At 36.7% G+C, this 72,089-nt stretch overlaps 4 protein-coding genes across 4 annotated transcripts; 1 reads left to right on the top strand and 3 right to left on the bottom strand.

The window, feature by feature from the left end:
- Positions 1–8,272: 8,272 nt before the first annotated feature.
- Positions 8,273–9,583, bottom strand: LOC104677201 (olfactory receptor 52E1). Its single transcript, XM_010382166.2, has one exon. The coding sequence runs from the start codon at positions 9,390–9,392 to the stop codon at positions 8,718–8,720; it is 675 nt and encodes a 224-aa protein (XP_010380468.2). The 5' UTR covers positions 9,393–9,583; the 3' UTR covers positions 8,273–8,717.
- Positions 9,584–21,692: 12,109 nt separating this feature from the next.
- On the top strand, positions 21,693–22,627 carry LOC104677205 (olfactory receptor 52E2). Its single transcript, XM_010382169.2, is given in 2 exon segments — positions 21,693–22,236; positions 22,239–22,627. Coding segments are annotated over 2 exon segments (933 nt in total).
- An 11,545-nt stretch (positions 22,628–34,172) lies between these two features.
- On the bottom strand, positions 34,173–35,108 carry LOC104677200 (olfactory receptor 52J3). The gene has a single exon (XM_010382165.2). The coding sequence runs from the start codon at positions 35,106–35,108 to the stop codon at positions 34,173–34,175; it is 936 nt and encodes a 311-aa protein (XP_010380467.2).
- A 23,671-nt stretch (positions 35,109–58,779) lies between these two features.
- On the bottom strand, positions 58,780–59,718 carry LOC104678204 (olfactory receptor 52J3). The gene is given in 1 exon segment (XM_010383445.2): positions 58,780–59,718. A coding segment is annotated over 1 exon segment (939 nt).
- Positions 59,719–72,089: the final 12,371 nt, after the last annotated feature.

Here is a 72,089-nt window from a genome sequence, read left to right as displayed (position 1 = left end):
TGGATTCGGCCAACTCTAGGCATTCCTACTTACGCCATGTCAAATTTGTTCTCTATCCTAAGAGGAGATCCAGACTTAAACAGTAGAAGAATATTAACCCCAGAGGCAACAAAAGAAATTAAATTAGTGGAAGAAAAAATTCAGTCAGCACAAATAAGTAGAATAGATTCTTTAGCCCCACTCCAACTTTTGATTTTTGCCACTGCACATTCTCCAACAGGCATCATTGTTCAAAATACTGATCTTGTGGAGTGGCCATTCCTTCCCCACAGTACAATTAAAACTTTTACTGTACTGTGGATCAAATAGCTACATTAATTGGTCAGACAAGATTACGAATAAGAAAATTGTGTGGTAATGACCCAGACAAAATAGTTGTTCCTTTAACCAAGGAACAAGTTAAACAAGCCTTTATCAATTCTGGTGCATGGCAAATTGGCCTTGCTGATTTTGTGGGAATTATTGATAATCATTACCCCAAAACAAAAATCTTCCAATTTTTAAAATTGACTACTTGGATTTTACCTAAAATTACCAGACATAAACTTTTAGAAAATGCTCTGACAGTATTTACTGATGGTTCCAGCAATGGAAAAGCGGCTTACACAGGGCCAAAGGAGCGAGTAGTCAAAACTCAGTATCAATCAGCTCAAAGGGCAGAGTTGGTTGCAGTCATTACAGTGTTAGAAGATTTTAATCAACCTGTTAATATTATATCAGATTCTGCATATGTAGTACAGGCTACAAGGGATGTTGAGACAGCTCTAATTAAATATAGCATGGATGACCAGTTAAACCAGCTGTTCAATTTGTTACAACAAACTGTAAGAAAAAGGAATTTCCCATTTTATATTACTCATATTCGAGCACATACTAAGTTACCAGGACCTTTAACTAAAGCAAATGAACAAGCTGACTTATTGGTATCCTCTGCATTCATAAAAGCACAAGAACTTCATGCTTTGACTCATGTAAATGCAGCAGGGTTAAAAAACAAATTTGATGTTACATGGAAACAGGCAAAAAATATTGTACAACATTGTACCCAGTGTCAAGTACTACACCTGCCCACTCAAGAGGCAGGAGTTAATCCCAGAGGTCTGTGTCCTAATGCATTATGGCAAATGGATGTTACTCATGTACCTTCATTAGGAAAATTATCATATGTTCATGTAACAGTTGATACTTATTCACATTTCATATGGGCAACATGCCAGACAGGAGAAAGTACTTCCCATGTTAAAAAACATTTATTATCTTGTTTTGCTGTAATGGGAGTTCCAGAAAAAATTAAAACTGACAATGGACCAGGTTATTGTAGTAAAGCTTTCCAAAAATTCTTAAATCAGTGGAATATTACACATACAACAGGAATTCCTTATAATTCCCAAGGACAGGCCATAGTTGAAAGAACTAATAGAACACTCAAAACTCAGTTAGTTAAACAAAAAGAAGGGGGAGACAGTAAGGAGTGTACCTCTCTCAGATGCAGCTTAATCTAGCACTCTATACTTTAAATTTTTTAAACATTTATAGAAATCAGACTACTACTTCTGCAGAACAGCATCTTACTGGTAAAAAGAACAGTCCACATGAAGGAAAACTGATTTGGTGGAAAGACAACAAAAATAGGACATGGGAAATAGGGAAGGTGATAACCTGGGGAAGAGGTTTTGCTTGTGTTTCACCAGGAGAAAATCAGCTTCCTATTTGGATACCCACTAGACATTTGAAGTTCTACAATGAACCCAGCGGAGATGCAAAGAAAAGCACCTCCACGGAGACGGAAACACCGCAATTGAGCACCATTGACTCGCATGAAGAGTCAAGTGGTGATATTAAAAAAACAGATGAAGTCACCACACACCAAGAAGGCGGAGCTGCCGACCTGGGCACAGTTAAAGAAGCTGACACTGTTAGCTAGAAAAAGCCTAGCTAGCACAAAGGTGACACAAACCTCAGAAAAAATGCTGCTTGCAGCTTTAATGGTTGTATCAACGGTGGTAAGTCTCCCCATGCCTGCAGGAGCAGCTACAGCTAATTATACCTACTGGGCCTATGTGCCTTTCCCGCCCTTAATTCGGGCAGTCACATGGATGGATAATCCTATTGAAGTATATGTTAATAATAGTGTGTGGGTACCTGGTCCCACAGATGATCGTTGCCCTGCCAAACCGGAGGAAGAAGGAATGATGATAAATATTTCCATTGGGTATCATTATCCTCCTATATGTCTAGGGAAAGCACCAGGATGTTTAATGCCTGATATCCAAAATTGGTTGGTAGAAGTACCTACTCTCAATCCCACCTGTAAATTTACTTATCACATGGTAAGCAGAATGTCACTCAAACCACAGATGAACTATTTACAAGACTTCTCTTATCAAAGATCATTAAAATTTAGGCCAAAAGGAAAACCTTGCCCCAAGGAGATTTCCATAGAAACAAGAGATTTAGTTTGGGAAGAATGTGTGGCCGATAGTGCCGTAATTTTACAAAATAATACATTTGGAACTGTTATAGATTGGGCACCTCGAGGTCAATTCTACCACGATTGCACAGGACAAACTCAATTCTGTCCCAGTGCACTAGTGAGTCCAACTGTTGATAGTGACTTAACAGAAAATGTAGACAAACATAAGCACAAAAAATTACAGTCTTTCTACCCTTGGAAATGGGGAGAAAAGGGAATCTCTACTCCAAGACCAAAAATAATAAGTCCTGTTTTTGGTCCTGAACATCCAGAATTATGGAAGCTTACTGTGGCTTCATAACACCTTAGAATTTGGTCTGGAAACCAAACTATAGAAACAAGAGATTATAAGACATTTTACTCTATCAACCTAAATTCCAGTCTAACAGTTCCTTTACAAAGTTGTGTAAAACCCCCTTATATGTTAGTCATAGGAAATATAGTTATTAAACCAGACTCCCAAACTATAACGTGTGAAAATTGCAGACTGTTTACTTGCATTGATTCGACTTTTGATTGGCAGCACCGTATTCTGCTAGTGAGAGCAAGAGAAGGCGTGTGGATCCCTGTGTCCATGGATCGACCATGGGAGGCCTCGCCATCCATCCATATTTTAACTGAAGTATTAAAAGGCATTTTAAATAGATCCAAAAGATTCATTTTTACTTTAATTGCAGTGGTTATGGGATTAATTGCAGTCACATCTACAGCCGCTGTGGCAGGAGTCGCATTGCACTCTTCTGTTCAGACAGTAAGCTTTGTTAACAATTGGCAAAAGAATTCCACAAGGTTGTAGAATTCACAATCTGGTATCGATCAAAAATTGGCAAATCAAATTAATGATCTTAGACAAACTGTCATTTGGATGGGAGATAGACTCATGAGCTTGGAACATCGTTTCCAGTTACAGTGTGACTGGAATACTTCAGATTTTTGTATTACACCCCAAATTTATAATGAGTCTAAACATCACTGGGACATGGTTAGACGCCATTTACAGGGAAGAGAAGATAATCTCACTTTAGACATTTCTAAATTAAAACAACAAATTTTTGAAGCCTCTCAGAGTCACTTAAATATTGTGCCTGGAGCTGAGTCGTTAGATCAAGTGGCAAAAAATCTTTATGGATTAAACCCCACGACTTGGATTGAGTCTATTGGAAACTCTACTGCAATAAATTTTGGAATTATGTGTCTCTGTTTAATCGGTTTGTTTTTAGTGTGCTGGACCAGTCGAAGAATCCTGCGCCAAAATCGAGAAAACGAACAAGCCTTCATCGCCATGGCACATTTATATAGAGGAAAAGGGAGAGAAAACGTTGCGGGAAGTCAGGGACCTTGAACGGAGGGACTGGCTGGAGCCACAACAAAAAAAAACATAAAATATAAAGATTTCATGGACATTTTATTACTTCTCCAAAATTTATACTTTTGTAATTTCTTATGTCTGTCTTGAATCTCTTAATCCCATCATTTTCTTTGTAAGATAAGGAGGATATATGTCACCTCAGGACCCTGTGATGATTGTCTTAACTACACAAATTGTTTGTAAAACATGTGTGCTTGAACAATATGAAATCTGGGCATCTTGAAAAAAAGAACGAGATAACAGCAGTGTTCAGGAAACAAGGGAGGTAACCTTGAACTGGCCGCCGGTGAGCCGGACGGAACAGAGCCATATCTTTTCTCCTTTTGCACACAAATAGGAGAGATATCGCTGAATTCTTTTTCTCAGCAAGGAATATCCCTGAGAAAGAGAATGCGCTCTAAGGGTAGGCCTATAAATGACCCCCTTGGAGGCGTGCCGCCTTTTCCAGTTGAAGCCAAAGGGATGAAATAAGCCCCGGCCTCCTGTAGTGCTCTCAGGCTTATTAGGAAGAGGAAATTCCCACCTAATAAATTTTGGCCAGTCAGGTTGTCTGCTCTCAAACCCTATTTCCTGATAAAATGTTATCAATGACTATACGTGCCCAAAATTTCATCAGCAATTTCAATTTTAACACCATCCTGTGATCTCATCCTGCCTCCACTTACTTTGTAATAGTCTATTACTTTGTAAAGTATATAATGTCAGTGTCATGATGACAAAGGTAGTTTTGTTGAAAAGAAAAGGGGGAAATGTGGGGAAAAGAGAGGTCGGCTTGTTAGTGTGTTTATATAGAAAGAAGTAAATTTAAGAGACTCCATTTGGCTCTGTATTTGAGATGCTGTTAATCTGTGACTCTACCCCCGATCCTGTCCTTGCTAGAGACATCACTGTGGTAATTAAGGTTGAAAAGATTTTGGGCTGTAAGGAATGTGCTTTGTTAGGCAAATGCTTAAAGCCTGCTTGTGGTTGAAGGTCAGTACCATTCTCTTAAATCTCAGTAAAAGAAAAACATCTGTCTCCTGCCCGTCCCTGGGCAAATGGAACATCTCCGTGTATCTGTATGTCTTACTGCTGATTTACTCCCTTATCTTTTGAGCAATAAATACTGAGGGAACTCAGGGGCTGGTGCCGGTGTGGGTCCTCTGTAAGCACAGCACCGGTCCCCTAGGCCCGGCTTTTCTTTCTCTATACTTTGTCTCTGTGTATTATTCTTTTTCTCAAGTCTCTCGTTCCACCTAATGAGAAGCACCCACAGGTGTGGAGGGGCAGGCCACCCCTTCAAGGGCAATGTTTGTAATCACTTGCAGGGTCTCAGTGCTGGACACATAAAATATAACCTCTCTTAATTTCTGAAGAGATTGAGATAAAATAAAATAATGAAGGATGAATTCCAGATATAATATTTCTTAGTGATTAAAATTATTGTAAAGGACTTTGTTTGGCTTGAGAGCCAGTGAACACTGTAACTAACCCTCAGGTTAGGCATATATTTCTCATCAGAATGGGAAGACTTACCATGTAGCAGAGTGTGAGGAAACACATATAACTTCTTTAGAAAGCCTTACTACCAAAAGAGTGTGTGTGTTTGAGGGGAGGGGTGCTTAATTAAACTTACTCAGTTTGTGCTTGCCAAATTTGCAAATCTACTACCTTTCTCATTTATTCTTATCATTCTCCCTAGCACATAGTGAATCAGAGTATATAGAAAGGATGGGATTTATAACTTGAACATGAAGAGTGGGGAGAAACATTTTGTTCCAGTAGTTTGATAAAGTTGAGTCAGATACATAAACATTTCAGTATAACATATAACATTTACAGTGCTGACATTCCGCTAGTCCATTCTGAATTTTTAGATCCCTTAACCTCAGTAATTCCTCCTGCAAACTGACAAGATTTCTAATATTGATATGCTTATTTTACAAATAAGAAAACAGAGACTCACCGAAATTAGTTGATTTTTCCAGTCACAAAGATGGTAAAGTGGGAGCCAGGATTTGAACCTAAGGAGTGTGACTCTAGATTTACACTCTTACCCACTATACCATATAGAAATAGTAATAGTTCCTGAATACAAGACATCAGGAATATCAGGTAAGTAAAAACAAAGTTTGCTGTGGGTTAGGCCAAGTCAGAGGCGTGTGTGTGTGTGTATGTGTGTGTAGAGGTATAGAGGTAGTGCCGTTCAGCTTTGGGTTGGCCAATTCTGCATGCAACTACCTGTCTTTCTAAAGGTGATCCTAGTATTTCCTTTTAACGATCAACTGATTATTATTAATCAACTTTCAACTTTCTGGAGTGATAGTTCTCAAATTTAGAATGTTTGAAGCCTCTTAAAAATAAAGATTGCTTGAGTCTACTCTAAGGTAATCAGATTCAAAAGTTCTGTGGTGATTTCCATAACATCTGCTTTTCAACAATCATCGCAATATTTATGATTCAGTGGTTCACAGCCCATCCCTGGAGAAATAGTTATAGGGAGTTACCAATGGATATAGATGCCCTTCCACTTAAATGCTACAGCATGCTTTAAAATTTCTACAAGGGCTTCTTGTTTTTATTTAGCATGTATACATTGGAAGACCATTGCTCTCAAAACCTTATGGCCAAAAAGAAGTGTACAATAAAAAAAAGAAAAAAACTCGCAATTTTCTTGGACTGATCAAATAGTTAAAATCACAGAGCAACCAACTAATTCTAACCTAAAGAAAGATAGGCAACTTCAAGAAAGGATGGAACATGACCCTTAGCTTATTAGGGGCAGATGTCAGATTCTACACAAGCCAGTAAAAAGGGTTTACTAAAATTTTAAAGCAAATTCCTCAAAGTGAAGTGTAGACTTCTGTGATAATATGAAACAAGGGAATTCATTCCCACTCAGGTTGTCCTCCCTAGGCTTCTACCAAGTAATGGTGAGAAAGACTGGAGGCAAGACTGACTGAAAAAGGCTTCCTCATGGAACAGACCTGGTAAAGGGGAATAGCATCCACAGAAGGATGGGAATCACACTTCACCCAGTTCCTTCTTTCTCCTCTTCCCTGAGGAGTGAATGCCTTTAGCCACCAGGGGAACAGAACATGTGAAGACCATTGCTGCTTAAAGGAGCATAAATAAATTCTATAACCACAGCATGAATCAGGATCAGCTGGAATCTCCTGCAGCTTGGGGAGGGGCAGAATCACTCACCTAGAACTTTTCACCTCCAAGACCCAGGAACATGGTGCCAGCCTAAGATTAAGGCTGAACCAATACAACAGAATAAATGAATAGGTAAACGATGAGTTCAATCTCACACTTGGGGTGCAGGAAAAGTCTATAATTACATAATTATAATGTGTAATTATAATGCCTATAAATACACAGTGTAACTGATTGTTTTTTTCATAGATTTTCTAGTCCAGGGTGTAATGTTAATTAATACATATCTCCCCTAAGAATATTTGACATTATATTTTCCATCGTAATAACAATAAGTAGTTTTTTTTTTCTAAAGTGCACCCAACAGAATATGTGTCATGGGATGGCCTAAGAAGAGCACTTTGACACCAATCTTGATTTAAAGTTTCAAATGAGTATTTGAAGATTAAAAACTCTGAAAGGTCCTGCAATAAATATATTGCTAGAATGTTAGAATTTTCCAAACTTCATAAGCACATTTTCCCTTGAATCTTTTATCCATAATATCAATAATGCACATGTACCTGGATAGCACTGAATTATATCACATGGAACTAAACTTTCATTAAAACAACAACAACAACAACAACAACAATAACAACAACAAAAAAAACTTAGGTAGTGATAGACTTAGAATATCACTTGAACTTTTGACATTCCATAAAAGTGAAACTTCTCTAAGGGATGGCAAAAAAACACACATCAACAATATTGTTTGGAAAAGAACAGTTTGTTTTCAAAGAACTATCAGTAAGTTAGATTTTATAAAAACTTGCCCACCAAGTAAAAAAATACAGCATGTCTTCTTTTTTTTTCCCCCAAATAAAAAAGACTACAAATTTACTAAGACTTCAAAATTTCTGCTATTCTCTTTATGGTGGAAGACCTCCACGGCTATCATATTAACAGTATCAATTTTATACCTTCCAACATTATTATGACAAAGTCAAAAATAACATTATTTTTAATAGTCCAGGTATATGGAAAATCCCCCAATGTTTCTTGTATAGAACCAGCACTAATCAAGATGACTCGATATTTTTGTTTAAACTCAGCATAAAAATGGCTTTATAGTGTTTTGTTTGTTTGCTTGTTTCTGGTTTTTCGTTCAAGTTTGCTTTAAACTGACAATGACTATGCTATGCTCAGTCATAAAGGATGCGGGACAAAGTGTTCATATTCTTCCAATTAGGAATCTGAATAATTTGCAAACAATGGAATATCAGAAAACATTTTCATTTATCCATTTGACATGAGCTTAACTTTCCATTTGTGGGTAGCACCTGCCAAACGATTTCCATTTTCAGTCCTTCCCTAAGATGCTCCTAAATACTTTCCAAATATTCTGTTTTTATTTTGAACATAGAAAATTAGTGCCACTTTCATTGTAAAAATGATTATTTATGATATTGACAAATAATCTGGTATTTATAAATGAGCTATGTTTTATTTATTGGAAAACATTTTCAGCACTTGTGCTCTAATCTGTTTTGTTCTAACACTATAAATTACAGGGTTGAGAGCAGGTGGAATGACTACATAGAAATTAGCCAGAAGGATGTGGATAAAGCGAGGTATATTCTCACCAAACCTATGGGTCATGAATGAGAAAAATGCAGGGATATAGAAAATCAACATGACACACACATGAGAACCACAGGTGCTGAGTGCCTTGAGTCATGCATCATGTGAAGAAAGTCAAAATACAGCATGAAGGATCTGTACATAGGAAATGACAATTGCTATGATATCAAAGACCAGGATAGAGATAGTACATAAGCTATAGACGATGTTGACCCTGATGCTGGCACAAGACAAGCGGGCAATGCCCATGTGCTCACAGTAAGTGTGAGGAATAACTTGGTGTCCACAAAATGGAAGCCTTAGGATGAGTAGAACAAACGGTAAGGCAAAGGCTAAGGGTCTCAGAAGGATGGCCAGTGCCATAACTGACACTACCTTGTTTGTCAGCACCAACGTGTGGTGAAGAGGGTCACAGATGGCCACATAGCGATCATAGGCCATGGCCACAAGCACAGCTGATTCTATGCCAGTGCACAAGTGGATGAAGAATATCTGGGTAAGGCATCCTTCAAAGGAGATTTCTCTCGGGGTAAACCAGAAGATGCCAAGCATTTTAGGGATGGTGGATGCAGACAGACCCAGATCAATAGATGACAGAATGGCCAGGAAGTAGAACATGGGCTGATGGAGACTACTCTCAGTCTGAATCATAAAAAGGATGGTGATATTCCCAAGGACAGCTGTCAGGAACACAACAAAGAAAGGAAATCCAATCCAGAGATGCATACTTTCCAGCCCAGGAATTCCCAGAAGAAGGATAGAATAGGGATGAAATAGAGTGGTATTCATTGAGGCTGTCCTTCTGGGAAATTTTTATACTAAAGTATATCGTAGACTGAATGTCTGTCATTCATTGAGTTTGTCTTATCCTCGCTTAGTGCACAGAGAAAACAAATAAATCAGTGAAACTAATATCTACGATATTTCTGCATCATAGAGGCTTCAAAGTATTTACAATTTAATGGCAATATGTGGCCCAAATATTTCAGTGTACTTCATTAGATCCATTCAAGTAAATTCAATATTTTAGTTCAACAAACAGTAATTATCTACCACGTATGTACCAGATCATATGCTGAGACTGATCGCAAAAGATGAACTAAAGAACATTTGTTTTCTGATGCAACATAGTGGTTTAAATTTAGTGTCAGTAGTTGTAACAGTTACGCAAATCAGCAATGTAAACTTATAAAATATTGGTGAGATAAAATTGTTCCCTTACTACTTTAGAAGCACAAAAGATTCTCTTGAAAACATTTTAACCTTATTTCACGGAAAAACTGTTTAATTCACAAATATACATGTTATGGACAAATAAGTAGATACATGATTTAAATATGACCAGACCCATTATAGTTCACATTTATGAGCCGAGCATAGGTAATCCACTCTTCGAAGAAACCACAAATGTACCGAACTGGAACAGTCTAAGATAATTTTGGATGTGTGCAGGTGTTTTATTGTTTAAGTCTGGAAGTCTTTCTCATTCCACAGTCAGCTTCCAATCTCTCCTTTCTTGCGGGTGCAAATATTAGAGAGGAACCCTGCCTTGAGGTTTTATTATCGAAGTCTCATACTCTGGATAACCCTCTCAGGATAATCTTCTTACTCTGGATCTACTTACAGTGGAGTGAACATATCCCTCTTCATTTCAGATCTGGTGATTGTAAAGGTAAACTGAGGCTGGAGCCGAACCGGGAACGAAGACACAAGGCAAATGGCAGTGAGAATAGCTTTTATTAGGGCTGTGGGTGAGGTTCCTCGGTCCAAAGGTGTGGGCCGAGGAAGTCGCCCTGAGGGAGGAGGGTAGGGGCTTTTTATAGCCCGAGAGGTAGGGAAGCTGGTTGTGCAAACAGGGCCTGGTGGGTCTTGAAACTACTAGGGCAGGAGTTGAGTAAGTGTCATGAGGAAGGGGTCTTTGGAAACTGTCAACTGAAACTGCTGTTTATGAAATTGTGGAATGCAGGTGAGCTGCAGGTCATGGGGGAGGGTGGTTGCCCAGCCGGAACTCTGACACATGTAAGTCTGCAGGTGTGTGTGTACAAGGGTGAAGGGAGTCTTTAACAAAAGGCCTGCTACGCCGGGTAACGCCGTCATGTTGGGTCTAGATTCCTGCCTAACAGTGATTAACCTTGCTATTTCTAATTGTCTTTCTGCTGACAACTGTCAAGAAAGAAACAGATTTACAAACGTGCACACACACAAACATTAATGTCCAAGTTTATGAAACATCACAAAGTTGTCAGGCAAAGTGAGTTAATTTGTACACACCACTTCTTGATAGTGAGTCTAGCATTTGTTTTGCTATATTAAGTGTTGCTATGATGTATCTCATCTTTATAAAACTGTGATCAAGCACACTGTGATCAAGAACTCTTTCTCTTTCACACACTAGTGTGTGTGTGCGCATGTGTGCATGTGCATGTGTGTGTCTTGGAAGGGTGCACTGCAGCTTGGGTCTTGGACAAATTTCTTAAGAAATCTTAGAAGGTAGAAATTGATCCAGGTATAGGAAGAAGAAAAGGAAATTGAGTTAAGATAATTATTCCAAAACAAGCAAATTGGGAAACAGAAGAGGAATAACTCAGAAAAAAATAACTATTTAGAAAACTATCTTAATTTCATCAGGAGTGACTATATGCAAGATATGGTGTTGTAATTGAGGAGATTAGTGAAAGAGATGTGACAAAATCCTATGTTCATATTTCTTCTTTGTGAGTTTGGTTTAGCTAACTTAACAGGGCCTAGTATATGAAAATGGAATAATGTTTAGAAACCAACACTAGGAATTGAGTTCATGTTTTGTTTCTCATTGCCATGTAATATTGAATAAATTATTTTTCTTCTCTAAGTCTGAGACTCCTTACCTATCAAATGAGAGTAAAGTTCCTGCATTGCAAGAGCTTTACAAGCTATTTCTGACTTGAGATGGCTCATCAAAAAATTGTATTACAGTTACTGCTTATCCTATTGATAACAACAAAGTAAAAAGCTATAGTGAATTTGCTTATACAGCTTGTCAGGTAATCCTTTACATAATTTAGCAGACATTCAATCCTGATACTCACTTTATCTGCATATAAATAATATAAATATTATTTATATATTTGCACATATAAATAATCCAGTGCAAATTATTATTCTTATCATTTGACATTTACACAAAAATTGCATCACACATTTGGAAACTGCACCACTGAAAAATGATTGGGACTACCTTTTGTCAGAGAAAGATAGCATGTAATTTGGTTGTGTTATACTGGAGAGGGATAATTTCTGAATGGTTTAAGGTAACTTCATTTATGGTTTTTTTCTCCATGTCAAACCTGGGCCTGTGTCGGGACCATTTATCTAATCTTTAGATTAAGTTAGAAGGACTAAAGGAGAGAGAACAGTGAGAAATACACAGAAAACATGAAGAGAAGGAACTTTGATAGATCACTGCATGGCTGTGAAGAGCTCAAGTGCATAGAATGGCAAAAGTAGCAAAAGATGTAAGAGCTTCACACAGAGATTGTGTAAGATGTATAAGAAAGAATTGAAGGAAGGTAGTAGTTGCTCAAGTGTATATGAAATTATGCCAACACATTCTTACAGTAAGCTCCCTTATCCACTTCCCTCAATAAGAAGGTTTTCTTTTCTTTCCCCTATTTTATCACCTTCTGCTCTTTTCATTGTTCTCAGCCACAGATCAGAATCCATACTTCCAAAATGTTACTTACCAGCAGAGACACCTGCAGAAGTAAGCAAATCTCCCTTCACATTATTCTGAATTCCATTTGCTTAGGCAGGTGGTGTTTTGTACTGTGGTCACAACATCCAGAGTGAGATCTTTGCAACACCCTATATTGGAACACCCTAGAGATAATGGGACCTGCAGAGCTCTGAGCTTAGTATTAACCCTTTCCTGTGAAATGGAATGTTACTGGACATAGACAACCCATGTCCTGATTCTGAGACCAGATTCTGAAATATAGGATTATCTTATTTCCAAGGGTAAAATTAATATTATTAAAATATATATTATTATTATTTTAAATCTTATAAACTCCTTAAATATTTTTAACGGTATTCCTGGTATCAGTTCTGCATTCTTTGTCCTGAACACCACAAGGAGGGTGTGACTAGTCCATGCACCATAATAAGTAGGCTAATGACCAAATTAAATCTATATATATCTTGTTACTATTGTGCAACTACCTCTTGACTCCATACTTAGTATAATAGTGACATTACAAAGTAAATAATCATATCATAATGACTCAATATTTAGCATAACTACACTGTCTTAAAGTGAAGAGATGCATTCAATTTTGTAGACACTGAGAACTATCATATCATTCCTCTGCAGGTTTCCCATGAGTAACGGAAAGCAGAGATGATAATCCAGAGGTCAGAGACTAGTTATTTTGTTATTACTGATTGGTTATCTAAAATCACATACAGTTTGCTTTATCCAATTAATCTCAATTTTGAAATCTGTAAAATGAGGAAATTTGTTAATCAGCTTTAGTCTCCTTTATTCCTAACATCATATGAGTTTTTAATCCCGTGTCACTGATGGAGACAGCAATAGAGAGGGAACGAGCTTGTGCAATGCTGCAGAGCTGAGTTTTCCAGGCTTCCATTTTAGAAGGTTTGTACATGAGTGATAGGGACTGATCTTGGTCACTGAAAAGGATGTCAGCTTCATAGTCCATTCACTGATGATTCAACAAATACGCATTAATTATCTACTATTATCAGGCATTGTTTTAGGTGCTGTTCATATACTAACAAACAAAACTGGTAAAATACCCTTTTCTACAGTAAGAGAAACAAGACAAGTGACCGAAGAAATAAAATAAGTCTTTCAACTTTATGTTGAAATGTAAAGTACAAAGTGGGAGTGGGTATGGTTATAGTACGTGTTGGTAATTCTAAAGTAACATTGTCAGGGGAACTGACACTAAGAATATGACATTTAAGTAAAGGTTTCAGAGAGGTAAGAGAGCAAGTCATGTAGAATCTGGGAGAGGGTCATGTGAAGTGTTCCAGGCAGAGAGAACAGCAAATGCAAAGAAACTGAGGCTAAGGCACGAATGGTGTGGTCAAGAAAAAGCACAAGCGTTATAGCATCAAAATCTCTGAGATATAACCATATTGGAAATCCTTAGAAGTCCATAACCACATATTTCATTGTGTCATCATTCAATAGGTACACGTGAAAGGAGATCCTCATATAGTGGCTAGCACTCAGGGCAGCCCATGGATAGTAGTTCAGTCAAGGAGTATTTAAGTCAATTACTTATTGTTTTGTTTGGTTACCTTTATTTTCTTAGTATAGCAAAACAAGAAATGGTAACAACAACAACAAAAAACACATTGCCAGACTATTAATAGTTATATTTTTAAACTGGTTGATAATGCATAGGTATATTTGCATGACTTCTCATCCCTTCTTCTATCAAGCTATAGTAATTACTACTGGGTATTTAAGGATCACAAATGTACAAAGAAAACAGAAAATGAGTGTTTTATTTTGTTTAAGTAGTCAAATCAGGTGAAGAGGAAACAACAACATACACAAATATAAAAACGGGTGGATGGTTCCTTTTATGGCAGTTCATTATGTGCATACATTTAAAAATCTGTATCACACAGTAAGGTTTACTTGCAAGTAGTTGCAAATATTGCTTTAGTTCTCTCCTAAATCGAGCATCATTGTGGAGATTCTAATTCTGATAATTATTATCACCATGTGGGTGACATCTTTACTACACTGTAAATCTGAAGGGTTACATGTTTGTTTAATTTTGGAAATTGTTAGTCATTTTTTCAAATATTTTCCCTCTTTATCAATAATTTTTCTGCAATTCATGATATATGCTTTTGAAAACATTTTTCCTCCAATTATGCAAACTTTTTTCATTTTCTGATATTTATTCACTAGTAATAATTTCATATTTGCTTTTGTGATTGCTTATGTAACAGGATGTATGTGTATGTACTTGAACATAACATTGTGTAATTTTATGAAAAGAATTTTATGAAAATTGATGAGAGAAAATCTACTAATTATCTTTTTTTCCCAAATTTTTTTTAGAAATTCAATTATACAAGGGTCATATTAATTTCCTATTGCTACCATAATGAACTATCACATATTTAGTGCTTTAAACAACACAAATTTACTATCCTATAGTTCTGTAGGTTGCAAATTCAACACATGTCACTATGCTAAAAGCAATATCTTAGCAGGTTGCATTCTTTCCTGGGGGCTTTAGGGGAGAATCCACCTTCTTAACTTTTCCATGTTTTGGTGACTGCCAACATGTTTTGGTTCATGGCCTCCTTCTATCTTCAAGGCCTGCAATGGCCTGTGCAGTCTGTCTCACATAACATCCCTCTGACAATGACTCTTCTGCTGCCTCCTACTTCCACTTTGTAAGGATGTTTGTAATTACATTAAACATGCCTACATAATCTAGAATAACTTCCCTATCTTAAGAACAGACGATTATCAGCCATAATTCTATCTGCAACCTAAATTCCCCTTTATCTTTGGGGTTCATTATTTTACCTGACACATAGGTTGCTTTATTTTTTTTTTAATTTGTTTACTTATGCTGTACCTCACATATAGTGTCTACAGTGCTTTTTTCCTTCTCCTCTTTTTTACATGTATATACAATTGACTTACTCATTTACATTAGAAATTCATTATCAACAATCCTTCTCTTGATACAACATGTATTTATCCTGAGAAGACTTTTATTAATATTTACGTTGGCATTTGTTGGTTTCTTCTAAGTTTTCTGGGACCTTTCCAAAATGTAACAATTTAAAAATAATTTTCATCCTGGGGTTTTACTGGGCCATATATAAGTACAAGGTAAGAAATATAACTAGGAATCTTGATGGCCTGCACTGAAAGCTTTGCTATTTAAGATCTGCACAACTTTGGGCATTAATTAGGTTTTCAATTTTACAGTTCCTTCATAGAATAGAAGTAAAGACTCTTGATTTCTTAATTCGAGTTTTAATATTGTTTTCACATACAGAGTTTCCATTTGAATCTTTGAAAGGGTTCTAGTTTTTTAACGAACACTTCAAATTTTATTTAATTTTCTTAAGTATATTTAATTACAGTTACTATAAAACCTATTTGAAAACAGTATTATTTGATCTTCTATGTTTATTTCTGTTTAAAAAAAAGACTGGTGTTATGACACGTTTGTTTGATTCTTTCTCTGCTTGGTTATGCTAATGCAAGATACTTTGTGTAAAATAAGGTAGAAACATTAATAATTTAAGTCCAAGGATAATGTATATAATACTATTCTAACTTAGAAGATTTAGCTTTAGATTTACTTCTGGCAGGTGGCCATGGTCACTAACAATCTCAGATCTTAATTAAAACAGCATTTGAGATCATTTGAACCTATGTCAGTCTCTCTGTGAATGCATCTATTTCTGGCTCACTCTTAACACTTAGGGAAGTTCCCTATGAGATCACCAAATGTCTGGATAGTTTCTTGAATCTGCCTACTTCCAGTAACCATTTTAGTGCTATATTCTTTTTATTCAATTCTACACTTTTAATATTCACATAGTGCCTTTATGCTGTTGAAAATTTACATAGTTGGAGCCTACCCACTCCCCATTGTGTATGTAAGCTCATCCGGCCAGCAGAGGTAGAATCAGATTTTCCTTGATTCTCTCCCACTTGAACCTCCCATAGGAATTCTCAGTTTCTATGGAAATTTCCTGTACCTCTACCTGAGCAACTCACATCCCTTAGACCCACAGCTCTCTACTCCTTATATACCATGAGTAGCTACAGTTCCCCAGGCTTCCGGAACTCCAGGACAAATTAGAGACTTCCTTAAGCATTGGTATATAAACTGGTAACCTTCTAGACTCCTTAGGCAGAGCGAAGCCCAACTTGAGCATCCTAACCAGGAGTAAGAGTACAAAGCAATAAGCTAATGAAGGGATGGGTAAACAGAAGTAGCCTACACATTTTATAAGTCCGATGGAGGGAGGAGGGCAGAGCTAGGAGGGAAAACAACTGCCATTTGTGAAAAGAAACAAGAAAAGAAAAGGTTGGCTAAAGGAAAGAGAGATTGGCTTTAGGAAGTTAGAAATAAGGGATATAAGTGAGGAGAAAATGGAGAAAATTTTGTAGGAGAAAATAAAGTGTTAGTGATACAGTAATATAAAGGAAAATGTGGTGGGCTGTTTTAGATAACTGAATGAAAATGTTTTAATAGAGTGGTAAAAAAAAAGAGGTGTGAACTGTTATACCAATAAAAAGAGTGAAAAAAAATGCCTGTAGTTTGGTATACAAGAGTGGCAAGGCTGTTTTGATGTCAGAAAGAGTAAAGCTGTCTGGGAAGCAAGCTGAGGATTTTGAGCAAAAGAGCACAATGATGAGAAGGAAGATGAGTGGAGCAAAACCAGATGTATACTTCTACTTCTCTTTTACACACATAAGGAAAAATGATCCCATTATGTAACAGTCTCACAAGTGATAACATAGCAATGTTTTCCCTTTTACTATGAGATCTGTAAAAAGAAATTATCTTGTTAGCAGAGGACTGACTTGACTTGCCAATGTTTCATTGTTGTTGCTTTGTTTTTCAAGAATTTACTACCCGCTATAAAAACACAGATTTAGGAAGAATGGCACAAGAGTGGAAAGAATGAGATAAAAGGCTAACAAAGTATCACAGAAAAGAAACAGTAATGACAGTGCTAAAGATCAGAAGTAAATAAATTAAAGCATGTTGGACATAGAAACAAGGGGACTTATTAATGAACTTGACAGAGGTAAAAGGTTTTTAATAATGGAGAACAATACCTAGTTTTCAGATTTGAATAACCATGTAGTAAGATTTACTTTTACTGAGAAGGAAATGTTAAAGGAATTATTAAGGAAAATTCTTTATTGATTGTGTGATGTTTACTGTGCTTCTTAGATGTTCTAATATCCAGTATGCTGTCAAATATACTATTTGGGAGATCATTTGAGGAGTCAGGTGTGCTGATATACAGTGGAGTTACCAATGCATAGACAGATTTGAATGCTGCATTTCTGAATTTAAAAATCTTAGAGAAAGAACGTAGTTATATAAGAGAGAGAAAATCACATCTAAAATACAAGGTACCCATGGCAACATTTAGAAATCTGACTGTGAAGGAATATTCAAGAAAATTTTTAAAAAGATTAGTAATATGAAAGGAAGTAAGAGTATATTAGTTATATACATACAGTGTGCTATGTTATACATATAGTATGTTATACATAAACATATTCAGTATGTATAGATGTAATATATATGTATAAGAGTATGTTTTATATATATATACATATAGTATATTTGAATCTTTTATTTTAAGTTCAGGGTACATATGCAGGTTTGTCATTCATTTCTCACTGTAAGAAGTTCCACTTGTGTCTAACTAAATTGTCAAAAATATATAACAAATATATATTTCAAAGTATATGTACTTCAAAATATATGTACATACATACATATATACATGTATATGTATATAAACACACACACAAACACCTATACATATTTATGTATGTGTGTATGGGCATGTTCGTGTATATATAGCTTGCTATTTGAACATGTATGTATGTATGTGTATATATATATATATATATATATACTAGTACATGTACATATGTACACACACACTTTTAAACAAACTATATAAAGATATATACTTTGTAATATATACTTTGTTTCAAAGAATGGAATGATCCAGGGTCACATGCTGCTGGAAGTTGTAGTAGGATGAAACAGGGATATTTGTTTGGGTTTGGTATCCAGAGATCAAGAATTAACTAAAACTGTTTTAGTTTCAGCCAGGTGTTGGGTAGGATGCTAAAATAAAGAGATTTTGGGTGAAGTGAGGACAGATTATACACCCTGTTTGGTCTCACAGCCCCTTTTCACATATTTTTAAATTATTTCAATTGATTCATCTTCCTCGATGGGTGATACTGTTTATCTGTTTTCAGTCTTTGTCACCAGAAATATATAGATATTTCTAGTTTTAGTTCTAAGCCTTTTTTTAAACTTTTATTTTAGGTTCAGGGGTACATTTGCAGGTTTGTTATCCATTTCTGACCATAAGAAGTTGCACTTGTGTCTGACCAGATTGTAAACACAGAGAAAATTTTGTCAGCATCAAAATAAAGGTAATTTATAACATGCAAGGCAACCCTTACTTGATTATCAGCAGATTTCTCAGCAGAAACCTTGTAAGCCGGGAAAGGATGGGATGATATATTCAAAGTGCTGGGGGGAAAAGTGCCAAATGGGATTACTATATTCACTCAACCCATTTTGTCCTTTATAAATGAAAGACTTTACCCAACAAACGACACTGAGGAAATTTGTCACCACTAGACCTGTCTTACAAGAGGTGCTGAAGGGAATTCATTCTGAAATGAAAGGATGCTAAATAGTACATACATGTGAAAGTACAAATCTCACTGGTAAATGTAATATATATACAAATGCCGAATAATGTAATACTAAATGGTGGTGAAATAATAACTTTTAACACTAGTATAAAAGTAAAAGGAAAAAATATTAAGAACGACTACAACTGCAAAAAGTTAATTGATGCAAATATAAAAATAAACTCTGACACCAATAACATAAAATGTGTGCACAGGTGAGTAAGTGTAGAGTTATTGTAAATTAGTATAAGATTGAAGGTTAAGTTGTTAGCTTGAAATGGAGTTATAAAATATGAGGTAAAATAATGAGTAAATCTGTGTTTGATTTCTTTGTTTTTCCTTTCAAAAACGATTTCTGTCTGATTATCTCCTTAATTATCCCCAATCCATATTGATTGAGGTATGGTTGTTTCAAATGCTACTTTGATGTTCAAAACAAAGTAATTCAGAAGGAACTATGTAATTCTGCACAGGTTAAAGAAGTCATACATATGTGACTTATTCAGCAGTTATTCTCAGGAAAAAAGAAACTCTCTTTAAAGAGGAGTTATTTTATTTCACCAACAAATTAGCTTAGTGATTTTACAGTTGTATTTTCATTCAGAATAGATTTTAACATATAAAGAATGTTTAATGTGACATGATAGACTGGATGGGTTGCACTTATTTATCAGCGAAGTGTTGTCGTGGCCAATGTTTCTATTTTTATGTCTTCTGAAAACCATTAGTCATATTTTATGCAGTTCTATGTATTCAAAAACGTGATGCCCATAATTTTGTTCGTTTACATATTTCTCAAGAAGATGGCTATTTTATGTACACAGACAATTTTTTCTAGTAGTTATTTATTCTTTATTTTACCTGTTAAACATCCCACATTTTATAAAATGGGGTATAGACTTATATAGCATATGATTTACAACCTTATCACTATCTCTAATTTGGGTAGTAATCCCAATAATTTATGTGGCATTTCTTTCAAACTGCCAGGGTTTGTTAACCTCTCTAATATTGAGTAAGGCATTTTTCTATGGAACAGTAAAAGCTTTCCATGGTCAGAAATGCTCTGAAAATACTCCCACATCAAATAATAATAGCAAGGTGCATGAAGACGATTAGATTAATTTAGTTAACTTTGAAAATGATTGAGATTGGGTGCACTGGCTCACTCCTGTAATCCCAGGATTTTGGGAGGCAGAGGTGGTCAGATCACTTGAGGCCAGGAGTTCGAGACCATCCTGGTCAACATAGAGAAACTCTGTCCCTACTAAAAATACAAAAAATTAGCCAGGTATGACAGTGCGTACCTGTAATCCCAGTTACTCTGGAGGCTGAGGTAGGAGAATCACTTCAACCTGAGAAGCGGAGGTTGCAGTAAGCTGAGATCACGCCACTGCACTCCACCCAGGGTGACAGAGTGTGACTCTGTCTCAAATAATAAATTTTTAAAAATGAAAATAATTGCATTATCATAAATCTAATAGTCTAAAAGGCTCCTATTTTTTCTCATTAGTTTTTAATTAAACATTTGACATACATCTTAAATTCCTAAAGTGATGATTGCCTCAGCTTTGAGCTAGAGATACTAAGGTGTGTTTTTCAGATGGATGTTGTGAGTTTTGAAAAAAATGTGTATTTGTCTAACCTGTGTGTAATATTATGCATGTGTGTGTGTATTTTATCTGGTGTGTATAACACAGGTAAGTCATACATTATGCTTTCATTGCTTTCTATTTTCCTTCCATGTCAATTTACTACTTTTATCCCTAGCTTAATTTCTCAGATCGTCCATTAGAAGCATTTTAAACATCTGACAAGCCTCTTAAACTTATTGATCCTTAGCTCACTTATATAGAAAATAAGGAAAATCAATATTCTCCTTGAAGGGTGTTCTTTTTATAAATTAGAGATGATCTTGCACGTAACAAAGCTTTGCAAATAGTAGGCAGTACTTCAATAATTGGTGGTTGATGCTGCTGTTTTCACTATTATTCTGTATTTTGTTTTACAATAATCATGATTAAATATTTTTAAATGGACCAATTTTAAACCTTTAGGAGATTTTTAGTATATTTTGGCATAAATTTTGATCAGTCTGTGTGTCTATTGAATAGAGAGTACCCACTCTATGTGTTAATCCGTATGTGTTATCATTCAATCAACTAGAATTAATTTCCACCACTACATTTAAGAGCTAGGAAACCCCTACCTTGTTCAAAATTCAAAGGGGTTCTTTGGTGATAATGGTAATAACAATAGAGGATAACCAAAGTAAAAAGTATTCAGGCAAATCCTAGCATAATATTGGCAATGAGGCTATATTGTTAGGGTTTAGGGAGAGTAGAATGCTACCAAAGTTGAAAGTATCACATAGAACATTTTATTTTAATTTACTGTATACATCCATCTAAGAATTTATCCCTGAGATGTTTCTTACTTATCTGAAGTGCTCTATATACAGTACGTTTCAAAGTGATAGAATTTCCTGCAAAAAAAGCATGTACACAAGTGTATGTTTCTTATATTAAATTTTTGTCTCCGAACAGCAGAAGCCTGTGTGGTGACATACTGATTGGGTGAGCATACATTTCTGTAGACTGTGGACTTACACATTCACAAACTGGATGTTCCTTCCTAATGACATCCAGTTTCACCCCTCCTCGTTCCCGTTGCTGGGGATCCCAGGACTAGAAACACTTCACATCTGGATCGGCTTTCCCTTTTGTGCTGTGTACATAATCGCACTCATAGGGAACTTCGCTATTCTACTGGTGGTCAAGACTGACAGCAGCCTACACCAGCCCATGTTCTACTTCCTGGCCATATTGGCCACCATTGATGTGGGCCTCTCAATAGCTACCATCCCTAAGATGCTTGGAATCTTCTGGATCAACCTCAGAGAGATCGTCTTTGAAGACTGCCTCACCCAGATGTTTTTCATCCACCAATTCACACTTATAGAGTCAGCAGTCCTCATGGCAATGGCTTATGACCGCTATGTGGCCATCTGCAATCCCCTGCAATATAGCACTGTCCTCACCAACAAGGTTGTTTCTGTGATTAGTCTTGGTGTGTTTGTGAGGGCTTTTATTTTCGTCATTCCCTATATATTTCTTATTTTGCGGTTGCCCTTCTGTGGGAATCATGTCTACTGTGAGCACATGGGTCTTGCTCTTGTGCCAGCATCAAAATCAATATTATTTATGGCTTATGTGCCATTTGTAATCTAGTGTTTGACATCACAGCCATCGTCCTTTCTTATGTGCATATTCTTCGTGCTGTTTTCCGTCTTCCTCCTCATGAAGCCCGACTCAAGTCCCTCAGCACATGTGGTTCACATGTGTGCATAATCCTTGCCTTCTATACACCAGCCCTCTTTTCCTTTATGACTCATTGCTTTGGCCAAAATGTGCCCCACTATAACCATATACTCCTAGCCAATCTCTATGTTGTGGTGCCACCAGCGCTCAATCCTGTCATATATGGAATCAGAACCAAGCAGATCATTAAATGTGTAAAGAAAATATTATTGCAGGAACTAGGAATGGAAAAGGAATAGCACCTACTACATATGAGGTTCTGAATGCAATGTTATGAAATTTGAGTGAGAGAAATGTCTTGTCATAAAAATTATATTCTAATATGTGGCTCTATTGGCTTTCTTCTGTATTTAAATACAACAAATTTCTCTATCTGCTTTTCATACCACATTTTGAGATCTGTTGTATTATTATTATTATTATTATTATTATTTGAGACAGAGTCTCGCTCTGTTGCCCAGGCTGGAGTGCAGTGGCATGATCTCAGCTCACTGCAACCTCTGCCCCCCAGATTCAAGCGATTCTCCTGCCTCAGCCTGCCAAGTAGCTGAGACTATAGGCATGCACCACAACGCCCGGCTAATTTTTGTTTTTTGGTTTTGTTTTTTAGTAGAGATGGGGTTTTACCATATTGCTGCATTCTTGTTCTCTCTACCCGATACCCTTATAATTTCATTTAAGCAGGTGATGTTATTTTTCTCTATTTTTTGGAGTAGTTGATTGATACGTTTATATTAGATATGAATGCACCCATTTTTGCTGGGTAATTGATGTTTCATGGAACTTCTTCTTTTAATATAATTATAATAGTTTTCTGAGTGTCAACTTTTGTAATTGTTGGATGCTGGAAATAAAATAGTGACTATGTCACCTTCCCTGACTTTGTGGAATTTATAGAGTCTAATGTCAATCAGCAAATTCAACGTAGAAATCTCCATACTTTTCATTTTAATTGTTCTATATCATTATAATTTATGTTTGTCTCTCCTTAAGAGACACAATGATTTAATGGTAATGGGGTATCCCAAATGGGATGCTGAATTAGAAAAAGGATATTGGCTAAAAACTAAGAAAATCTTAATAAAGTATGAACTTTAGCTATAAATATGTATCAATTAGTTGCTTCATTAATTTTGGAAAATAGACTACACTAATATAAGATGTTTGCAATAAGGGGAATTAAATGTGGGATGTATGGGAAGTATCTGTAATATCCTCATGAATTACAGTTGTATCTTAAATTATTCTAAACCAAAAGAAGTATTTTTCAAAATCACAATAAATAAATAGGTCCTTTGGGGAGGAAGCTATTTTTAAAAAATACTGAGTCTCCCTGTCAATGAACTTAGTATACAAATGCATTGATTTTAATTCATATTTAATATAATTTAATAAGGTTTTATAATTTACTAAAAAAATAAAAGTTCAGCCATTAACACAACTTTCCTCTATTATGGAAACCACCTTAGAGTGGAAAAGCACTAAGATTTTAGAGTAAGAATAATAAGCTGAGAAAAAAATTAGCTCTAAATTTATCTCTCATTCTTCATTTCACCGTAATTCCCCCAAATATTTTTTATATCCTTGTTGAGAGAAAAATTGAAATTCTCTGTCCTAGTAGAATTTTGATAATTAGAATTTAATTTCACACAACTTTATTAATTTTATTATTTGAATTATTTATTTCATAATACATTTTGTTTATTTCATTCTAACCATCTTTGACTGTATTTATGTATCTGCTTGTTTATGTTTTTTATGTCCCTTTCCAATGTCACTCAATTCCTCCCATCCTGATCACTCATTACAGTTTTGTCAGCCTGTTTCTACTTCTTTTCCTTGTAACTGAAATTATAAACCAGGAGTATAATTCCTTAATGCTTTCCCCCCATGTACTAACAGCAGTTGATGCCTACTGGTGAATTAATAGTTCAACCAGAAACATACATATCACAATAACACACACACACATGAACACACATGCAAGTGATTGTTTCTTCTTCATGATTATATTTGATATGGCTAAACGAGCTCTAGAGATTATTAATTACCACATATGAAAGGACAAATGTTTAAACTCACTATCTCTGAACAACAATCCTCACAGGTTTTGATGTACTGATCTCCAAAGTGGGCTGCATACAAACTCAGTCAATACACAGGATGTTAGTATTTTATTTTCTTCATGTGTGCATTTAAGTGACCAGTGACTCAAAAATATACATCAATTAGCCAAAGTATTAATGAGGAGACCAAATAGAGAAACCATGAAAGACGTTAGACCACAAATAGCATTCTATGTCTTATAATGGCCAAACCTTTTGAAACTAGTAAAACGTATAAATTTAAGGGAGTCTTTATAGCATTCTTGCCATTTTAATGAAAAACCAAGTAAAGTAAGTACCTGTCTTCCAATATTTGGTGGTTTACAATTTGCTTCTGTTTAATGCTAAATATGTGTGACAGAATTCATCAGAATGAATAAATGTTGACTTGGAATTGAAAGTCGTAAAAACTCAGCCCAAGAGGGGAAAAAAAGTGCTCATGTCAACAGAGAAGTTTTGTTTAGATACTTAAGTGTGAAGGCATAAGGTGTGTTCTGAGAAATATTTTCATCCAGAAAGGGAAAGAGAGAAAGATACTAGAAAATAGGATAGTAAGTAAAGTTAAGAATAATTATAATGGAGGCTCTTCACTGTAAAACATTATTGAGTGTGTCAAATGGCTTAGAAATATCTGCTTCCTGCCAGGAACATGAAATAGTAACAGGGGAAGGCTAGATTAATCAAAGGGGTATTCACTGGTGTGCAACACAAAGTTGCAGAAGTGACAACCAAATGTTTTATCTCATCAAATATATCTTTGGTTTAATCTAAAACAGTCTCTTTATAACTTGATGGAAGTTTGGACAGGTGTTATAAGATATTGTGAACAGTGAGATATTGATGTTTTTATTTACGTATGTGAAAAGTTGTGATGACAGTTTGTTTAAATTTTGCAAGTGGTACAACTAACACAAGTTGTTGTCACATAAATGATTGTTAATGTTTTTGTTTTCTGATTTTTCCAAGAGAACATAAATTAGCTTAAGCTCTGGAGAATAACAAATGGCTGTGCCAAAAAAAAAAAAAAAAAAAAAAAAAAAAAAAATTCCATTGCTTACGTATATGTTCTAGAGTATTGAGAAGTTCAATTTGGTGTACTGAATGCATTTTAAGCCTGAAATCCTTTGATGAGTGTATACATTTAATCTTGTGAAATTGTACCAATAATGAGTCTTGGTCCACTCAAAAAATGTTATCCTTAAGCACACTTATTTAATAAACTTCCCTAATAAAAATTTTTTAAAAGTCAGTGAAATCTATACATTTAGCAACCTAAATAAGAAAAAATATATATATTGATCAATCAATTTATGAAAAAAAATTTACAAAATTCAAAACTCACTCATGATAAAAAACTCCCATAAAATTTCAATAGAGAGGAACTTCTTCAGCTTGAAAAAGAATATTGACAAACATAATCTACATCAAACATTATGCTTCATAACGAAAGATAGTATATTCCCTCTAAGAAAGGCAAGGAAATGCATTCTCACCAATATTATCCATCACAGTGCTAGAAATTCTAGCCAGGGTAGTTAGTTAATAAAAAATAAACACCACACTGTCTTCGACAATGGTTGAACTAATTTCCACTCCCACCAACATGTAAAAGCATTCCTATTTCTCCACAGCCTCACCAGTATCTGTTGTTTCCTGACATTTTAATGATCACCATTCTAACTGGTGTGAGATGGTATCTCATTGGGATTTTGATTTACATTTCTCTGGTGACCAGAAATAGCATTTGCCCCAGCAATACCATTACTGGGTATATATCCAAAGGATTATAAGTCATTCTGCTATAAAGACACATGCACATGTATGTTTATTGCAGCACTATTTATAATAGCAAAGACTTGGAACCAACCCAAATGTCCATCAATGATAGACCGGATAAAGAAAATGTGGCACATATACACCATGGAATACTATGAAGCCATAAAAAAGAATGAGTTCGTGTCCTTTGCAGGGACATGAATGAGGCTGGAAACCATCATTCTTAGCAAACTAACACAGAAGCAGAAAACCAAACACCACATATTCTCACTCATAAGTGGGAGTTGAACAATGAGAACACATGGATATAGGGAGGGGAACATCACACACTGGGGCCTGTTGGGGGGTTGGGAGCAAGAGGAGGGAGAGCATTAGGACAAGTACCTAATGCATGGGTGGCTTGAAACCTAGATGACGGGTTGATGGGTGCAGCCAACCACCATGGCACATGTATACCTATGTAATCTGCATGTTCTGCACATGTATCCCATAACTTAAATTTAAAAAAAAATTAAAAATTAAAAAGGATAATAGAAAGAAAAAAATAAAATTCTTCCTATTTATAGATGACAAGATTGTTCATGTAAAAAATATAAAAGATTAAAAAATTATCAAAACCATTAAATGAGTTCACCAAGGTCTCAGGAGATGTAAATCAGCATTCAACAAATAATTCTATTTCTATATACTAGTGATGTACTTCAAACTTTAAAAATATAAAACCAGGCCAGGTGGTGCAGTGGCTCACACCTGTAATCCCAGCACTTTGGGAGGTCAAGGCAGGCAGATCCCTTGAGCTCAGGAGTTCAAGACTAGCCTGAGCAACATGGTGAAACTAATCATACACACAATGATTTTTTTCATGGTATTTGTTAGATAATCACAATACAATTAATAAAATTAAACAGATGGTTGCTAAAATTGCAGCTGCTTTGCCAGACTGGGTCCCTCTATCCAAGAAATAGAGACTCTAGAACTTCATGTGTAGTAATGAAATGATTGAACTTAAAACTAATTATGTTCTCATTTTGAATATAGCTGAAATAGAGTTCAGTATACAAACTATAAAGGGCAAGATTAATTATTGTAGACTTTTGAAGGTCATGTGGTTTCTGTTGCAATTCTATGCCCATGTGGTTTTATTTAACTCCGCCACTGAAATGCAAAGAGAGGCATATATAATATAAAAGTAAGTGAGCATATCTCTGTTTCAATAAAACTACTCACAAAAGCAGGTGGGGGTCTATAGTTTGCTGCTCTTAAAGATAAGTGGCTGTAGAAATAAAATAATGTTATCAGTATAAAATGACTTCATATTTTATATTACAATCACGTGTGCTCAACAATGGGGATACAGCCTCAGAAATGCATCACTAGGCAACTTGATCATTGTGTGAACATTATGGAGTGTATTTACACAAACCCAGATGGTATAACCTACTACAGACTTAAGATATGTGGGCAAGCCTATTGCTCTTAGGCCACAAACTTATACAGCATGTACAGTACTGACTACTGTAGGCAACTGTAAGACTGTGGTATTTGTGTATCTGAATATATCTAAACATACAAAAGTACAGCAAAAATACAATATAAAAGACAAAAAGGTGGTATACCCTTATAGGACACTTTCACAAATGGAACTTGCAGGACTGGAAGTTGCTCTGGGTGAGTCCATGAGTGAAAGAATGTGAAGTGGTGAGTAAATGTGAGGGCCTAGGACATAACTGTATACTACTGTAGACTTGATAAACATTGTACATTTAGGCTATGCTAAATTTATAAAAAATAATATTTTTCTTCAATAATAAATTAACCTTAACATACTGGATGCTCACCACTTTATATGATATCTGTACTTGACCAAAATGTCATTTTGCACTGCATGCCTATATATCATTTATATAATATTTTATATGATATAAAACTTAATAGTAAAATTATATGATGTATATAAAATGACAAGCAACACTAAAAATTAAAAGGAAGAGTTAGGGATATAGTGTTGTAAGGTTCTTACACTGTACATGAAGCAGTAAAGTATTTGAAAATAGACTATACTTAATTAAAGTTACATGTTGCAAGTGTTAAGAAAAAACTATGTTAATAATGATTCAGTATTGGAGATAACATAGATTCAGTTAAAAATGTTGAGCAAAACCAAGACACAGTAGAAAATGAGGGGAAAAGAAACAAAAAACAGATCCAATAAGTAAGAAAATACTAGAAAGCTGGTAGATTTTAATCTAAACATATCAATAATCACAATAAAAATGAACAGGCTAAATACGTGAACTAACAGAGATTATTATAATGGAGAAAAAGCAAGGCCCACTTATATGTTTTCTAAGATTTATCACAAAAAATTAACAAAGAAAAGCTAAAGAGTATATGCTGATATCAGACAAAATGTGTTTCAGAACAAACACTAATTTAAAGAGTATTGTGTAACAACGGTAGTTCAAAATATATTTTTCAAAAGCTAGTAGGCTTTAAAGATATATGAAGACATCCACAAACATAAGCAATTCAACACTTGACTCTCACTAACGGATTGAGCAAGTGGATAGAGTATCTGTAGGGAAAGAGAAGAAATAAATGACACTCATCAACCAACCTGAGCAAATTGACATTTGTAGACACTCTACCCAACCACAAAGGGATACGCATTTTACCCATTTTCCTAATAAGCTTTTTTTTTTTTTTTTTTTTTTTTTTTTTTTTTTTTTTTTTTTTTTTTTTTTTGAGATAGAGTCTCGCTTTGTCGCCCAGGCTGGCATCTCCGCTCACTGCAAGCTCCACCTCCCAGATTCACGCCATTCTCCTGCCTCAGCCTCCCCAGTAGCTGAGACTACAGGCGCCCGCCACCACGCCTGGCTAATTTCCTTTTGTATTTTTAGTAGAGACGGGATTTCACTGTGTTAGCCAGGGTGGTCTAGATCTCCTGACCTCGTGATCTGCCCACCTTGGCCTCCCAAAGTGCTGCGATTACAGGCGTGAGTCACCGCGCCCAGTCCCAATCAGCTTTTAAAAAATAAATAAATAAGGTACTTTTAGTTTTGCATGCAGCTGTGAGAAATGCAGAGAGACCACATGTAGACTTTTCCCAGTTTTCTCCAAACTTGTATCTCGCAAAACAACATTGCAGCCATGATACCAACATTAGGACATTGAAGATACAGAAGATTTACATCACCACAAGGATGTCTTAAGCTGCTTTTTACAGGCACTGTAACATCCTTACCATACCTGACCCACTCCCTTGGCCTTACATCCTGGAAACAACTAATCATTTTTTTTCAATAATTTCATAATCTAAATAATGTTACATAAATGGAATCATAGTGTATGAAATCTTTTTTCACTCAGCATAATTATCCAAGTATTCATCCAAGTTGTGTGTATCAATAATTTGTTGATGTGATTAAACATTCATTCATTGAAGGATATCTGGATTGTTTCCATTGTTTGACAATTATCAACAGAGCAACTGTAAGCATTTTTTGCAGGAATTCATGTGCACGTAAGTTTTCATTTCTCTGAGATGAATACCCATGGGTACAATTGTTGGGTCATATATTAATTGCACATTTAGTTTGGAAAAGTCGTCAAACTGTTTTCCTGAAGGGCTGCCCAATTTTACATTCACACCAGCAATGTAAGAGTGATCAAGTTTTTCTATATTTTTGCCAGCATTTGTGTTTCACCCTATATATTCTTTTCAATTTTAGTCCTTCTGATAGGTTGATAGTGATACCTCCTCGTGGTTTTAATTTCTATTTCCTGATTTGCTAAACACAGATTTTCCACAACCTAACAATTCCACTTCTGTGTATATACCCTGGAAAAATGAAAACACATGTCATGCAAAAGGTTGTATACAAATGTCCATTGAAGTACTACTCATAGTAGCCAAGCCTTGAAAATAACCTAAATTAAATGTCCATCAATTGATGAATGTATACATAAAATATAGTATAACTGTACAATTAGATATTATGTTTCAATAAAAAGGAATAAAGGTCTGATATATGCTACAATATAGTTGGGAATAGAAAACATACTGCATGATGTGTGACAGAAAGCACACATTTTACATGAAGGCACACATTTTACTTTTTATTTGAAATGTTCAGAAGAGGCAAATTAATAGACTACAGAAAGTGGATTCATGGTTTTCTAGAACTGGAAGCACTATTGACTGCCAAATAGGTATGATATTTCGCTTCAAAGTCATGAACAAATACTAAATCGATTGCAGTATAGCAGCGAAACTCTTTGAATATACTAAAGTTCATTTAATTGTATATTTAAATAGGTAAAATATATGGTGTGCTAATTATATCTCAATCAAACTGTATTAAAATTCAAATGGTCATATTTCATCAGCTTATTTCTGGTTTTTCTAGTACTTTCAATTTATCTATGTCTCTATCCTCCTGCCACTACCACATAGACTTGATAATTATAGCCATAAAATAAGTATTAAAACAGAAAAATTGATAGTTTCACTTTATTATGTTTATTTTGAAAATTATTCTAGCTATTCCAGGTACTCTGATTTTTGTATGCTTAGGAAGTAAATGTGCTTGATTAATTTTAATATTTTTAATTGTTTCCTTTTTTAAAATTTTGTGGTTATGTATAGCAAGTGTATATGTTTATGGGGTACATGAGATGTTTTGATACAAGCACTCAATGTGTGATAATCACATCGTGCAAGATATAGTTTCAGAATGTAAGGACCTACAGAATACCGAACATTATTTATTTAAAAATTACAAAGCTAGACTCAATAAAATGAAATATTATAACATCAAAATGTTTTCCAAAGAACAGAGAAAAAATATTTCAAAAGCATGAAAAATGTTTGGAATTATATTTTTTCATTACAACACTAATTGTTAGGAAAAAAAGGTTGAACAATTAATTTAGAAAGTGGATAGAATAAAATTTTGTTCCAAAGTTCTATAAACCTTTGTCCTGTTATTATATTGTAAAAGTAAGTGAAGACACATTTATTTATTTATTTATTATTATTATTTTTTTTTTTTTTAGAGAGGAATCTCGCTCTGTTCCCCAGGCTGGAGTGCAGTGGCCGGATCTCAGCTCACTGCAAGCTCTGCCTCCTGGGTTCACGCCATTCTCCTGCCTCAGCCTCCCGAGGAGCTGGGACTACAGGCGGCCGCCACCCCGCCCGGCTAGTTTTTTGTATTTTTTAGTAGAGACGGGGTTTCACCATGTTAGCCAGGATGGTCTTGATCTCCTGACCTCGTGATCCGCCCGTCTCGGCCACCCAAAGTGCTGGGATTACAGGCTTGAGCCACCGCGCCCGGCCGTGAAGACACATTTAGACACAAAATTATAATCAGTTATTACCAAAACAGGAGGTAATTGGCTGAAATGTGAGGGCTGTCGTCTGGCAGCATGGCTGGGGTGGGGAATATTAGATGTGTCCTTATACTTGAAGGAAAATAAATTGCTCTACCAAAAAGACACCTGCACTTGTAAGTTTATTACAGCGCTGTTCACAACAGCAAAGACATAGAATCAACCCAGGGGTTCATCAACAGCAGATGAGATAAATAAAACGTGATACGCACATATGCATAATGGAATACTACACAGCATAAAATGTGCAAAATTATGTCCTTTGCAGCAACATGGACGCACCTGGAGGCCATTATCCTAAGTGAATTAATGAAGAAACACAAAAGCAAATATTGCATGTTCTCATTCATAAATGAAAGCTAAGCACTGAGTCACATGGACAGAAAGACGAGAACAATAAACATTGGAAACTTCAAAAGAGGGGAGGAAGAGATGGAGGCAAGTGTTGAAAAACTACCTATCAGCTATTATATTCACTACACGGTTGACAAGATAATTAAAAGCCTAAACCTCAGCAACATTCACTATACTTATGCAACAAACCTGCACATGTTCCATCTGAAGCTAAAATAAAATAAAATTTGAAAATATATATATATATATATATAATTATTGTAAACTGTTTTATTTCTATTTTTAAACCTGGAGGTAAGATTCCAGATGGCAGCAACATGAGCGAGATGGATGTAGGTAGAAGAAAAATAGCAAAAGTTAAAAGAGGATTAATATGTTTGTTTCTTCAGAGTAGGTAGTTACAAATTAGTTTTTGTTAGAAAAAAAGAAAGATGAAATTGGGGAAGTTAATTTTTTAATAATACCCAATAGAAAAACAGATAATGAATATGCAAATTTTTAAATATCAGTGGGGAAATTTTTTATTAATAAAGGGAACTAAAATAACAAAAAAATGAAAGTGAAAAAAAGGAAAGCAATAGGAAATGTAAAATCAGAAAGTGAATCAAAAACAAATATCAAGAAAGCAGAAATACTTTCTGATTGGTTGTAAACCTGCTACCTAATAATTTTACTTTAAAGAATAAAACCTGGATAAATTAACTTAAAATGTACGAAGAAATATATACAAAGATGTGCAGCATGTTTTGTAATTAAAAATAATGAGATGAATCAACTATTAGAAAACAAAAATATAAATGACATCTATATTACAAAACAAAACACAGAGTACATTAGTCTATATAAATAAATAACAAATGATCTAATGGAAATACTGTGATTGGCTGTAAATCTAAAAATTTGCAATGTGAAATCAGAAAATACACACACTAGCCTTTGCCTCTGGAAAATTGGGAGAGACATCTGCTGGGGCAGTGTTAAAGGTGACATTAGCTTTAATGCTGTGTGTATGTTATTAAACATCCTCTTTGAGATGAGTGCAGTATAAAAAGTTGTTAATTTTTGGTATCAGTAACAAAACTGTTACATTTTTGCTTTACATTTTAAATAACCTACGTAAGACAAAATGAGCATAATTGTAAAAAACAATGTGACAAGTTTGATAATTCAGGAGATAATTAATTGCTTGGTCTTTGGAAATCATAATAAATAAATTGAAAACCTTTAGTATCATGTGAAATGTGGCTATCAATAGCTAAATAGGACATATTCTATATTAAAGTCTGTAGGAGAACAAATGACAGATCGCAGGTTGGAAAGAGAGGTCTTGGATTTTGAAATAGAGTCTTTTAGGGTTAAATACAGATTGAGAGAATACTGGAAAAACTATATCATGGATGTAAAAATGCCATACCTAACTGGTGCTTATGTTATGGGCATGAATTCCAAAAACCAATCAGTGATAAATTATGCTGGTGTTACTGATAAATAGTTTTGAAATTATGTTTTTGTTTTGGCTATCATTGCACTGAGTGTTATCTATTTGGTATATGATTCCACTTGAAGCTACAGATTTGGCAATGATTGTTTGAACCTGTAAAACTGGCTTTGTAAGAGCACAACAGAATGCAAGCTCCATAGGGCCAGACATTGAATAAATATAAATTAAAGGAATCATGAAATGCATGATGTATGAATAAACAGAAGTAAGAGAAAAAGAATAAAAGGGAAAAAGAAAGAAAGGAAGAAAATAAGGAAAGAAAGAATAAAGGAATAAATAAAGTGGTTTATAGGGTAAATTTCCAGTGCCACGTATCTCTCATCACTGGTCACAAAACACTCAGTATAATATGTTCTTTCCCCAGAACAGAAGCAGTGTTGTGCTAACAAGCATTCTTCACAAGGTCATGCAGGCAAAGGCCCCACAGCTCTCTCCCAGGATATCCCTTCCAGGGTAGTTGATCAGTCTTTGAACTTGAACTACAATGATGTTTCTGACAGTTTTGAAATCCATTATTAGTCAACATCCAGGAACAAACCAACTTATATTGCAAGTTGACAGCAGTAATGTGAGGATCAGGAGATATTCCTTAAGGCAAGAACATATCAGTCTTTATAGATGGATTAAAGCCCTTAGTAAAATAACATGATAAGAGTCTTACTTTTTAGTAAAAACATAGAGCACTCGCTCTTGAATCTGTTTGGTCCTCACCCCATAAATGATGGGATTGAGAGAGGGTGGGATAATCAAATAGAGATTGGCAACAAGAATGTGAATGTAACCTGGTATTTGGTGTCCAAATCTATGAGTAAGGAAAGAGAAGACTGAGGGGATATAGAAAACACAGATGACCCCAACATGAGAGCCACATGTGCTTAGGGCTTTTAGCCGAGCATCATGTGATGGGAGGCGGAAGACAGCATGGAGAATGTAAACATATGAGATGCCAGTGAGGACCAGGTTCAGAACAAAGAAAGAAACCACAAAAAGCCCATAGATACCATTGATACGGATGTTTCCACAGGACAATTTTGCAATGCCCATGTGTTCACAGTAGGAATGGGCTATTACATGAGCCTGACAAAAGGGTAGCCGGTAGATAAGATAGATCATGGGAAGTGTAAGTAAAACTGGACCAATTACAATGCACATGCTGATGCCCACCAACACTTGGGATGTCAAGATGGTCGTGTAATGTAGTGGAGCACAGATGGCCACATAACGGTCAAAAGCCATAGCCAGTAAGACCTCAGCCTCCATGCCAGTGAAGGCATGGATCAGAAACATCTGGGTCACACAAGCTCCATAGTTAACCTCGTGAGCATCAAACCAGAAGATACCCAGCATGCGAGGCACAGAGGTTGTAGAAAGGGCCAAATCGATAGTGGAAAGAATGGCCAGGAAGTAGAACATGGGCTCCTGGAGAGTCTGTTCTACCTTGATGACTAGCAGAATGATGGCATTGCCCAACAAAGCCACGAGGTAAACAGAGCAGAAAGGCAGGGAGATCCACATGTGGATGTCTTCCAGACCTGGGATTCCAATGAGGAAAAATGTGACTGGGTGAAATATGCTCTTGTTGTGATAAAACATTCTTCCAAATCACAGTGTAGGAGAACTTGCCACATGTAGAAGCAGGAGCTGGGGAGACAAGATTGAATAAGAGTTTGGAATGAAAATATTTAGGTTTGTGTTTCATTCAGTATATGTAGAGTAAAATGAAAAGTTTTGTTATTTGGAGGGTCCTGTTATTGTGTTTTGTAATCTACAGTCATTTGAATAGATCAGTCTCAAATAACTTAATTCTTATGTTTACATAATGATTGTAGCATAATGCGTAACCTTACACATTAAAGATTGCAGGATTCTATGACATAGAGTCTGATATTTAACTGGAATAATTGAAGATGCCCTGCACCCTTTATTAGTCCCCTGGTTGAAGAAGAATGCCTGAAAAATCAAAGATTCGCACAAGGGAAATGCCGATTAATTCAAGAGGAGACAGACTAATGAGAACATGAAGTTACAGACACAGATGTACACATATTTTTATAATTAAAAACTGCAAAATTCTTCTAATGATTTGCTAATCATTTATTGATGTAAAGCAAATGCCAAGATTAAGCCTAATATCCTGTCAAAAAGACAGGAAGAGAACATGAGAAATGTAGATATAACAAAAGCATAGATACCCTGGAATGTTTGCCCTGGGAGCAAACACAGGCTGGGTCACATACCAGCACACATGAAAGAGCTCAGAAAGAAAATAATAACAAACCTGTTGAGGATTTTCACTGATTAAAATACTTTCTCAAGAGCAACCAATTTTTCAGTGGCTCATTTTGGATTTCTATGGTGGTGAAAGTTTCTAGTGGTATTTGAAAGCATCATTTACTCTTCACTCTATATTAGTTCCTCTAACTTGTTTATACTGGGTTTATACCTCCTGCTTGATTAAGTCACTTTTCTGGTAGGTAGAGACAACCTAGAAGGCTTCCTTTGGTTATGTACTTGGAGAAGATGTTTTTGATGACACAAAACTGGAAGAAAAAGGTCTATTTGCAGATAAAATTACTTTCTGTAATTATCTAAAGGAAATATATAAGGGTGCTCTTTCAATGCTTTTGAAATTATGAAGAAGCAACCACTCATAAGCTGAAATAATGAAATAGAACTTCTGTGGGTCTCCAACTTGTGGCAGAGTGGTTCAAGATAGAACAAAGTAGAACAGACTCCTGTTTCATCATATATGTTGCTCCATATTTCTGACAAGTGTGTCAAAGTGGAAAATACATCAAGATAAAAAATAAAATAAATAATATACCCATTCTGAGGTGTGGAGGAGGATAGAGAGATAGAGAATGAGAAAGAGAGAGAAATGGAGAGGGAAAGAAATAAGCTCTATTTCTACAGAAGTCCATTTTATTCCTTATAACCCATAGGAAAGGCAGAACATATTTTTCACCAATAAACTATATAATTGCTTTGAAAAAATATATCTATTCCATGGGTCTTCTAGATCGTTTTTAAATTTTCAACCTCCATTTAAGAGTTTCAAAGGAATTTTATTCGATTAAAATCAGAAATTGTACTACCTGATAAATATCAAGCCTGGTAATCTCAGCAACCCTTGATCATTTCTCACTTATTTGAATGTAATACATACCTAAGTCAAGAGAAAATTCACCTGCCTTATTATGTCATAGAAATATAAGCTCAAGGGGAGTATCAAGCAGCATGGCTTTATAGCCTTGTCATTTTTACAGTCCGAGAAGAGTCATTTTATATTAAGGCTTTAGTTGATTAGAACATTAGGAAAATTGAGTTAGTTAGGTTTTCAACTATAATTGGCACCATGAGATTGAATCCTCTGAGATTGCTAACAAAACTTTTTGACTCTGATCTGGGGAAAGAGAAGCTCAAGAAAAGTGATAAGTATAGAAATGTTCCCAAAGAAAGGTGCAGATGTGGGAGCAAAAATACCCAAATACGGTTATTTAATATATGGCATACAGATACATACATTTTATTTCTAAGTGAAATTTTACAGCCAAATTACTATAGGATGTTGTTTTCTAGATAAAATAGTCCTTGATCCATATTAACTACCTAAGTTAGAGCATAATAACCTTGCATTGCAGACTCCATGTTCAATCTTAGCTCTCTTATTCATTTCAATGACCATGTATTCTGAGTTTATTAAATGTTTAGTCTATGGATTAAGATCCTTGAGCATTTGGTCACTCTGCCCTCTATCCATGATTGCTTCTGTATATTCCCCCCCTTGCCAATTTGTCATACCTCTATCACAGAGGTCATAGAGATAGTTAGTAAAAGTATCTACAAATGAAATGAGTTTGCTTCAGATCAAATACTGAATTTCTCATGTATACTATCTGTGTCAATTTGAGTGACCTTCTTATTTTCTCTTTGTCTCAGTTTCCTCAACTGAAAAATTAAGAATGATAATAGTACCCACAGCTTATAATACTTCTGAGGAATAATTTAAGTTGTTAATATAATACACTTAAATACAATACTTAGCATGCTTAAATGATTTTAAAATGTTAGTTTTCATTATCATATAACTCAGCTCATAACAACACCTTCTTATATATTTGATCTATGAAAACCACATGGAGAAAACTCTCATGCCACTAAGTCTATACATTTGGTGTGAAAGTTCTCGTTTATTATAACATTTTATCCCTCGTTTTTCAGTCAAATGTGTGTTTATATATACATATTTCTCATTCTCACTAGAATAACATTACATTAAATGGGAAAATCACTGTCTTTTTACTTCGTGCTTGAGCAGATATCTTAAACAATATTGAAGACACAATCAAGTTTAAAATGTAAAGCACAGACTTAAAAGCATAAAGTTAATTTTTTCATCTTACTCTTTAGTCTTTTTCATTATATCACACAAAATTTAAGTTTAAACTTCTGAAAGTTTACAAATTAAAATACAGGCATTCCTCAGAGATATTGCAGCTTCAGTTCCATACCACTGCAATGAAGTGAATGTCACACGAATATTTTGGTTTCCTGCTTGCTATAGTTTGAATGTCTGAGTCTCTGAAACTCATGTTGAAACTTAACCTTCAATGGGGCAATACTGAAAGCCGGGGCCTTTCAGAGATGATTGGGTCATGAGAGTTCTGCCCTCATGAATGAAATAATCTCCTTACGGATTAACAGATTAAGAGATTAATGGGAATGCAACTAGCTAAGAGAGACCTGAGCTAGCACATTAGCACCCTTACCATATGATGCCCCACACTTCCTTGAGACCCTGCAGAGTCCCCACCAGCAAGAAGTATCTCACCAAATGGGGGCTCTCAACCTCAGACATCTCAACCTCCATTACCACAAGAAATAAATTATTTTCTTTATAAATTACCCATTTTCAGGTATTCTATTATCAGGAACACAAACAGACTATGACACCAGTCCATATAAAAGTTATGTTGACACTATAGTCTATTAAGTGTGCAATTGCATTATGTTTACAAATGCAATGAACATACCTTAATTAAAAATACTCTGAAAAAAATGCTAATGATCATCTGATGGCTGCTGACTGATCAGGGTGGTAGTTGTTGACTGTTGGAGTGGCTGCGGCAATTTAGTAAAATAAGACAACAGTGAAGCTTGTCAAATCAGTAGACTCTTTCATGAAAGGCTTTTCTGTACTGTGTAATTCTATTTTGTACCACTTTACCCTTAGTAGAGCATCTTTCAAAATTAGTCATTTCTCTCAAATCCTGCTGCTGCTTCATCTATTCATTTTATATTATATAATATTCTAAATCCTTTATCATTTCAACAAATCACTTTCTTTGCTCATCCATAAATAGCAAGTTCTCATCCATTAACCCTTTGTCATGAGATTGCAGCATTCAGTTCTATCTTCAGGTTTCACTTCTAATTCCATTTGTCTTGCTATTTCCACCATATCTGCAGCTACTTCCTTTACTGAAGTCTTGAACCCCCCAACGTCATCCATGAGGGTTGGAATGAATTTCTTGCAAACTCCTGTTAATGTTGGTGTCTGGATCTCCTCCATGAATTATAAACATTCTTAATGGTATCTCCAATGGTGAATCCTTTCCAGAAGGTTTTCAATTTACTCTGCCCAGATCCATCAGAAGAATCATTATTTACTTCAATTGTAGCCTTAAGAAATATTTCTTATATATTAAGACTTGAAAGTAAAAATTACTTATTGACCTATGGGCTGCAGAATGCATGTTGTGTTAGTGGACATGGAAACAAGATGAATCACATATGTCTCAATCAGAATTCTTGGGTGACTAGGTGCATTGTCAATGAGTAATATTTTGAAATGAATCTTTTTTTACTGAGCAGTGAAGTCTCCACAGTGTGCTTAAAATATTCAGGAAATGGCCGGGAGTAGTGGCTCACGCCTGTAATCCCCACCAGGGCAAGGCAGGTGGATCATGAGGTCAAGAGACCGAGACCATCCTGGCCAACATGGTGAAATCCTATCTCCACTTAAAAAAAAAAAAAATTAGCCAGGTATGGTGGTGCACACCTGTAATCCCAGATACTCGGGAGATTGAGGCAGGATAATTGCTTAAACCCAGGAGGCAGAGGTTGCAGTGAGCTGAGATCCTGCCTCTGTACTCCAGCCTGGAAGACAGAGCAAGACTCCATCTCAAAAAAAAAAAAAAAAAAAAATTAGTAAACAATGCTGTAAACAGATGTGCTGTCATCCAGGCTTTGTTGTTCCATTTATAGAGCACAGGCAGAGTAAATTTAGCATAATTCTTAAGAGCCCTGAACTTTTTAGAATGATAAATTGAGCATTGACTTCAACTTAAAGTCACCAATTGCATCAGAACCAGCAAGAGAGTCAGCCTGTCTATTGAAGCTTAGAAGCCAGGCATGTACTTTTCTCTACCTATGAAAGTGCTAGGTGGCATCTTATTCCGACATAAGGTTGTCTTGTCGATCTTGAGTATCTGTTGTTTAGGGTAGTCAGTTCATCAATTGTCTTAGCTGTAATAGATCTTCCGGATAAGTTGAAACAGCTTCTACATCAGCATTTGCTACGTCACTTTATCCTTTTATATTATGGAGACAACATTTTGCCTTTAAACTCCATAAACTAATCTCTGCTAACTTCAAACTTTTCTTCTGCAGCTTCCTCACTTCTCTCATTCTTAACAGAATTAAACAGAAATAGACCCTAGTTCTGGATTAGGCTTTGACTTAAAGGAATATTTTGATTGGTTTGACGTTCTGTACAGACCATTAAGACTTTTTTCATATTATCAATAAAGTTGTTTTGCCTTTTTATCATTGATATGTTCACTGGAGTAGCACTTGTAATTACTTTCAGAGTATTTTCCTTTGCAGCCACAACTTGGCTAACCTTTTGGCACAAAAGGACTCACTATCAGCCTTCTTCACCTTTCAACATGCCTTTCTCACTAAGCTTAATCATTTCTAGCTTTTAATTTAAAGTCATAGATGTGTGACTCATCCTTTCCCTTGAAAACTTAGAGGCCATTGTAAGGTTTTTAATTGGCCAAATTTTGATACTGTTGTGTCTCAGGGAATAAGGAGGCCTGAGAAGAGGGAGAGAGATGGTGAAACAGTCATAACATATACAACAAAATACTGAAAATCAAAATTGTTAATTTTAAGAATCTGTGTACGAATTTCAAGATCAAAGTAAACTAGACCAAGTGATAGAATAAAAGAAAAATTAAAACACATGAAAGAAAAATATGGAGTTTCTACTTTATATTTATATAAAAATACTTACAAAACAATATGGAAAGAAAATTGAAAGGAAATATTTAAACATATGAAGTCTGAAAAGTATCTTGAAGTAATAGAGACATAATATCTCAGAATGTAAGTACCTATTATATACTGAACATGATTCTAAAAATTATAAATCCAGACTCAATGGATTAAAATTTAGAATATGAAAAATAAACATGCTTTCCAAAGAATGAGAGAAAATGTTCTTTCCAAACAGTGAGAAAATGATCAGCATCTTATGTCTTATTAAGAGTATTGATGCCGAGTCAAGAGCAAGATGGCCGAATAGGAACAGCTCCAGTCTCCAACTCCCAGCACGAGCAACACAGAAGACTGGTGATTTCTGCATTTTCAACTGAGGTACTGGTGTCATCTCACTAGGGAGTGCCGGACAATCAGTGCTGGTCAGCTGGTGCAGCCTGACCAGGGAGAGCTGAAGCAGGGCGAGGCATTGCCTCACCTGGGAAGCGCAAGGGGGAAGGGAATCCCTTTTCCTAGCCAGGGGAACTGAGACACACAACACCTGGAAAATCGGGTAATTCTCACCCCAATACTGCGCTTTAAGCAAACAGGCACACCAGGAGATTATACCCACACCTGGCCAGGAGGGTCCCACGCCCACGGAGCCTCCCTCATCGCTAGCAAAGCAGTCTGTGATCTAACCTCGAGGCAGCAGCGAGCCTGGGGGAGGGGCGCCCGCCATTGCTGAGGCTTAAGTAGGTAAACAAAGCCGCTGGGAAGCTTGAACTGGGTGGAGCTCACAGTGGCTCAAGGAAACCTGCCTGTCTCTGTAGGCTCCACTTCTGGGGCCAGGGCACAGCTAAATAACAACAACAACAAAAGCAGCAGAAACATGTGCAGATGCAAACGACTCTGTCTGACAGCTTTGCAGAGAGCAGTGGATCTCCCCACATGGAGGTTGAGATCTGAGAAGGGACAGACTGCCTGCTCAAGTGGGTCGCTGATCCCTGAGTAGCCTAACTGGGAGACATCCCCCACTAGGGGCAGGCTGATACCCCACACCTCACAGGGTGGAGTACACCCCTGAGAGGAAGCTTCCAAAGTAAGAATCAGACAGGTACACTTGCTGTTCAGCAAAATTCTATCTTCCGCAACCTCTGCTGCTGATACCCAGGTAAACAGGGTCTGGAGTGGACCTCAAGCAATCTCCAACAGACCTACAGCTGAGGGTCCTGACTATTAGAAGGAAAACTATCAAACAGGAAGAACACCTATACCAAAACCCCATCAGTACGTCACCATCATCAAAGACCAGAGGCAGATAAAACCACAAAGATGGGGAAAAAGGAGGGCAGAAAAGCTGGAAATTCAAAAAATAAGAGTGCATCTCCCCCTGCAAAGGAGCGCAGCCCATCGCCAGCAACGGATCAAAGCTGGTCAGAGAATGACTTTGACGAGATGAGAGAAGAAGGCTTCAATCCATCAAACTTCTCAGAGCTGAAGGAAGAATTACGTACCCAGTGCAAAGAAACTAAAAATCTTGAAAAAAGAGTGGAAGAATTGATAGCTACAATAATTAATGCAGAGAAGGTCATAAACGAAATGACAGAGATGAAAACCATGACACGAGAAATACGTGACATATCCACAAGCTTCAGTAACCGACTCGATCAACTGGAAGAAAGAGTATCAGCGATTGAGGATCAAATGAATGAAATGAAGTGAGAAGAGAACCCAAAAGAAAAAAGAAGAAAAAAAAATGAGCAAGGCCTGCAAGAAGTATGGGATTATGTAAAAACACCAAATCTACGTCTGATTGGGGTGCCTGAAAGTGAGGGGGAAAATGGAACGAAGTTGGAAAACACTCTTCAGGATATCATCCAGGAGAACTTCCCCAACCTAGTAGGGCAGGCCAACATTCAAATTCAGGAAATACAGAGAACACCACAAAGATACTCCTCCAGAAGAGCAACTCCAAGACACATAATTGCCAGATTCACCAAAGTTGAAATGAAGGAAAAAATCATGAGGGCAGCCAGAGAGAAAGGTCAGGCTACCCACAAAGGGAAGCCCATCAGAATAACAGCAGACCTCTCGGCAGAAACTCTATAATCCAGAAGAGAGTGGGGGCCAATATTCAACATTCTTAAAGAAAAGAATTTTCAACCCAGAATTTCATATCCAGCCAAACTAAGTTTCATAAGTGAAGGAGAAATAAAAGCCTTTACAGATAAGCAAATGCTTAGAGATTTTGTCACCACCAGGCCTGCCTTACAAGAGACCCTGAAGGAAGCCCTAAACATGGAAAGGAACAACCGGTACCAGCCACTGCAAAAACATGCCAAAATGTAAAGACCATTGAGGCTAGGAGGAAACTGCATCAATTAACGAGCAAAATAACCAGTTAATATCATAATGGCAGGATCAAGATCACACATAACAATATTAACCTTAAATGTAAATGCACTAAATGCTCCAATTAAAAGACACAGACTGGCAAACTGGATAAAGACTCAAGACCCATCAGTCTGCTGTATTCAGGAGACCCATCTCACATGCAGAGACATACATAGGTTCAAAATAAAGAGATGGAGGAAGATCTACCAAGCAAATGGAGAACAAAAAAAAGCAGGGGTTGTACTACTAGTCTCTGATAAAACAGACTTTAAACCATCAAAGATCAAAAGAGACAAAGAAGGCCATTACATAATGGTAAAGGGATCAATTCAACAGGAAGAGCTAACTATCCTAAATATATATGCACCCAATACAGGAGCACCAAGATTCATAAAGCAAGTCCTTAGAGACTTACAAAGAGACTTAGACTCCCATAAAATAATAATGTGAGACTTCAACACTCCACTGTCAACATTAGACAGATCAACGAGACAGAAAGTTAACAAGGATATCCAGGAATTGAACTCATCTCTGCACCAAGAGGACCTAATAGACATCTATAGAACTCTCCACCCCAAACCAAGAGACTATGCATTCTTCTTAGCACCACATCGCACTTATTCCAAAATTGACCACATATTGGAAGTAAAGCACTGCTTAGTAAATGTAAAAGAACAGAAATTATAACAAACTGTCTCTCAGACCACAGTGCAATCAAACTAGAACTCAGGACTAAGAAACTCAATCAAAACCGCTCAACTACATGGAAACTGAACAACCTGCTCCTGAATGACTACTGGGTACATAACAAAATGAAGGCAGAAATAAAGATGTTCTTTGAAACCAATGAGAACAAAGATACAACATACCAGAATCTCTGGGACACATTTAAAGCAGTGTGTAGAGGGAAATTTATAGCACTAAATGCCCACAAGAGAAAGCTGGAAAGATCTAAAATTGACACTCTAACATCACAATTAAAAGAACTGGAGAAGAAAGAGCAAACACATTCAAAAGCTAGCAGAAGGCAAGAAATAACTAAGATCAGAGCAGAACTGAAGGAGATAGAGACACAAAAAACCTTCCAAAAATCAATGAATCCAGGAGTTGGTTTTTTTGAAAAAATCAACAAAATTGACAGACCTCTAGCAAGACTAATAAAGAAGAATGAAGAGAAGAATCAAATAGATGCAATAAAAAATGATAAAGGAGATATCACCACCGACCCCACAGAAATACAAACTACCATCAGAGAATACTATAAACACCTCTATGCAAATCAACTAGAAAATCTAGAAGAAATGGATAATTTCCTGGACACTTACACTCTTCCAAGACTAAACCAGGAAGAAGTTGAATCCCTGAATAGACCAATAGCAGGCTCTGAAATTGAGGCAATAATTAATAGCCTACCCACCAAAAAAAGTCCAGGACCAGATGGATTCACAGCTGAATTCTACCAGAGGTACAAGGAGGAGCTGGTACCATTCCTTCTGAAACTATTCCAATCAATAGAAAAAGAGGGAATCCTCCCTAACTCATTTTATGAGGCCAACATCATCCTGATACCAAAGCCTGGCAGAGACACAACAAAAAATGAAAATTTTAGACCAATATCTCTGATGAACATCGATGTAAAAATCCTCAATAAAATACTGGCAAACCGGATTCAGCAGGACATCGAAAAGCTTATCCACCATGATCAAGTGGGCTTCATCCCTGGGATGCAAGGCTGGTTCAACATTCGCAAATCAATGAACATAATCCAGCATATAAAAGAACAAAAGACAAGAACCACATGATTATCTCAATAGATGCAGAAAAGGCTTTTGACAAAATTCAACAGCCCTTCATGCTAAAAACGCTCAATAAATTCGGTATTGATGGAACTTACCTCAAAATAATAAGAGCTATTTATGACAAACCCACAGGTAATATCATACTGAATGGGCAAAAACTGGGAAAATTCCCTTTGAAAACTGGCACAAGACAGCGATGCCCTCTCTCACCACTCCTGTTCAACATAGTGTTGGAAGTTCTGGCTAGGGCAATCAGGCAGGAGAAAGAAATAAAGGGTATCCAGTTAGGAAAAGAAGAAGTCAAATTGTCCCTGTTTGCAGATGACATGATTGTATACTTAGAAAACCCCATTGTCTCCGCCCAAAATCTCCTTAAGCTGATAAGAAACTTCAGCAAAGTCTCAGGATACAAAATTGATGTGCAAAAATCACAAGCATTCTTATACACCAGTAACAGACAAACAGAGAGCCAAATCATGAATGAACTTCCATTCACAATTGCTTCAAAGGGAATAAAATACCTAGGAATCCAACTTACAAGGGATGTAAAGGACCTCTTCAAGGAGAACTTCAAACCACTGCTCAGTGAAATCAAAGAGGACACAAACAAATGGAAGAACATACCATGCTCATGGATAGGAAGAATCAATATCGTGAAAATGGCCATACTGCCCAAGGTTATTTATAGATTCAATGCCATCCCCATCAAGCTACCAATGAGTTTCTTCACAGAATTGGAAAAAACTGCTTTAAAGTTCATATGGAACCGAAAAAGAGTCCACATTTCCAAGACAATTCTAAGTCAAAGGAACAAAGCTGGAGGCATCACGCTACCTGACTTCAAACTATACTACAAGGCTACAGTAACCAAAACAGCATGGTACTGGTACCAAAACAGAGATATAGACCAATGGAACAGAACGGAGTCCTCAGAAATAATACCACACATCTACAGCCATCTGATCTTTGACAAACCTGAGAGAATCAAGAAATGGGGAAAGGATTCCCTATTTAATAAATGGTGCTGGGAAAATTGGCTAGCCATAAGTAGAAAGCTGAAACTGGATCCTTTCCTTACTCCTTATACGAAAATTAATTCAAGATGGATTAGAGACTTAAATGTTAGACCTAATACCATAAAAACCCTAGAAGAAAACTTAGGTAGTACCATTCAGGACATAGGCATGGGCAAGGACTTCATGTCTGAAACCCCAAAAGCAATGGCAACAAAAGCAAAAATTGACAAATGGGATCTAGTTGCACTAAAGAGCTTCTGCACAGCAAAGGAAACTACCATCAGAGTGAACAGGCAGCCTACAGAATGGGAGAGAATTTTTCTAATCTACTCATCGGGCAAAAGGCTGATATCCAGAACCTGCAAAGAACTCAAACAAATTTACAAGACGGGAACAAACAACCCCATCAAAGGGTGGGCAGGGGATATGGACGGACATTTCTCAAAAGAAGACATTCATACAGCCAGCAGACACATGAAAAAGTGCTCATCATCACTGGCCATCAGAGAGATGCAAATCAAAACCACAATGAGATACCATCTCACACCAGTTAGAATGGCAATCATTAAAAAGTCAGGAAACAACAGGTGCTGGAGAGGATGTGGAGAAACAGGAACACTTTTACACTGTTGGTGGGATTGTAAACTAGTTCAACCATTATGGAAAACAGTATGGCGACTCCTCAAGGATCTAGAACTAGATGTACCATATGACCCAGCCATCCCACTACTGGGTATATACCCAAAGGATTATAAATCATGCTGCTATAAAGGCACATGCACACGTATGTTTATTGCAGCACTATTCACAACAGCAAAGACTTGGAATCAACCCAAATGTCCATCTGTGACAGACTGGATTAAGAAAATGTGGCACATATACATGGAATATTATGCAGCCATAAAAAAGGATGAATTTGCATCCTTTGTAGGGACAAGGATGCAGCTGGAAACCATCATTCTTAGCAAACTATCACAAGAAGAGAAAACCAAACACCGCATGTTCTCACTCATAGGTGGGAACTGAACAATGAGATCACCTGGACTCGGGAAGGGGAACATCACACATCGAGGCCTATCATGGGGAGGGGGGAGGGGGGAGGGATTGCATTGGGAGTTATACCTGATATAAATGACGAATTGATGGGTGCTGACATGTTGATGGGTGCAGCACACTAACATGGCACAAGTATACATATGTAACAAACCTGCACGTTATGCACATGTACCCTAGAACTTAAAGTATTAAAAAAAAAAAAAAGGACCAGTCAAGGTACATTCCTCTGACCCTTTAACTGAACTGCTGCAGTCATCATAGAATATGCATTGCTCTGGCTGGTGGGCAGTGTACTTCTCCACATATTCTAGTTCCAGAATCTCTTCTGATGAGATGATCTCCAGGTCCATGTATTTGACCAAGGAAATTAGCAGAAACTGGCCCTCAGTAAGGAAATCAACTCCACATGTGTGTAGAACTCATATTTATCCTTCAGCAGTTTATTCATGATGTTACTAAGGTCAGCTACTTCAGAGGCAGCAGAGATTGAGAAGAGAACATCATCTGTGATATATTTCTTGTTATCACTGTAGAAGCGTGTTTGGAATGGAGACATGGCAGGGAGGACACACAAGACTTGCCCACAGAAACATAGGGGTTGATATTCAGAGAACAAGAGCTCTGGTCTCTTAGGATTAAAAAATGGCAGCTCAAAATTAGACAGAATAAGTGAGAAGCTCCATTTGAAAGCTGGCTTCCACTTTCTTTCCTTGTATCTCTTCCTATATTTTTAATTAATTATAGAATCACATATATTTGATTTTACAGAAGTAATATAGACAGATTTAATGTACTTTAGTTTTCCCCAGTGGTAATGTCCTGCAAAACTGTAGCACCATATCACAATCAGGATATTGAATTGATGTTAATACTGTGAAGATATAGAACATTTTCATCACCACAAGGAACTCTAATGGCTGCCATTTGTAGCCACATTCACTTTCCTCTCACACTCCCAACTCTACTCTCACCATTCCTAATACCTGACAACTATGAATCTGTTTTCCATTCCTATAATTTTGTCATTTCAAGATTGTTATATAATTGAAATTATACAGTCTGTCCCTTTGGGAATGGGCTTTCCTTACTCTGCATAATTATCCAAAGATTCTTCCAGGATACTGTGTGTATTAATAGAGATTTTTTTCTTACTATTTCTGAGTATTATTCCATGTATGGGTGTACTAGTTCATTTAGTCAGTCACTCCTTGGAGATCATTCCAATTATTTGTGGATGTTTTATATATGTAAAACTGTCCCTATTTGCTGTATATATCTGTGCATATATATATATATATGCACAGATATCATAGATATATATGTACACACAGATATATATGTGTATATATATCACAGATATCAAGATATATATCTTATATATAACACATATATAAATATCACATACTTATGTGATATATGTATCACATATATATATCTGTGACACAGATATATATATAAATATCTGTGTATTTATATATATACATAAAATGTACATACATAAATGTATAAAAGTATATACATATATATCTCACATGTGATATATATATCACAGTTTCTTTATCCACTCATTCATTGATGGGCATTTGAGTTGGTTCCACAATTTTGCAATTGTGAATTGTGCTTCTAAAAACATGCAAGTGCAAGTACCTTTTTCAAATAATGACCTCTTTTACTCTGGGTAGATACCCAGTAGTGGGATTGCTGGATCAAACTGTAGCTCTACTTTCTTTTCTTTGAAAAATCTCTATATTGTTTTCCATAGTGGCTGTACTAGTTTACATTCCCACCAGCAGTGTAGAATCTTGTATCTGGAAATTTGATGAATTATTTTATCAGTTCTAGGAGGCTTCTGGAGGAGTCTAGGGTTTTCAAGTAAACGACCATATCATCAGCAAATAGGGACAGTTTTACTTCTTCTTTAGTAATCCCTGATCACCACATCCAAGGCAACATCTACTGTTTTTGATTTTTTTATTATGTCCACTCTTGCAGGAGTAAGGCAGTATCACATTGTGGTTTTGACTTGCATCTCCCTGATCATTAGTGATGTTGAGCATTTTTTCATGTGTTTGTTGGTTGGCCATTTGTATATCTTCTTTTGAGAATTGTCTGTTCATGTCTTTGACCCACTTTTTGATGGGATTTTTTTTTTTCTTACTGATTTGTTTGGGTTTATTGTGGATTCTGGATGTTAGTCCTTTGTCAGATTTATGGGTTGTGAAGATTTTCTCCTACTCTGTGGGTTGTCTGTTTACTCTGCTGACTGTTCCTTTTGCTGTGTAGAATCTCTTTAGTTTAATTAGGTCCCATATATTTATCTTTGTTTTTATTTCATTTGCTTTTGGGTTATTGGTATAACCCCTAAAACGTAATAAATGTAAATAAGTAGAGGAATAAATATAAAAGAATGTATTTACTTAAAAAAAAAAAGAGTATTGATGCCAAAAATAAAAGCTGAATGATGAATTAAGAAAGATGATAGAACAGAACTGTATTCAAAATTTTATACATTTTTGATTTATCATTTAAATATGAGGACAAATTAAAACATACTTAGACATAAAATTAGAATTATTACCAAAGCAGGGGTAAATTGTGGCTGGCAATACGACTTGGATCTAAAATGTAAGAGATGTTTCTCCTAAGAATTGGTAAGCAAGAATATATTCATGAATAGTTGCTGTAGAAATAAATTATTAATAATATATTTCATCAAATAAAAATGTTTAATGAATATTCTTTAAAAAACTGGAAATAAGATTGCAGATAATCACAACATGAAATAAATAAATGTACAAGAAAAAAGAAAACCTAAAGAGAACTAATATTTTTGTTTGTTCAAAGTATAGTAGTTACAAATTACTTTATTTATATATCTGATTTTGAGAAAGAGGGACTTTACAGGTTTGTGCCACCATGCCAGGCTTTATTTATTTATTTATTTATTTTAATTTTTTTCAGAAACAGGGTCTTGCTATGTTACCCAAGGTGGACAAACTACTTTTATTAGAAAACAAAAATGAACCTAGGAAAGTTAAAAAATTTTAATAATATATAATAGAAGAAGAAATATAGCATACGCAACTGTCAAACATCAGTGAGAAATGGGATTTTCAAAAACAAGAACTAAATGAAATACTGGAAAATAAAAGTGAGAAAAAAATCAAAATATGTGAAATGTAGCTAGGTATGGTGGCATGTACCTGCAGTCCTAACTACTACAGAAGCTGAGGTAGAAAGACTGTGTAAGCCCAAAAGTTCAAGCCTGAGCAACGCAGTGATACACAGTCAAAAAATAAAAAACAACAACAACAAACAAAAACAAAACACAACAAATTCTGATATTCAAAAGTACTTAATCAAAAATAAAGATCAAGAAGCAGAAATATGTTCTGGTTATTTAAAATTCTGTTGCTTAATAATTCTACTTCAAAGTATAAAGCCTCAATGAATTACTATAAAAATGTAAACTATGCCACAAACATGTGCACCATATTTTCTAATTTGAAATAATAATAATGATAACACAAATGTCCATAAACAGAGGAATACATAAATAACATCAATGTTACAAAACACAAAGTATTTTAATCTATATAAAATAATGACAAGTGATCCAATAAACATGCTATGATTTGTTGTAAAACTAAAATGTGTACTGTGATGTCAGAAAAGCACAGGCCCAATTGCCTCTAAAATTAGGAAGGAAACTGTGTTGTAGGGGTGATAAAGGTAATATTAACTTTAATGTTGCATATATTTTATTAAGCGTTATCTTTGAGATGAGTGCAGTGTTAAAAGTTGTTAATTCTGGTTTGCAGGAAAAAATACATTTTTATATTTTAGCATTAGTTTCCTTTTAACAGTCTAAAAGATAAAAAAATTAAAGTTATTAGAAATATAAAACAATGTTACTAGTTTGATGATACAAATCTCTATTGCTGATCTTAAGACACTTCATTTCTGGGGGGGCAGAGCAAGATGGCCGAATAGGAACAGCTCCAGTCTCCAACTCCCAGCGCGAGCGACACAGAAGACCGGTGATTTCTGCATTTTCAACTGAGGTACTGGGGTCATCTCACTAGGGAGTGCCGGACAATCGGTGCTGGTCAGCTGCTGCAGCCTGACCAGCGAGAGCTGAAGCAGGGCGAGGCATCGCCTCACCTGGAAGCGCAAGGGGGAAGGGAATCCGTTTTCCTAGCCAGGGGAACTGAGACACACAACACCTGGAAAATCAGGTGACTCCCACCCCAATACTGCACTTTGGGCAAACGGGCACACCAGGAGATTGTATCCCACACCTGGCCAGGAGGGTCCCACGGCCACGGAGCCTCCTTCATTGCTAGCACAGCAGTCTTCGATCTAACCACAAGGCAGCAGCGAGGCTGGGGGAGGGGCGCCCACCATTGCTGAGGCTTAAGTAGGTAAACAAAGTCGCGGGAAGCTCGAACTGGGTGGAGCTCACAGCAGCTCAAGGAAGCCTGCCTGTCTCTGTAGTCTCCACCTTTGGGGACAGCGCACAGCTGAAGACCAACAGAGGAAGCAGCAGGGGCCGGTGCAGATGCGATCGACTCTGTCTGACAGCTCTGGGGAGAGCTGTGGATCTCCCAACGCGGAGGTTGAGATCTGAGAATGGACAGACTGCCTGCTCAGGTGTGTCCCTGACCCCTGAGTAGCCTAGCTGGGAGACATCCCCCACTAGGGGCAGTCTGACACCCCACACCTCACAGGGTGGAGTACACCCCTGAGAGGAAACTTCCAAAGGAAGAATCAGACAGGTACACTCACTGTTCAGCAACATTCTGTCTTCGGCAAACTCTGCTGCTGATACGCAGGCAAACAGGGTCTGGAGTGGACCTCAAGCAATCTCCAACAGACCAACAGACAGTAATTCTGACTGTTAGAAGGAAAACTATCAAACAGGAAGGACACCGATACCAAATCCCCATCAGTACATCACCATCATCAAAGACCAGAGGCAGATAAAACCACAAAGATGGGGAAGAAGCAGGGCAGAAAAGCTGGAAATTCAAAAAATAAGAGCGCATCTCCCCCTGCAAAGGAGCGCAGCCCATCGCCAGCAGTGGATCAAAGCTGGTAAGAGAATGACTTTGACGAGATGAGAGAAGAAGGCTTCAGTCCATCAAACTTCTCAGAGCTAAAGGAGGAATTACGTACCCAGCACAAAGAAACTAAAAATCTTGAAAAAAGAGTGGAAGAATTGACAGCTAGACTAATTAAGGCAGAGAAGATCATAAACGAAATGACAGAGATGAAAACCATGACACGAGAAATACGTGAAAAATACACAAGCTTCAGTAACCGACTCGATCAACTGGAAGAAAGAGTATTAGCGATTGAGGATCAAATGAATGAAATGAAGCGAGAAGAGAAACCAAAAGAAAAAAGAAGAAAAAAAAATGAGCAAAGTCTGCAAGAAGTATGGGATTACGTAAAAAGACCAAATCTACGTCTGATTGGGGTGCCTGAAAGTGAGGGGGAAAATGGAACCAAGTTGGAAAACACTCTTCAGGATATCATCCAGGAGAACTTCCCCAACCTAGTAGGGCAGGCCAACATTCAAATTCAGGAAATACAGAGAATGCCACAAAGATACTCCTCCAGAAGAGCAACTCCAAGACACATAATTGCCAGATTCACCAAAGTTGAAATGAAGGAAAAAATCTTAAGGGCAGCCAGAGAGAAAGGTCGGGTTACCCACAAAGGGAAGCCCATCAGACTAACAGCAGATCTCTTGGCAGAAACTCTACAAGCCAGAACAGAGTGGGGGCCAATATTCAACGTTCTTAAAGAAAAGAATTTTAAGCCCAGAATTTCATATCCAGCCAAACTAACTTTCATAAGTGAAGGAGAAATAAAAGCCTTTACAGATAAGGAAATGCTTAGAGATTTTGTCACCACCAGGCCTGCCTTACAAGAGACCCTGAAGGAAGCCCTAAACATGGAAAGGAACAACCGGTACCAGCCATTGCAAAAACATGCCAAAATGTAAAGACCATCGAGGCTAGGAAGAAACTGCATCAACTAACGAGCAAAATAACCAGTTAATATCATAATGACAAGATCAAGTTCACACATAACAATATTAACCTTAAATGTAAATGGACTAAATGCTCCAATTAAAAGACACAGACTGGCAAACTGGATAAAGAGTCAAGACCCATCAGTCTGCTGTATTCAGGAGACCCATCTCACATGCAGAGACATACATAGGCTCAAAATAAAGGGATGGAGGAAGATCTACCAAGCAAATGGAGAACAAAAAAAAGCAGGGGTTGCAATCCTAGTCTCTGATAAAACCGAATTTAAACCATCAAAGATCAAAAGAGACAAAGAAGGCCATTACATAATGGTAAAGGGATCAATTCAACAGGAAGAGCTCACTCTCCTAAATATATATGCACCCAATACAGGAGCACCCAGATTCATAAAGCAAGTCCTTAGAGACTTACAAAGAGACTTAGAGTCTCATACAACAATAATGGGAGACTTCAACACTCCACTGTCAACATTAGACAGATCAACGAGACAGAAAGTTAACAAGGATATCCAGGAATTGAACTCATCTCTGCACCAAGAGGACCTAATAGACATCTATAGAACTCTCCACCCCAAATCAACAGAATATACATTCTTCTCAGCACCACATCGCACTTATTCCAAAATTGACCACATAATTGGAAGTAAAGCACTCCTCAGCAAATGTATAAGAACAGAAATTATAACAAACTGTCTCTCAGACCACAGTGCAATCAAACTAGAACTCAGGACTAAGAAACTCAATCAAAACCGCTCAACTACATGGAAACTGAACAACCTGCTCCTGAATGACTACTGGGTACATAGCGAAATGAAGGCAGAAATAAAGATGTTCTTTGAAACCAATGAGAACAAAGATACAACATACCAGAATCTCTGGGACACATTTAAAGCAGTGTGTAGAGGGAAATTTATAGCACTAAATGCCCACAAGAGAAAGCAGGAAAGATCTAAAATTGACACTTTAACATCACAATTAAAAGAACTAGAGAGGCAAGAGCAAACACATTCAAAAGCTAGCAGAAGGCAAGAAATAACTAAGATCAGAGCAGAACTGAAGGAGATAGAGACACAAAAAACCCTCCAAAAAATCAATGAATCCAGGAGTTGGTTTTTTGAAAAGATCAACAAAATTGACAGACCGCGAGTGAGACTAATAAAGAAGAAAAGAGAGAGGAATCAAATAGACGCAATAAAAAATGATAAAGGGGATATCACCACCAACCCCACAGAAATACAAACAACCATCAGAGAATACTATAAACACCTCTACGCAAATCAACTAGAAAATCTAGAAGAAATGGATAATTTCTTGTACACTTACACTCTTCCAAGACTAAACCAGGAAGAAGTTGAATCCCTGAATAGACCAATAGCAGGCTCTGAAATTGAGGCAACAATTAATAGCCTACCAACCAAAAAAAGTCCAGGACCAGATGGATTCACAGCTGAATTCTACCAGAGGTACAAGGAGGAGCTGGTACCATTCCTTCTGAAACTATGGCAATCAATAGAAAAAGAGGGAATCCTCCCTAACTCATTTTATGAAGCCAACATCATCCTGATACCAAAGCCTGGCAGAGACACAACAAAAAAAGAGAATTTTAGACCAATATCCCTGATGAACATCGATGCAAAAATTCTCAATAAAATACTGGCAAACCGGATTCAGCAGCACATCAAAAAGCTTATCCACCATGATCAAGTGGGCTTCATCCCTGGGATGCAAGGCTGGTTCAACATTCGCAAATCAATAAACGTAATACAGCATATAAACAGAACCAAAGACAAGAACCACATGATTATCTCAATAGATGCAGAAAAAGCTTTTGACAAAATTCAACAGCCCTTCACGCTAAAAACGCTCAATAAATTCAGTATTGATGGAACGTACCTCAAAATAATAAGACCTATTTATGACAAACCCACAGCTAATATCATTCTGAATGGGCAAAAACTGGGAAAATTCCCTTTGAAAACTGGCACAAGACAGGGATGCCCTCTCTCACCACTCCTATTCAACATAGTGTTGGAAGTGCTGGCTAGGGCAAGCAGGCAAGAGAAAGAAATCAAGGGTATCCAGTTAGGAAAAGAAGAAGTCAAATTGTCCCTGTTTGCAGATGACATGATTGTATATTTAGAAAACCCCATCGTCTCAGCCCAAAATCCCCTTAAGCTGATAAGCAACTTCAGCAAAGTCTCAGGATACAAAATCAATGTGCAAAAATCACAAGCATTCTTATACACCAGTAACAGACAAACAGAGAGCCAAATCAGGAATGAACTTCCATTCACAATTGCTTCAAAGGGAAAAAAATACCTAGGAATCCAACTTACAAGGGATGTAAAGGACCTCTTCAAGGAGAACTACAAACCACTGCTCAGTGAAATCAAAGAGGACACAAACAAATGGAAGAACATACCATGCTCATGGATAGGAAGAATCAATATCGTGAAAATGGCCATACTGCCCAAGGTTATTTATAGATTCAAAGCCATCCCCATCAAGCTACCAATGAGTTTCTTCACAGAATTGGAAAAAACTGCTTTAAAGTTCATATGGAACCAAAAAAGAGCCCGCATTGCCAAGACAATCCTAAGTCAAAAGGACAAAGCTGGAGGCGTCACGCTACCTGACTTCAAACTATACTACAAGGCTACAGTAACCAAAACAGCATGGTACTGGTACCAAAACAGAGCTATAGACCAATGGAACAGAACAGAGTCCTCAGAAATAATACCACACATCTACAGCCATCTGATCTTTGACAAACCTGAGAGAAACAAGAAATGGGGAAAGGATTCCCTATTTAATAAATGGTGCTGGGAAAATTGGCTAGCCATAAGTAGAAAGCTGAAACTGGATCCTTTCCTTACCCCTTATACAAAGATTAATTCAATATGGATTAGAGATTTAAATGTTAGACCTAATACCATAAAAACCCTAGAAGAAAATCTAGGTAGTAGCATTCAGGACATAGGCATGGGTAAGGACTTCATGTCTAAAACACCAAAAGCAACGGCAGCAAAAGCCAAAATTGACAAATGGGATCTAATTAAACTAAAGAGCTTTTGCACAGCAAAAGAAACTACCGTCAGAGTGAACAGGCAACCTACAGAATGGGAGAAAATTTTTGCAACCTACTCATCTGACAAAGGGCTAATATCCAGAATCTACAAAGAACTCAAACAAATATACAAGAAAAAAACAAACAACCCAATCAAAAAGTGGGCAAAGGATATGAACAGACATTTCTCAAAAGAAGACATTCATACAGCCAACAGATACATGAAAAAATGCTCATCATCACTCGCCATCAGAGAAATGCAAATCAAAACCACAATGAGATACCATCTCACACCAGTTAGAATGGCAATCATTAAGAAGTCAGGAAACAACAGGTGTTGGAGAGGATGTGGAGAAACAGGAACACTTTTACACTGTTGGTGGGATTGTAAACCAGTTCAACCATTATGGAAAACAGTATGGCAATTCCTCAAGCATCTAGAACTAGATGTACCATATGACCCAGCCATCCCACTACTGGGTATATACCCAAAGGATTATAAATTATTCTACTACAAAGACACATGCACACGTATGTTTATTGCGGCACTATTCACAATAGCAAAGACTTGGAATCAACCCAAATGTCCATCTGTGACAGACTGGATTAAGAAAATGTGGCACATATACACCATGGAATACTATGCAGCCATAAAAAAGGATGAGTTTGCATCCTTTGTAGGGACATGGATGCAGCTGGAAACCATCATTCTTAGCAAACTATCACAAGAAGAGAAAACCAAACACCACATGTTCTCACTCATAGGTGGGAACTGAACAATGAGATCACTTGGACTCGGGAAGGGGAACATCACACACTGGGGCCTATCATGGGGAGGGGGAAGGAGGGAGGGATTGCATTGGGGAGTTATACATGATATAAATGATGAATTGATGGGTGCTGACGAGTTGATGGGTGCAGCACACCAACATGGCACAAGTATACATATGTAACAAACCTGCACGTTATGCACATGTACCCTAGAACTTAAAGTATAATAAAAAAGAAAAAAAAAGAAAAAAAGACACTTCATTTCTGAATCAATTGAAAGCCCTCAGTCTCATGTGAAAAGTAGCTAAGCATAAGTTAATCTGCAGCTTCTACATTAAAGTCTGAGGATCTAGAAATATATCATAGATCTAAGATGAGAACCTTGAATTTTAGGATAGAGTATTTTAGAATCAAATGTAGATGGAAAAAACCACAACTAGGTAAAGTGAAAGACAAAGGCCAGCATATATCACATAGAAATGTTATACATTCCTAGATTTTAAAAACCGCACATATAACTATGCTATAAGGCTAAAAGCAAAGGGTACATCCGTGCTAAATTACTGCTGGTATCAGTGAGAAAAAGTTTTAAAATTGTATGTTTGTTTTGGCGATGATCGCACAGAAACTTGCAAATTTGGTAGGTGATTCCACTTGAAGCTACAAATTTGGCAATGATTTTTCGAACCCATGGACTTGTCTTTATAAGAGCACAATAGAATGCAAGCTCCTCAGGGCCAGATGTAACAGAATGCAAGCTCCACAGGGCCAGATGTAACAGAATGCAAGCTCCACAGGGCCAGATGTAACAGAATGCAAGCTCCACAGGGCCAGATGTAACAGAATGCAAGCTCCACAGGGCCAGATGTAACAGAATGCAAGCTCCACAGGGCCAGATGTAACAGAATGCAAGCTCCACAGGGCCAGATGTAACAGAATGCAAGCTCCACAGGGCCAGATGTAACAGAATGCAAGCTCCACAGGGCCAGATGTAACAGAATGCAAGCTCCACAGGGCCAGATGTAACAGAATGCAAGCTCCACAGGGCCAGATGTAACAGAATGCAAGCTCCACAGGGCCAGATGTAACAGAATGCAAGCTCCACAGGGCCAGATGTAACAGAATGCAAGCTCCACAGGGCCAGATGTAACAGAATGCAAGCTCCACAGGACCAGATGTAACAGAATGCAAGCTCCACAGGGCAGATGTAACAGAATGCAAGCTCCACAGGGCAGATGTTTGTGTTAGTTTTGTTTCTTGATTTATCCCATGCAGTTATAATTATTCAAAAGATAAAACAAATACAATATGAATGTGAATTAAATTAGTAATCAAACACAGGAAGGAAGAAAGGAAGGAAGGAAGGAAGGAAGGAAGGAAGGAAGGAAGGAAGGAAGGAAGGAAGGAAGGAAGGAAGGGAGGGAGGGAGGGAGGGAGGGAGGGAGAAAGAAAATGAATGACACAGTTTACAGGGTTAAATTTCCAGTGCCACATATTTCTGAACACTGATCATAAAAGACTCAGTATAATATTTTCTTTCCCCCCAAAAGAAACAGCCTTTTGCACTCGAGGGTTCTGCATGAAGTTATGTAGGCGAGGCAACACAGCTCTTTCCCAGGATATCCTTCCCAGAATAGTTGTCAGTCTTTGAACTTGAGGTACCACAGAAGTTTCTGCCACTGTTAAAATCCAAAAGTCAGCATCCAGGAACAAACCAACTTGTACTGCAAGTTGGCAGGAATAAGGTAAGGATCAGGAGATATTCCTTAAAGCAAGAACATATCAGTCTTCATAGGAGAATCAAAGTCCTTAGTAAAAGAATGTGATAAGAGTCTTATCTTTTAGTAAGTACATAGATCACTCGCTCTCGTATCCATTTGGTCCTCACCCCATAAATGATGGGGTTGAGAGAGGATGGGATAACCAAATAGAGATTAGCAACAAGAATGTGAATGTAATGTGGAATGTTGTGTCCAAATCGATGAGTAAGGAAAGAGAAGACTGAGGGGATATAGAAAACACAAATGACCCCAACATGAGAGCCACATGTGCTTAGGGCTTTTAGCCGAGCCTCATGTGATGGGAGGTGGAAGACAGCACGGAGAATGTAAACATATGAGACGACAATAAGGACCAGGTTCAGGAGAAAGAGGGAGACCACAAAGAGTCCATAGATAGCATTGACACGGATGTTTCCACAGGACAATTTTGCAATGCCCATGTGCTCACAGTAGGAATGGGCTATTATATGAGCCTGACAAAATGGTAACCTGTAGACGAGATAGATTATAGGGAGTGTAAACAGAACTGGACGAATTACAACGCACATAGTGATGCCCACCAGCACCCGGGATGTCAAGATGTTTGTATAGTGAAGTGGATTGCAGATGGCCATGTAACAGTCAAAGGCCATGGCCACCAGGACCTCAGCCTCCATGCCAGTGAAGGCATGGATCAGAAACATCTGGGCCACACAAGCTCCAAAGTTAATCTCATGAGCATCAAACCAGAAGATACCCAGCAAGCGAGGCACAGAGGTTGTAGAAAGGGCCAAATCAGTTGTGGAAAGGATGGCCAGAAAGTATAACATGGGCTCCTGGAGAGTCTGTTCTGCCTTGATGACTAGCAGAATGGTAGCATTGCCCAGCAAAGCCACAAGGTAAACAGAGCAGAAAGGCAGGGAGATTCACATATGGACGTCTTCCAGACCTGGGATTCCAACCAGAAAAAATGTGGCTGGGTGAAAAGTGCTCCTGTTGCCATGGTATACCATCCTGCACTGCATTGTTCTGAAGAGGTGAAGCTCCTTCTTCTTTTGGGGGAAAAACAAAGGGGAAAGAGAGAGAGAAAGAGAAAGATCAGATGAAGCAGTTGCTAGCATAGCACAGCAGCCAGCATAGCAGCAGCTAGCATATTAGTTGCTAGCATCAATTTCTAGCTCTGTGCTTCAGCACAGAATTGAATTCACATTTACTATGCAAGCAGGCATGTTCAGAAGCTCCCGTACTGAGTCATTGCCTTAGCCATTTATACAGACCAGGGCATGGTGAAATTCAGAATTTTCATTCTGCTTGTTGATTGGGTTCTAATTCTATATGTGGAGATTTGCAACAACCTTATCGAGGATTTCTAATAATTAATACTTTCCACTCACTTTGAAAGCAAATAATACATGATTTTACTCTGGAATTCACCCTCTGTTGAGTAACATTGGAAATATCAAGACAGCACATAGGGTCATGTGAATACAACACACAGACCCTCAAAAAGTCATTAAGTGATTCATAAGAAAGTAAATCATAAGACCTCATGTACATAGGCACTTTCACAATAAAAACCTAAATTTTTTTATAGACTGGCCTTGAGATACGTATATAAAAACTCTGACCCAAGCCCAGTAGCCTCTCAGACACTGAATCAGACTACAAGAAACATCAATTTCTCGGAAAAGTACTTGTTCCTGTGATGCCTGGCCAGAATTAGACATAGTAATTGTTTATGACCTACAGGCTTAGGATTTTCAGGTGGGAAAAAGATAAAGACTGTGTAATGCCATTTTCACACTTTTGTGTTTTATCTATAGCACACCAGGTATTCTTACAGCACCTGTTAATTTTACCTTTGCTAATTTTTCCTCTAGTATGGAGCCAATACTTATTTGTCACTCCTTCTACCAGTTCAAGACGCGGGATATGTGGGTGGAAGACAACGCAGACAATCTCAGATGGTATTTGTGCTAGAGAAGTTTTTGTTTGTTTGTTTGTTTTGTAGTTCTCTTGGATAGCATTGTGTCAGCCGAAAAACAATCAACTTTTGCAATCGTCTAAAAGCAATTAAGAAAAATACTTAAGTAATACCTTTAAAATGCTGCAAATAAACCAAGTCACTCAAAATGAGCTAAGGAGGCTTGTCCTGGGGTCTTTGGTACAGCAGTTGTAATTCAAAATAAAGTTAAAAGATCCTTACTTTCATCTTTGGCATAGTTTCACTTTCTAATCTTTTTTAATTATCTTTTTTTAATACAGTAAATATATCAAGGCAAAAATAACTTTTTTGAGGTGAAGCTCCTTCTTCTTTTGGGGGAAAAACAAAGGGTAAAAGAAAGAGAAAGAGAAAGAGAAAAATCAGATGAAGCATTGCTAGCATAGCATAGCAGCTAGCATAGCAGTTGCTGGCATCAATTTCTAGCTCTCTGTTTAATCACGGAATTGAAGAGTAAAACTCTTCATGCTTTTGCGATTATTCCAACAGAGAGAAAACAAGTGCAGCAAAGTACACTGACTCTTATTGTGTTGTATAAAAACACTGATACTCTGGACAATTAAAATATAATTGCTCAGCAGAAAGATAATGACAGCACCTAGGCTATAGATTTAAGGATTAAATCTAGGTGCCCACTCTCAAAAGTAGGTCTCCACTACCCTCACCATAGTAACTGATTTAACCTAATGCAATTGGTAGGACGACATTTTAACTTGGATATTCAAGACAGATTTCACACGTAATATCTAAAATTTAGAACATAATTTATACATATTTTAGGCATCTGTTATTTAATGCACACATAATATGTTTATATATTACGATTTCATACATTACATATTAAAACAATATACAACTTTTTTCCCTGCCTGGTGCAGGTCAGCCACATAGTCCAGTTCTCAGTGTGCACTGCCCATGTATCTCTCCATGCACTGCCGCACCTGCTCACCAGAAATCAGCAGCTGATTCACCTCATTCTTCTATAGGAATCAACACTGACACTTAACACTGGGCAGCACAGTACTTAGTCCCTTTTCTCAGTAGCACTTGGAAGTGTGCTAATATTAGGTTTCTAGCACCTCAGGGATATTATAAGAATACATCTAATTTTAGTCTGTACTTTAGACAGAGCTCTGGAATTGAGTCCTCAGAGACTGCTCACCAACTCCTGGGTACTGCTCTAGAAACACAGAATAGCTCAAGGAACATAGAAGCAAGCTGAAGTGTATGTAATACAATTTCAAGAAGTGGGACTAAAGCACTGTCTGGTTGTCATTTATACTTGATACATGTAACAACAGATAATTGCATCTCTACCTAATTGTGAATATGTGACCCAATTCTGTAGGTCTGTTTCATACAGAATATACTGGTCAAATTCCTCTCCAACATTTTGACTAATATAGTAGGCTTTCTGACTTAAACTATTTCTCTTCACTGATGGTTTTTTCAGACCAAATATAACTGACTTGAATTTCTCTAATTAGCATAAAAACACAAAGTCATTATCTTTTGTCCATTGTGTTTTCTATACATGAATTCTCAAAACCAACACCACCAAAATTTTACATATACAACTTTTAAAACTCCTATTAATACATACCTAAAATTTCAATCCTGGAGTCTGATTGCTGGTGTACAAATACTGACTTTGTCACAACCAAGCTGTAAGATTTTAAATGACTTATGTATCATTTCTACATCTCAGTTTCCTTATCCATAAAGGGGAATAAGAATAGTATTTCCTTCACTGGGTAGATTTGAGATACAATTTTTTCTGAGGCATTTAGAACTTTGTCTTATACACAGTAAATCATCAGCTATAGTAATTTTAAAACTATTGTTATTGTTAATTTATATTTTAGCTCTAAAGGAAAACTTCATGGATGTGATTATTGCAAAACAAATTGAGGAAATTTATACTGCCAATTATGTAGCCATTTTTCTTCTTAACTGTGACAATGTGAAACATGTTCTCTCTAATCTTAGACTCAAATACGTGTGTGTGTGTGTGTGTGTGTGTGTGTGTGTGTGTGTGTGTGTGTGTAGTTCCTATTAGAATGTGGTTATTTGGAGTGAAAAATTATATCTCTTGCTTACACAGTTGAGGTTTCTGAGAACCTCCTTAAGACAGCACTACTTAAGCAAATAAGGCATTGAATTAAAAGCACGTGAAGTAATATTCTTTATCTGGCCTTGTCTGTCTTCTCCATTATTCCATACCAACATTTCATTAATGTCATCTCCTCCAAATTTACAATTTTTGCATTCTTGTATATATGCAATGATATATTCTCTGGGGTCCAATCAGGTCTTCACATCTAATTAAAATTAATCTTAAGACATTTACTCAGAGGTGCATTTTTTTCTGTGTGTGAATGAGGAAGCATCTGAAGTTGAGAGCTGCTGAAATATCCTGGAAACAAATGGGGAGCTAACCTTAAGTGCAAGATGAGATATAGAAATTTAACACCAAATATTAAAACAAAATTGATCCTCATTACATGGTTTAGTTATACAAACAACTCTTATATAAAACTGAACCAACATCTTTAATGCTGTGAGAGTCAATTAATTTCCTTTGAATGTCTATATTATCTTTTCAAAATATATAATATAAATTATCCCGACAGATACAGATTTAATTTTTTTCTTGGTCATGTCCCTCACAGTGGCACCAGTTCTATAGTTCTACTCTGAACTGGTTGCACTTATGTGTCTTGCTGAGAATACCTTTTATTATTCTTTGGTTTTGGAGCCATTGTTCCTCAAACCTCCTATCTTCCTGTTTTACAGATAACCTTGCAATTTTTCTGGAACAAATTTTTAAGTAAGTTCCAAAAGTACGATGAATGGGAGGTACAGTTTCAAAACTTTGTGTCACTAAAGAGTGCTTTGCCCTCAACCTCTATTAATATTAGCATTATTATCAGTTGAATTGTATCCCCTGAAAATGTATATGTTAAAGTCCTAAACCCTCATTACCTCACAAAGTGACCTTACTTGGATTCTTTTTTTTTTTTTTTTTTTGATATTGTTGTTGTTGTTTTATTTTGTGGTGAGGACACTTAACATGTGGTCTGCCCTCAACAAATTTTGAACTTCACACTGCTATATTGTTAACTACAGACATTAAAATTATTCATCTATCATAACTGCAACTTTGTACTCACTAAGCAACAAGTTCCCATTTTCTCTAGACCCTTAACTTCTGAAAACCATTATTGCCTTGTTTGCTTCTATGAGTTTCACTAGTATAAAGCCTTCATTTAAAGTAGAATCATGCCACATTTGTCCTTCTGTAACTGGATTATTTCACTTAGTGTAAGACCCTCATGTTGTTGCGAACAGCAGAATTTCCTTTTTTAAGGTTAAATAATATTCTATGCATATACAACAATTTCTTTAAAATCAATAAAATAAAAGTTAAATAAAATGGAGAAAATTGACAAAGTAGAAAGTTTGTTCTTTGAATAGCTTAATAAATCCGTAAAATTTTTAACAGAACTGATCATGAGAAAAGAGAGAAAATACAAAGTTTATACTGCTAATGCAAGTAGGAGCCATCACTACAGATCTTACACACATTTACATATTCAAACTATATTACAGTGAGTACAATGTGGAATTTTTTTGCATTACACTATATATCATAGTTTAAATGACATATTGTTTCTAAATATACCTTCAGAATTTAAACAAGAAAGACAAAATTGGATCATTGCTCAACTAAATATTTAATTCATAATTTTTTTTAAATCACTCAAAAAGTCTTTAATCTGAAAGAGTGTCATTTGCGATTTTATCTCAATATTTACAAAGGAGCTAATACCAATACAGTACAAATTCTTTGAGATCATAGAGTATTTCCCAACTGGTTTCATGAGTGATAACTAAACCAGTCAATTATATTCTGAGGAAAGGTAATTAAAGACTAACATGTCTTATAAGCACAGATATAAATATCCTTAAAAATTATCAAATAGAATACAGTGATGTATCAAGAAAATAACACATTGCAAACAAGGGAAGGCTACTCTAGTACATAATTTGTTTTAAAAAATTATAGATGTACTTCTTCACACTGCCAAAGGTAGAAAAAAATGATCACGTTAATATATAAAATTTAAATATTTTTATCATCTTAATAAAATTTTTATACTAACATTTTACTTTTAATTTTTTGGTATATTGTAGGTGTATATTTTTATATATATTTGGATACAGGCATACAATGTATAATAATCACATCATGGTAAATGGAGTATGCATCACCTCAAGCATTTATCATTTATTTGTGTTACAAACATTCAAATTATTTTATTTACTTTTAAGTGTATAATAAATAATTGTCGACTGTAATCATCTTGTTGTGCTATGAAATACTAGATCTTATTCATTCTAACTATAATTTTGTAGCCATTAACCATTTCCACTCCCTCCACCACTACTATTTTGTAAGATTTCTGAGTAAACTAGAAACAGATGGTAACTACCCTAATTTTACAGATATACATAAAAATAATACAGCTAACATTGTATTAATGAAAACGTATTCGATATTTCTCCTGTAAAGTCAAGTAAAGTCAAAGGTGTCTTATAAATACTTCTATTCAGAACTGCACTAGATGCCCAAAAAAGTGTAATACAGTAAGAAAAATTATAGAAAAAAAGATGAGAATTTGAAAGAATAAAGTAAAAGTGTCTCTATTTACTTATATGATTGTATATATGATATTCAAAATGCATATATATTTTTAAAAATCTGAGTAATATTCAAAAATACATTGAACTTTAATATTCTTAAAAACAATGTAGAAATTAATTTGAAAATACAATTTACCAAGTAATCGCAGGTATATACCTGAGGTATTGCTCCTCACAAGAGGGCATCAACTGCAGGGGTCTGCCCGCAGACCCTGGCCCAAAGGACGGATGAATAAAATGTACATTGACACACAGATAATCTGTTATGCCAGTCCTGCTAAGTGTCCAACCACCTGCACACCAAGAGAGGTTTGTCACTGCAGCTGGCCTTTAGAAGCTCACACTCCAGGCATTTATTTAGTATACAATTAACAACAGAAGCTCTGAGTCAACACACTCATGGATAATTAACATGGTTAAGAGAGTAGTTCTAGGAATGATTAAAACTCAGGTAGGGTGGTTTAAAGTAAATACCATTAGGGGTCAATTTCCCTGGTTGACCTCCTACCGAGAGGGCAAGGGTAAACAGACTTAACTGGGGAAGCCTCTATTGTCCCTGTCCCTAGTATTTGCCCTAAGACCTAATGCTCTAAGGTAAGAACCGGCTGCCTTCAGCCTGTTTGATTATTACAAGCTATGTAACCTTTTGGCCTTCCAAAAAGGTTTGTGACTATTCCTTATAACGTTCCCTAATATTTCCCTTTAATATTTCTGCCAGTATCCTGAGTGAATCACAGCATATACCCAAATGAATATAAAGTGTTCTACCATAAAGACACATGCACATGTGTACATTGCAGCAGTATTCATGATAGCAAAGAATGGAATCGACCTAAATGCCCATCAATGGTAGACGGATAAAGAAACTGTGCTACATACACACTATAGAATACTGTGCAGTCATAAAAAAGAATGAGATTATGTCCTTTCCAGCAATGTGGATGAAGATGGAGTCCATTATCCTAAGCAAGCTAACACAGAAACAGAAAACCAAATAACAAACATTCTCACTTAAAAGTTGGAGCTAAACATTGAGTGCATATGAACACCAAGAAAGTAACAAGAGACACTTGAGTTTACTTAAAGGTAGAGTGAGGGAGGAGGGTGAGGATTGAAAAACTACTTATTGGGTACTATGCTTATTACCTGGGTGGTGAAATAATCTGTACACCACAGCCCTGTGACATACAATTTACCTATTTAACAAACCTGTACATACATTCCCAAATATAAAATGAGAGTTAAAAATAAATTAACCTAAAATATAATTTATATAGCATAAAAATCAAATATGTAAAAACTAACCAAATACTTTCAACATATTGACCCTGGAAACATGAGAACATTACAGGGAATTCCAAAAAAATGTAGATAAATGGATGGATATACTATGTCCATTGATTGAATTACTGTGTTCTTAAGATGTCAGTCTTCCCAAATTAATTTAGCAGTTCAAAACAATTCTAATGAAAATCTTGGTAAGTTTTATAGAATTTGACAGCTTGATTGAACCTATAGAATATGACTCATAGAACTGGTAGAATTTGACTTATAGATTGAACTTACAGAATTTGATAACTTGATGTGGAATGCAAAGATCTAGAATACTCGAGGCAGCTTTGAAAGAAATAAAAGAGAATATCATGATTTATTCATTTATTTTATGTTTTTTTTTTTTTTTTTTTTTTTTTTTTTTTGAGACAGAGTCTTGCTCTGTTGCCCAGGCTGGAGTGCAGCAGTGCCACCTTGGCTCACTGCAACTTCTGCCTCTTGGGTTCAAATGATTCTCCCACCTCAGCCTCCAGAGTAGCTGGGACTACAAGTTTGCACCACCACACCCTGCTAATTTTTGCATTTTTAATAGAGACGGGGTTTCACCGTGTTGGCCAGGCTGGTCTTGAACTCCTGACATTAAGTGATCCACCTGCCTTGGCCTTCCAAATTGCTAGGATTACAGGCATGAGCCACCATGCCCTACCTCTGCCAAGTTTTAGTATCAAAATAGTCCTACCCTCATAGAAGGAGCAGTCCCTCCTCCTTAACTCTTTGGAGTAGTTTCAGTAGGAATGATACCACCTCTTTTTTGTACATATTGTAGAATTCTACTGTGAATCCATCTGGTCCTGGGTTTTTGGGGGGTTGGTAGGCTATTTTTTACTCACTCAATTTTCAAGCTCTTTATTGATCTGTTCAAGGAATCAATTATTCCTGGCTCAGTATTGGAAGGGTATAGGTATCTAGGAATTTATCTTTCTCTTCTAGGTTTTCTAGTTGTGTGCATAGAGGTGTTCATAGTAGCTTCTGATGTTTACTTTTATTTCCGTGGAGTCAATGGTAACATCCCCTGTGTCATTTCTAACTATGTTTATTTGGATCTTCCCTTTTTCTTCATTAGTCTAGCTAGTGGCCTATTTTATTAATTAAACAAAAAGTCAAATCCTGGATTCATTGATCTTTTGAATGGTTTATCATGTCTCAATTTCCTTCAGTTCAGCTCTGATTTTGATTATTTCTTATCTTCTGCTAACTTTGGGGTTGGTTTACTCATGGTTCTTTAATTCTTTCAGTTGTGATGTTAGGTTATTCATTTGAGATCTTTTTAACTTTTTGATGTGGGCAGTTAGTGCTATACATTTCCCCCTTAACGCTGTCTTAGCTGTGTCCCAGAGATTCTGGTATGTTGTATATTTTTTACATTAGTTTCAAAGAACTTCTTGAGTTCTGTCTTAATTTCATTATTCACCCAAAAATCATTCAGGAGCAGATTGTCTAATTTTCATGTAATTGCATAGTTTTGAGCAATTTTTTAGTCTTGACTTGTTTTAATTGCACTGTAGTCCAAAAGGGTGTTTGGTATTATTTTGGTTCTTTTGAATTTTTTTGAGAATTCTTTTATGTCCAGTTGTGATGTTGATTTGAGAGTATGTGCTATGTGGCAATGAGAAGAGGGTATATTATTTTGTTTGTTTTGGGGTGGAGAGTTCTATAGAGGCCTATCAGATCCATTTGGTCCAATGTTGCATTCAAGTCCTAAAAATCTTTGCTAATTTTCTGCATCAATGATCTATCTAATAATGTCAGTAGAGTGATGCAGTCCCATTGTTATTGTGTGAAAGTCTAAGTCTCTTTGTAATTTTCTAAGAACTTGCTTTATGAATCTGGGTGCTCCTGTGTTGGGTGCATGTATATTAAGAATAGTTAGGTCTTCTTTTTGAATTGAACATTTTATCATTATGTAATGCCTTTCTTTGTCTTTTTTTTTTTTTTTTTTTCCAAATCTTTGTTGGTTTAAAGACTGTTTTGACTGAAATTAGGTTTGCCACCCTGTCTTTGTTCTGATATCCATTTGCTTAGTAGATTTTCCTCCATCCCTTTATTTTGAGCCTATGGGTGTCATTGCCTGTGAGATGGGCCTCTTGAAGACAGCATACCACTGGGTCTTGCTTTTCTTTTGTAATCCAGCTTGCTAGTCTCTTCCTTTTAAATGGAGCACTTAGCCCACTTACATTCAAGGTTAGTATTGATATTTGTGAATTTGTACCAGTCATTGTGTTCTTAGCTTGTCGTTATGCAGGCTTGTTTATGTGTTTGCTGTATAGTGTCACTGGTCTGTGTACTTAAGTGTGTTTTTGTATTTTCTAATAATGGCCTTTGCTTTCTATATTTAGTGTTCCTTTTAAGATCTCTCGTAAGGTGGGTCTGTTAATAACAAACTCCCTTCACATTTGCTTATCTGTAAAGGATCTTATTTCTCCTTTCCCAGGAAGATGAGTTTGTCTGGAAATGAAATTCTTGGTTGAAGATGTTTTTCTTTAAGAATGTTGAATATAGGTCCCCAATATCTTCTGGCTTGTAGGGTTTCTGCTGAGCGGTTCACTGTTGGCACAATAGGGGTTCATTTGTAGGTGACCTGCCCTTTCTCTCTAGCTGCCTTTAACATTCTTTCTTTCATTTCAAACTTGGAAAATCTGATGATTATGTTTCTTAGGGATAATCTTCTTGTGTAGAATCTTGCAACGATGCTCTGTATTTCCTGAATTGGACTGTTGGCCGCTCTAGCGAGGTCACAGATGTTTTCGTGGATGACAACCTGAAATATATTTTCCACGTTTTTGCCTCCTAGATATCCCTTTCAGGAATGCCAGTGATTTGTAGATTTGGCCTCTTTACATAGTGCCATATTTCTCAGAGGCTCAGAGGCTTTGTTCATTTCTTTTCATTCTTTTTTAAAATTTTCTCTAACTGCCTTATTTCAGAGAGCCAGTGTTCAAGTTCTGTGATTCTTTCCTCAACTTGATCTATTATGTTCATACTACTTGTGTTTGCATTATGAAATTCTTGCAATGTGTTTCTCTACTCTAACAGATCATTTAGGTTTTTTTTTTTTTTTTTAAACTGGATATTTAATCTGTCAGCTCCTGTATTCTTTTATCGTAATTCTTTCCTTGGATTGAGTTTTGCCTTTCTCCTGAATGTTGATGATCTTAATTCCTATCAACATTTAAAATTCTATTTCTGTCATTTTAGACAACTCGGCCTGGTGAAGGACTCTAGTTGGAGAACATGTGTGATTGTTTAGAGGACATTAGACATTGGCCATTTGAGTAGCTAGAGTTCTTATATTGATTGTTTCCCATCTTTGTTTGTGGGTGTCCCTTTAACTGCAATATAGGCTGAGTAGAGTCAGTGTAATTATTTTCTGGATATTTCCAGAGGGTTGAGTCTTTGTGCAGTGTCTTCATTTGTAGCACACTTCCTGTCTTTGGTTTTACAGGGTGGTATGTTAGTGAGCTATTTTGGTGTTTAAGCTTTGTGTTGTGATCCAGTAGGTGATACTTAGGTGTAATGGTTTCCTCACAGCTGCAACTGTGCTCCTTCTCAATGCTCTGAAAGTGTGGGCTCCTCTTCCACTTGAGTGCTAGCTGTAGATAGCAGCTTGGCACTCTGAGGCTGCTTCCTCCCTACTTGGAGGCATCAGAGGCAGGGATCTTAGTAGTGGCTGTGGCTGAGGGTCTTTTGCCTGTCTCCTGGAGGCTCCATCCCAGAGAGAAGCAAGTCAGCAATTGCTCAGTGCAATCAGCCTGGGATGGGTGGTCTGTGCCGTGGGGCCAAGCCAGGGGTTCTCTGCCTAGTGATGAGCCGGGGGGTGCTTGGGGTTCATGGGAGATGGACTGGCCTTTTCTCCTTGGGTCAACTGCAGGTTGTTGGAGGTGTGGATATTGCACTCAGGGTCTTTGTACCTTCATTAGTCTGAGGGTAGCAGGGGTACTATTACTGCGGAGACTGGCAGAGAAGCTTACATTTGCCCCTAGGACTTCCACCTCCAGGAGATGCAGAGCTGCTGTTACTGGGAGTGTTCAGCTGGTGGGGTGGGGCAGATGCACTGCTGGCATGAGCTTCAGGCTCCACTTGTTGGGGAGCAGGGGATTGGGGGTCACTGGGAGGAGAGACTGGTGTCTCTGTATGGTGACTGTAGTGTGCTGTAAGCTCAGATGTAGCCCTAAGACTCTTTGTCTCCTCCCAAGAAACAGGGAAGAAGGGATAGAATCACTGTTGTGGCAGTGGCAGAGGGACTATTAGATGCCTCTGTGAACCTCTCTCCAGGGAAACTCCAAGCCTATCAGTGGGTGTTCTCAGCTGTGGGTGGGGACAACTGTTTTGCAGTCATGATCGGGGGACTCTGCCAGGTGAAAAGTGGGGAGTGGGTGTTGCCAGAAAAAAAAGATTAGACTCTCTCCATACAGTGTACTAGTAGTGCCAGCATAGTGAGTAGGCCCTTTGTTTCTTCCCCAGCCCAGAAGATGTTAGGGTGGTATCACTGCAACCATAGTAGTGGAGGGATTGTGGGATGATTCTGGGATTTCCTCCTCAGAGAAATTCTGGTCTGCCATTGATTAAGGTAATCAGGTTGGGGCAGGGTTCTTATTCTGGAGTCCCAGGTCAGGAAGCCTTGCCCAGTGAGAATAGGTGAGAACTAACACCTGCATAGAGAAAAGTCTGGCCACTTTTCTCTGAGGTGGTTGGCTTATGCTGGGGGTCTGGACCAGCCCCTGGTCCCCAAGGATTCTCCATAGCCTGGATACAGCAAGGGTACAAGATGCAAGACAAAAAAGATGGCAACCCATCCCTCCCACAAATGTGTAGTGGTAGTTGTGTTAATCCATTTGATTGTAGTAATAATTACAATATATATGCATCTACTAAATCATCACATTGTACGCATGGTGTATGCATAATGCTTGTCAATTATATATGGCTGAAAAAAATTATCTAATTCCACATTTGCTACAAGATACAGCTTTAGAATTAAAGATACAAGCTGATTGAAAGCAAAAAAATGAAAAGTATATATCATGCAAATAGCAACAACAAGAAAGCTGGATTGGCTATTCTAACATCAGACAAAATAGAGTTTAAAACAAAAATAAGTAGTAGTGGAGATAAAGCAGGTCATTTTACAGTGATATAAAGGTCAACTGTAAAGTATGGGAAAATATGGAAAATATGGGAAATATGGGAAACTATAGCAATTATATATGCAGGTATCAACAGAGCAGCAAAACATATGAAACAAAAATGGACATATATGAAGGAAGAAATAATTTGAAAATAATAGTTGAAGGCATTTTTAAAATTTTACTTATTTATTTGCTTATTTATTTATTGAGAGACAGG

The sequence above is a fragment of the Rhinopithecus roxellana genome, chromosome 15 (genome assembly GCF_007565055.1).
Source record: "Rhinopithecus roxellana isolate Shanxi Qingling chromosome 15, ASM756505v1, whole genome shotgun sequence".
Lineage (NCBI taxonomy): Eukaryota > Metazoa > Chordata > Mammalia > Primates > Cercopithecidae > Rhinopithecus > Rhinopithecus roxellana.
Note: the sequence above shows the minus strand (reverse complement) of the source record. Positions and strands in the feature narration are given on the sequence as shown.

Excerpts from the sequence above, each read along its gene's own strand:
- LOC104677201 (XM_010382166.2), bottom strand. The coding sequence starts at position 9,392 with ATGAATACCACTCTATTTCATCCCTATTCTATCCTTCTTCTGGGAATT.
- LOC104677200 (XM_010382165.2), bottom strand. The coding sequence starts at position 35,108 with ATGTTTTATCACAACAAGAGCATATTTCACCCAGTCACATTTTTCCTC.